The sequence below is a fragment of the Ammospiza nelsoni genome, chromosome 3 (genome assembly GCF_027579445.1).
Source record: "Ammospiza nelsoni isolate bAmmNel1 chromosome 3, bAmmNel1.pri, whole genome shotgun sequence".
Classification (NCBI taxonomy): Eukaryota; Metazoa; Chordata; class Aves; order Passeriformes; family Passerellidae; genus Ammospiza; species Ammospiza nelsoni.
This window is the reverse complement of record NC_080635.1, coordinates 84,403,448-84,475,536: the sequence shown is the minus strand read 5'-3', so window position 1 is coordinate 84,475,536 and position 72,089 is coordinate 84,403,448. Positions and strand designations below refer to the sequence as shown.

Sequence of the window (72,089 nt, the reverse complement as noted above, 5' to 3'; positions counted from 1 at the left end):
GATGCACTTCAGAAACATTTTAATGATTTCTCAGTGAGGTTACATTATGTTTTCTTCTTTTTTTTTTTTCCCTTTGGAGTACTTTTAGTATAGTATGGTCCTCTAACAAAACCTTACAATTATATCACAAATTCAATCGATGGACTTGAAGAGTAAGCAATGAGAAATGTGCATGATGCCAGAATCTGTGGCTACGGTGACTCATGCCCCAACAAAGAAGATGAATGGTTTCAGTGATAATATCCAAGTGGAGTATTCCACTAAACTCATGGCACTGACTCACTGCTTGATTAGATATGGCCCACAACAGCTCCAGTGAGCAGAGGGGGAGCCTTCAAGGGTAGGTTATAATGCTTTTCTTATCACAGACCTTCAGAAAACTCTAGAAGGTAGCCGATCCATTCAGCTGTTCCCACTGTCATCTGCATCTCATTTTTCACTGCATTGATATCTCACAGATCTTCCAAAATACATTTAGAGTAGGTAGATGTGTCAATACACTCTTAGGCACACGTTTAAGGTATTTTTTAGCTAGTGGTGGTCATCATTAGAAAGAATTATGGGTATCAGAAGTTACTTGTGGATTACACGATTCTCTGAAACTGAAATCCACACATATGCATGCATGTAATCATATACAAACATATGATACATAATATGTATTATACTATGTATTTCTGATTTAAAAAAAAATGGAAGTATGACAATTTGAGTATTGAAGCTGAAAATATTAATAAATTTTTTTAACTGGGAACTTTAAAGGGATATTTTCATCCTTCTTTATCCTGAAGTTTAATACTGCCTTGAGAAGAGTAGATGGTACATTCAAACTTACATAGTCTCACATAGCATATTGCTAATGAAAATAGAAAAATCAAAGTACTCACAGCCGCTTAGAAGTGAAATGGCATCTCAACCTAAATTAGCAGAAAACAGCTAGAAAGATTTTATTTGAGAAATTAAAGTACTGAAATGTCTTTTATAGTGATGAAAAGGTATTACAGGGCCTAATAAATCATCTGGTTAAAATGCCATAACAACATCACTTTCTAAGAAGGCAAGACTTTAGGCAATTTTTTTTTTTTGCTAAGCCCAACTGAAAATTTATTGTAATTGAAGCCTTTTCTAACTCCAAGAGGGAAAACAGCTCACTCACTTCCTCTCTTCAGCAGTCTTTCATAGATCTGAAGAGCTCCATGTCATGGCCCAGATTTCTCTTTCTTCCACTCAGCAAATCCTCCATATTCTCCATGTAGAGCAGAGCTTCAATCTTGCCCAGCACTTCAAGTGAATTTTGAAGAGGAGGGAAGGTTATATGTGATGTAGGCTGTGACTCCTCATGTGCTGTCCACCTTTAGCTCTGGAGCCTGTGCTAATACCACTGTGTTAGCATCCATTGTACTGCTCACTATAATCACAAAATATTTCATTTCCAAAAGTGACAACTTTTCTGTTCTCTATTTTGTCCTACTGAGAGGTTGATTGTCTGAGTTAATCTTTCATTTACTTTGTTATATATCATAGTGTTTTAAAACTATTTTTTTTAAATTTTGTCAAGATAATTTTGAACTCTATTAGTCTTTCAATACATATGTAGTCCTTACCTTATTGAACATTACTGTCTGCAATTTTCTAGTTTCTTATTTGCAATTTTTCCAATTCTTTGATTTTTTAATAGTGTTTCTTAAAACTGTAAAATGAATATGACAAAATGATCCTGCTTCTGCTGAGCCCTAAGCAGCTCATTATGTTTGAATTACAAAGTTGTAATATTTACAAAAAAAATCACTCTCAAAATATTTACTTATTATTTATCTACCCAAAATAAACTCCTGGACACAGAAGGCAACATAATTTTCCTTTGAGTAGTACATAAGTAGCACAAAAATAGTCTAAATGATTGCATGAATAACTGATTTTTAATATTGGCTAAATGTTTTTTTAATAGTAAAAAAATAAAGAAACTTTTTTTCCCAGTCAAATATAATGCTTGCTAGACTGATCCAGAACATTAATTTGGGAATATGACTTGTTTATTATTCTTGGTTTTTCCTATTATTCAAAAGTAAACAGTGAGAAAATGCATAATTGAAATACTTGTTTTAATTAATAATTTTTTCCTATTTTGTTTTCATTTTCATTAATTTCTGAAACCAGTGACAGTTACTAAATTACTTTTAAAAGAAACCCTACAATGAGAGGGTTAAACACTTAAATAAGATCACTAAGAAGTTTGTGAAATCTTCAACCTTAGAGACTTTCAAAAATCAGCTAGACAAAGTCCAGCACAGATGAATCTAATTTTCAACTAACCCTGCTTTGAGTAGCAGGTTGAACTATACCACACAGAGGTCCCTTCCAGCCTATATTTTCCTGTAATTCTATGTAAATTAGGATGGTAAAAAGCAATAATTTGCCTGCTTGACAAATGTCAGTATCCGTTGTTCCAAAATTCATAAGCTAGTATTTTTGTGCTTAGTGTGCTTTTAAGCACACAAATAGACATGTTTACTAGCTGAGGGCAGGATGGGCACGGTTCTTGGACATCTCATGTAATTGCAGGGACAGCGGCTGCTGTCCCATGGGCTGGACATGGAGGGACTGTGGGCAGGGAAGGGGAAGCCATAGGGGTGGCAGCAGGGAGTGTCAGGGCTGGCTGTGCCCTTCCCCTGGACCCAGCACACCTGGGTCCCATGTAGCATGACAGTGACACCCATCAGATCAGATCATAAATGGTACCCGTCAGATCAGATCACAAAATGATACCCTTTAGATCAGATCACAAAGATTCAGCAGCACCATGCGAAGGCAGCACACAGCTGTGGGGGCGGCGAGCGCCCTGCCATGGTTCATCCATGGCCAATGAAACCCATCCCAAGGAGAGCACACCAGTGAAACCCACCCCAGGGAGAGCACACCAGTGAAACCCACCCCAGTGAAACCCACCCCAGGGAGTGTACACCAGTGAAACCCACACCAGGGAGTGCACAGCCAGTGAAACCCACCCCAGTGAAACCCACCCCAGGGAATGCACACCAGTTAAACCCACCCAGTGAGCACATGGCTAGTGAAACCCACCCCAGGGAGCACACAGCCAGTGAAACTCATCCCACTGAGCACACACCCAGTGCAACCCACCCCAGGGACTGCACACCCAGTGCAACCCACCCCAGGGAGCACACAGCCAGTGAAACTCATCCCACTGAGCACACACCCAGTGCAACCCACCCCAGGGAGCACACAGCCAGTGAATCCCACCCCAGGGAGCACACACCAGCCGATGGAGGGCATGGAAACCACGGGGAGGGAGCCAGAGCTGCCTCTGCAGCAGCCAGCACTGCCTGCTCTGAGCCATGTGCACCTGCCTCAGCCTCTGCTGCTGGGTCTGGCACCCAGGCTCTCCTGCTGGCTCTGTTTGTGCACACAGCAAGGAAGAACTCTGTGTTACACCTTGCACAGGAGACAGCGCATGAGAACAACCTGTACACACAGTTTGGTTCCTGGAAGGGAAGGGACAGTGACATGCAGCTGACATGTATGACCCGAGGTCAGGGTACAGGTGCCACTTGGTGGGCTGTCAGAGGTGTTCTGGTTGTGACCATGCTCTCATGCTATCAATGAAATTTCATGGTCTTGTCAGAGCATTGTGTCCTGTCATGCTGTTATTTTTTATTGGCTTCAGGAACAGCCATTCTCATCTCACACGCTTTGAGAGATGTAGCCACTAAGGCTTTATTCTTCAACTGCTCATGATGCCTCAGGTTTTAGCTTTTATATTTTTCAGATTCTGTACTACTTTAGAATGTAGTTCTGAGATTTGTATTAGGGGATAGTAAGCTCTCTTCACAGAATAGGGAGATTGAACAATTCCTTCTTCTGCTGGGAACCAAGAACAAATGATCCAAATCTCAGGCCCAAGAGCATAAACAATGGCAGAATGAAGAGAGAAAAACAAGAAGGATGGGACTGCATAATCTAAAGCTACAACTGGACAATTAACTCCAATATGCAAATGGACCAGAACTTATAAAAATGAAAGACCTCGTGACTAGTTGTGCATTTTGTGACTATTTTGGGTTCATCTTGGTTGTAGCCCTGGCTGGGCTCTTGTACTGCCCAAGGTGTATCCATTGAGGCCTTTTAATAAATATCCACTTTTTTCTTTAACTCCATCTAGCTCTGTTCTAGGACAGCCTTCACAAGGTATCACTCATCCTACAAAGTCTCTATGTAGCAGGGTGTGAAAATCTACACCAATGAAGGGAAAAATTCTGTTGAACTTGCCTTTTTTTTATTATTATCCAAGGCTCTTTGCTTTTTTTTAATAACTTCACTTTTCACTCACCTGGCTGTGTCCAGCAGGAGATTGACACCATGTTCTTGGAAATACATACTGAATTGCACGTGGATTATCTCACCCAAATCAGTGTCCCTGGAGTTTGCTAGAAGCAGTTGAAAATTTTCTAATACATCTTTCCTAATAGAAAATAATTTAAAATTTTTATCTTCCACATTCTTTCTGCAACCAATCATCCTGAGAGATGAGCAACAACCTATGGGAAAACCTTAGAAAGTTCACTTTTAACAATTACTTTGTGAAAAAGTATGTGTGGAACAACCCGCTTCTAACCTCCAAAATCTCTTTGAAATGTATTTCACAGTGTATGTGAGCTTGAGTTCACTGAGTTGAGCAGTGAACTTTTTCTCATGGACAGTGCCATGGTTAAATAATGATCAACCAGATCTTCTGAAGCAAAAAAAATGCTACAGCTAAAATTTGTGAGGAAAAAATGAGATCAACACATAAATTATAAGCTGTAGTTTACAGCTATGCAGGCACTCAGGAATTCCAATCCACCAGCTTTTCACATTCACATTTTTTTGGAAAGGAAGTGTGTCAGTGTCTCCTGATAGGGGCTGTCTCTCAGCATGCTCTGTGGCCTGTCTTCTTTTCCAGACTTGCTAACCAGAAGTGACTGAGGTGTGTTATCCCCTGCACCTCAGCTGAGGTGACACTTCCCCAGATTTAGCACCTGCAAGAATGATTTGATTACCCTCTGGTGACTCCAGTTTCTAGAGGAAATGTTTTTTAAGGCACAGATTGCAAGAGAATTAATGGTTCACTCACTTACTGCACTGTTCATGTCTGAAAGCACTTTTTAAAAATGCTCCTTCCTCCAAAACACCACCTCTCTCTTGGACTATTGTCTAAGGTGCAAGCAGAATGTGTTTGTAATTTGCTTGTATTCTTACATGCTCCAATTCTCCACATGAAGAGAGAGATCACCTGTATGAGGTCCTGTTTGCCCTGTGGCATTGCTGATAATGCTGGGAATTAAATCAGCTCAAATTAGCCTAGTTTGCCTGTACCATTCACATTCTTCCCACTCGGCATGTTTTACTTCCACTTAGACAATCTGTGTAATTCATAAACCTTCAGCTGATTCCTAATATATTGTGAGAACTGTTGAAATCTCATTGCACATTTTGGAGCTCTCGTAAATGCAGTAAGCAGAAGTCCGGATGTTCAAATCAGCAAGATATGAAATGGCAATTCATCCTCAAAAAATAAATTAGAACTGATCAAGAAGAGACATGGATGAATTAAGTAAAAAGCAGAACCAACAGAGGCAGAATAACAAGATTCCCTTCCTCCACTCTCTTCAGTGAGGTTAGCAGTGAATTTTTTCTTCCTTACAGGATCATTATGAATTTCAGATTCTAGCATCTTTGTATTCCTCCCAGTAAGACTGCTGTGAACAAGAAATAATAGTGTGCTCAGTGCAATAATAGTACAGCATAAGACATCAGGAGTATAAGATTTCTAAAAGAGCAGAAAGAGTTTGACCATGAATTAGTGAGAAAATTAGAACATTTTATTCCATATTATCAGGAGCTAACAGGTGAGATTACACAAATAAGAAACATTGCAAAAGAAGTTAGCCTCTGTAAATGAAAACAAGGACATGCTATAATTAGAAAGAAGCATTACCAATAAATTGCAAAAATAGAGGCTTCATTAGAAGAAAATAGAAGTGAGGGAAATGCTTACTTTTGTTTTCCAAAATTCATATTTTAAATGTTTACCTAATTTTTCACCTCTGCAGGTAATAAAATAGAAGATTTACTTCAGAGTCCCAGAGGAATCTTGCGGATTTTTTATTAAAAAAAAAACCCAACAACACAACAACAAAAGGAGAGAGTAGAAATACTAAAATTGTGGTTGTTTTTTCCTGCATCAAAGTAGTTCCCAGACAGTTGCACTGGCTGAAGTGTGTTTTTAGTTGTTATGTGATTAATTTTAAAATATCCTAGAAAATTTTGAGACCTTACAGCCAAAAGGTTGCCTGACAAGGAAACAATATTTTGTAAAGGCTTTCATGGTATTAGATGGAAAACAGTGTTTAGACTGTCTAACAGTGGTAACCTTGTAATAAGTGACTTGTACAAAGAGCCTTATTTTATTTTACAGTTAAAGTTGATTTTGGCAGGAAGGCAAAACTGTAAATGCTAAATATGAATGAGGTATTTATGACATTATTGTAATGAAGATTTCCCTATGAAATGAAATTTAGTACGGCAAAGTGGTTCTCCAATCAGTGTGTAAACAGAATTAAATTCAATGAAATACTATCAAACATTTTTAACACTTTCAATTTTTAAAGAATAAACAGTTAGAAGTCAAGATCTAAACTGCATATTTTAATTGCTTATTAAACTTTAACATTTACATACTAAATATAAAAATTTCAAATGCAAGAGATATACCTTTATTTAAACATGGATTTTCAAATTCACAGTTGTAAATAAACTACCACCAATGACTAACCAGAAAAATAATTCAGATGAAGCTAGTTTGCAGCCACGTCTAACATCTTTGTAATGTATTATTTCAGTAACTTAGAATTCATTTAACTACATAGTGGTTAAATGGTTTAAATGTAGTTTTTTTAACTACATAGTGGAGTGTGCTTTCTTGCTCCAAGATAGATTTAATGTTAATTCATACTTTCAGGAAAAGAGTAAGTGACCCTTTGCTTCCCATGCTAATGGTCACCTGCAGGTAGTGAACAACAGCTGTCTGCTGACTGAGAAAAGCATCTTCTCACCTCTCTCCCCCCTCAGGCACATCCCTAAACTCTGTATGTGTATAAAGTGTTGCAACCTTTACTAATCTGTCTCTAATATTTTAAGGTCAGCAAAAGCAGAGTCATGCTCAAAAGCAAAGCTTTAGGATGTAATAAAATTTGTGGCAAATAAAGCACAAGGAATTGTACAGAAATATTATTCAGGCAGCCCACCAGTCATTTTCACATCTCCCTTAAGCAAGGTTGAACATCATATTGGCTGTAGTGAGACACAGCACCCCTCTTCTACTTGTGGCACTCGCTGCCCACCAGGAATTCTTACACTGTGGGTGTGCAACTTCTCTTCCCAGCTAGCAGGAAGAGCAAGAGCAGTGTCTGATAGGACCTGAAGACAACTCCTTCTCTGCTGCACCCACTTAGAGGACTGAGAAAGTGTCTTTCTCACCCTGCCTTCAATGGTGCTGTGTTTAATCGTGTGGCTGTGACCTTCTCTGTCATCACATTTCAAACATTTGTGCTTCTAACATGATAATGTGAAACTTTAGTTAACTACTTGTCTATAATTTTGTTATCTGATTCCTTTCAATTTTCAAGATAAGGCTACCTGAATTTCACAGTCAGAATTCTGGGGATGGAATGAGACTGGGATACACACACACACAAACACAGAACACAGACACACACACACACACAAAATGCATATACAATCAGAGAACAAATGGGGGAAATCTTATGCTTTACTGAGGTTGGTGCTTCCTTCAGTGCTTAAGAAATGCCCCTCCTGAGGAATACAGCTAAAGTCTCTCTCAGGTTTTGCCCTCAGACTGTAAAACAATTTTAGGCATAAGTTTGATCTTAAAGCTGTTAACTGAACTGCTCCACTTTTTAAAGGAAATGAGAACTTTTAAGGTAATGTTAGTAGAAGACCTCACATTGAAAAAAAAATTCTTGTCTTAATTTTGCAGTTTTTGATGTATACTATACAGTTTTGCTTTCAGGTTTTTGGAAAAAAACATCAAAGTTTGTGCAATTCTAAGAGTCAAAATACTGCAAAAATCCCAATTCAACTTTCTTTTTTTTTTTTTTTTCCCAGAAAAATGATCTGGGTAATTTCAGACATAATCTTGTTTGGGAAAAGCAGCTCAGAGACCAAAATTATGAACCTTAAAAATTCATCCATTTTTCATAATAACTTTACTGCCAATGTGCTTGCCAGAGCTTCAGGAAAAATTTCACAGTGGGACTGACACAAGTTGAAACAATAACACAGCAGTACATACAGCATTGATGGACATTCGGAAACACCTGTGCATTGAGACTTTATATATAAAGTTTTTGCTATCCTCATAGCAAAAAATGAAGCATTAAAAATATTGAAACTGACCAACAGTGGAGCAATTAATAGCACAGAATAAATAATGTGTAGGAAAATGATGATATTCTGTATATTTTAAGGCTCCAGCTTTCTCATGTGTTAAAGTAATCAATCCCACATGCACTATAATGTCAATTACTATATATGAAGTTTAATGTAAATTTTCCCTCTTGCAACAAGAAAACAATATTATGTAGACCTGGAGAAAAACCACCATACACTACTAAAATGTTTTCAACAGTTAAACAGGAAAAACCTATCAACAAATGCAAGAATAATGATCACTTAAGCTGTTACAAAAAGATTAGCAATAGTCCTTCCTTACCATATGCATATAGTTATTTTTACTGTACATATTAACATTCATTATCTTGTAATTTCCCATGTACATGAATAATTATAATCAGGAAAGAAGATTATTTTAAAAAATTATGCAAATACCCAAGCATTTTGCAGCACAGTATATTTTCCTTAAAATTGTACAGCAATCTTTTGAAAAAATAACAAAGCTTTAATTGAGTTGTTGCTACTGTAGCTTTTGGCTCCTTATTTCAAAGATTTCTTGGTATTAGCTCAAATATTATGTACATACAAACTAATGTTACTAATTTTTAAGCACATTTCTCAGTGATTTCTCCTTCTGTTTCTTTAGTAATCCAAATAAAAAACTGTCCATCTACTTCTAGTATGACAAATAATGAGTACAGATTTAGTCAAGTGTTCCTTTGAGCATTTCCAAAATATATCTCCTTTATTAACATTTGCAGGCAAGCCAAAATAGCATAGAGAGCCTCATTCCAGAGTATTTTGATGTCTAGACTGTTCAGCAAGGTTGCAGAGGTCCAAGAGGTGTGACTGCAGGTGCGCCTGGTCCCAGCAGGCTGGGCTTTGAACCAGGCTGTGCCCTGTCTCACACCTGAGCTCTCTCTTGGGCCTGTGACAGGAGACAGAAGGAACAGGCTGCCCAAGAAGACCCAAGAGGCTGCTGGTAAGAACATTCCACTGTGGTGAGCCTCGAGCTCATGTCTTATCCATGCCATAACTGAGACTGAGTCCAGCTAAATCACTTTCTAAATGAGGGTCCCATTCCTAAAGCTGTGATTTACCAGGGGGTTCTCTCCACCTCTTTCTGTCTGATCATCATGGTCAGCAGTTTCAGCTTAGACTTGTGAAACCTTTACCAACAAAAATGTTACTCAAAAGAGCTTATTCAAAAAAAAACCAATCCAACTCAACTAACCAAAAACATCCCCAAAATATCAGTTCCAAAATTATCAATATATAATTCCTCAAAAAACAAAAAAAAATCCCATTTGCCCCCACTTAGGAGGACAAAAAGTAGACACATTATTCATTCCCATTGAATTTTGTCAAGCTTGAAGGTAGCAAATCAGATTAGCATCCACCTATCATTTTAAACAGGGACAAAATAGTCCAGTTATTTGGAACATGCTATCAAAATCACATTATTTATGCACTTTGCTTTCAAAGTTGACCTGGAATAATTAAAAGCTTGGAAAATGCTGAAGAATTTCAACCAAATTAGCACTATTGCTACTAAAATTTTTATTGAGTTAAAAAACCCAACTCATTAAGTTTGGACTTGATCCCATGCTTTCCAGCAGGTTGTAAATGGATATATAAATACCCATTGGGTTCTGTCCATCTTCCAAAGAAAATGTGGACTATGGCTTTTCTGCCTCTCACAGAAGTGAGTGAATATCCTGGTAGCCCCAAGAAGAGCACATTATTGAATTTACCCTGAAGCATTCATTGAAATTATGGCATTTGTATGAGGAAAGAAAGTGCATCAGAGGATATTTAACACCTGTGTTCTTATCAGGATGTCCCGTAGCAAAACCCACCAGGTGATCTGTGGTGGGATGCCAGGACAGATGATTTTTTTGCTCTTATAAGCTTTAGAAAGTAACTGCTATTTGCCATAGAGACACAACACTGGAATGGATTTGGTCTGGACCAAAAGAACCTTTATTTTATTAATTATTCCTTCATTAGGCCTGAGTACAAGAATATCACAATCTATCTTTATAAATCAATTGTTTTTATCTTTCTGAAAAATAAAGAAGCATAACCTACACAGTGAAAAGTTCACAAGAAGAGTTCTAATATTGAATAATGATAGTATTGTATAGACAAGGTGTATAACAGTGTATAAGAGGTTTCTAATTTATTTATGAATTAAGTAAATAACCCTGGACTATAATAAGGATAAGAGATAATATTTTCTGCCTGAAAAGTAGGATGTCAGGGCGTAAAATCCTGAGATGAACTGAAAATCAAGAGGGAGAGCAGCATGTGAGCTTTCTTGATTTCTTTCTTTGCTTCAATGAGAATGCTCTCTCACCTCAAGGTGGAGCTCCCTGCTCTGGGAATATCTACAGAAAGCCCAAGTCACAACCACTGTCCTAAAGTACAAACAAGGACAAACAGAGGGCGAGGTCTTGGCTCTGGTCCCAAAAAGGGAGCCACACACACCCCTAAAGAACTGCATAGGAATCTGTATGAACAAAGACAAGTTCTTTATCATCCAAATTCCTCACAATCATACTCCCCACTGCTATTGAACCTCCTGAGAATTTTTGTTTCTCCTGTGTGCTGCACAGAGTAAATTCTAATGATAAATTTGGTTTCTTCCACAGAATTACTCTGTGAGAAGTGGTGAGGAGGTTTTCCCATGGGGATAACAGCCAGAGTGTCAGAAGAAGAATAAGTGATTTTTGGTTGAATCCAAAACCTCTGGAAGAAGAGCGTGGCAACCTGAGATACACCTGATCTCTACTGTTCCCAACTGCTAAAATCTTCCTCCTCTCAGATGGCCTGAGCCCATCAGACCTGCTGAAAGGTTTTCTGGTGTAATCCAGACCTGTTGAAAGGTTTCCTCTGTAAGAAAGTCAAGGCAGCTCTCAGAAATGGTTAATGGGGAAAAAGATAATAACCCTCTGTGGGTTAAGGACTGATTTGTTATTGGAGCTCCTGAGAATTTTTGGTGTTACTACTGTGCACTGCCCAGAGTGTATCAAATGATCTTCCCTAAAACCACGATGTGGGGAGGGGCATTACAGAGATGCTCCAACCCTCTAAACATTTTTGTGGTCCTTCTTTGTAGACAAGAGGTCTAATTTTGTTACCAATTATCATTTTGACTTTCTTTTTTTTTTTTTTTTTTTTTTTTAATTTGGAATATTAGCTACATAGATTACATTTGTTTTTTGTCTTCCTCCTTCCTTACTATTTGTATTTCCATCCCAACCACTAAGATCATGCTATCACATTGCAGAGAGGCTACAACTGCTCTCACACACTTTTTGGGAACCTTTTATCTTTGGTTCCTAAACTGCAGTTCGGGAAATCATAACTGACGTTCACACACTGCATAATGTGTAGTGTTTAGGAGATATAAGATGTAGTGAAACCTTGCTGTGGTGCAGTGCTTATCAGTATTTTCAAGGTGTAAATCTCATTTGAGAGGAAAATACTAAGTTTTCGGAAAAATAAGAGTCAAAAAGGGAGTATTTCCTCTGGTATCTACTGTCTTCTGTTTCTCCTCAGTGTACATCCTGTTCCTTGTAGGAATTTCTCTCCTAATAATTTGGCAAATTATTTCTTTATATGTTTTTTTTTTCATATTATAATTTTGTTCTAATAACTTACTGCTAGTTCTGTGCAGAGACTTTCCAGGGTTAACTGAAGTGCTGCTTGAGGAAGGGAATTGTTGGCATCATTTTAATGTAGGGGCAATCAATACAGACATGCAGAGTGAAATACATCGGATCCATTACCTCTCTGCCTAACCAAGAAAGAACTAAAAAACTAAACTTGAGAGATCACACTGAGGCAGATACTAAAAAAAGGAAGTTTAAGAGTGTTTTAAAAAATACTGGTCTATGCTGTCAGCCTACAGCCTGTCTATACTCCTTGATTATCCAAAGTGCTTATGTCGGTTTCTCGGCTGTTTAGGTGGCCTGGAAAGGCCCAGGGATGGCCTTGAAGAGCCGATGCTTCAAAGGACGAGAAGAGACTTCTGATCTTTTCTCAGTCTCGGTGTTTATTAATTGTTTATCTAAAAGATTTTCTTTCAGCCCAACAGAGGTCTGCACAGCAAGCCAGCCATGAGCACACTGTGAGCCCCCGGGGCGGTCACTTATCTTTATACTCGAAGTTACGTGTACAATATTTATCATTTTTCCCCAATACCTTCTACCCTTATTAACCGGTGCACTTTTAGTAATAACCAATCCCAAAGTGCCACCATCACCACAGAAGATGGAGGCCAAGAAGAAGAAGAAGAAGAACAGGACACGCCCCAATTCCTCCATCTTACTTCTTTAGACCCCCCTGTACAGAAATCCTAAACCCTGTGTCTTACACTCTAATTAACTTATCCCTTCACCATTCACCCAGTGAAATCCTCCTATCCTCATACAGGTGTCGTCTCCTGTGTAGGATCAAAGTCCAGCCACCAGACACTTCTGGCAATATTCCAGGACTCCCGAGCCCCCCAAGGGTGGTCTCGGCCTCTCTGCACCTCCGTCCTGAGGTGCTGAGATCCCACATGCTTATGTGCTGGCTCTCAAAGAGGAACAAGCCTGGGCACGCCAAGAGGTCAGCTTAAATTCAAGAAATGTGAGCCACAAGGTGTATAGAACTGAAACAAGCCTGATGGGCTAAACCATGCCATAAATACATGCTTTAAAGTAGTAAGAGCAAAGCCTATCCCCTCTGAATAAATAGGTCTCTGAGAAAGCATTTTTCAGTAGCATGGCTGCTACTGCAGCCATTTGTTCGGGCATTATCATAACACAGCATCTGCTCCTTTATATCCTTCTTTATAGCTCTGAATTTCAGAGAGATGGTAGTGATTGCCTCACATCTTTATTATATAAAAAGAGCTGTTTGCCAGTTCAGTCTTCAGGAAAAAAAGTTTTTGTCAGTTACTCATCAATTTGCTCATCTGTTTGTCCTATGCAACATGATGATTTCAAGTCTGCTGACACTGTTACCCAAGGGAGTATGATTCATGCAATAATTTTCCTTCCTTCCTGCCTATTTCTTTTAAATTTGCTGGAACTTTAATACATCCCATACATATTTTTACCTTAAACTATTCTATCCCTACTTCCACAAAAGTAATTTATTCATTTAACTTTTAAAACCAATTTTTTTTGGCATTTTAGATAGGAGTTTTATAAGTATTAGACAAATGCTTTCAATTAAGATGGCATACAATTTTGGTTTTGTACCCTTAACATCCATTCTTGCCAAGATAGATATTTATTTTTCTCTGCTCTTGGAACATGAATACCTTCAAGAATAAAAATTAGCATTCATAAAGATACTTTTTTTTTATAGAATCCATTATCACCAAGACTATGAGAGAACATTAGTAAGGTGGGCAATTTTTCCTTTTTCTATTGGGAGATCATTTAGATTCTCCAGGATACAGGGTCAACCAGAGGCCTTCTGAAATAGTCTCCTGATACTGAATCCTGTAGATTAGAGCATGGCTTGTTGAAAGAAACCCATTAGGGCCTTCTGGATGGGATAAGACAGGACTTCCCATTCCTATGGTAAGGGAAAGACAGTTGAGGAAGGGACTGTGTTGGCAGACATTTTGCTTTGGTGGGCTCAGTTCAGGTGAATATGAAAATGCACAGCACCATATTGACCCTGGCTAGGACAGGATGCCAGATTTGAGTGTTGAAATGGTCATGGCCACTGTCTTCATGCTCTCGATGAACTGAGATGGGAGAAGCCTTTTGACTTGTAAAGCACACCCCAATCCAAAGAATAAAGGAACAAGGAGTATTGTCTTATGGTCAGTCTCCCTCTTCAGCCGGGTGCTAAAGGCAGTGCATGAGGTTTAGTGACTTTTAACTCTAAGCACTGACCTGTTTATTAAGTTTTTGCTTGCTATTTCTGAAAAAGAGTTTTTATAGCCATGATTTGATGGGTTTAGAAGAGCTTCCAGGTTACATGCACAACATAATTTGGGCTCCTCTCACAGGAGCTCATGTTGAGGATTTTTAAGCAAGGAATATGCTATTTTTTCCCTGAGAAAGCTCACAGGCTGTAAGAAACACTTCTTTTTACTTCACGGTCCATTCCTATTTTCCTTCACATAGATGTTTTCTCCTTTCCTTGTCCCAGATGGCTGCTCTCCTATATCCACCACTACCACAAAAACTTTCACCTTATCATGTGTTTTTTTCTTCCACGTAATTTTTCCTCTGCTCATTGGTTTGTTTTTTCCTTAACAATTCCTTCCAAACATTAGATTAAAAAAAAAAAAAAATTACTTTAAACAAAAAAAGCATATCATATTGACTTCAATGCCTCATATTCCCACGATCTGTTTCTATACCTGCCAGGTTTGTTTCTCTACAGGAGTTCCATTTCAAACCTCTTCTCTTTTGCTGAGCACATCATCCTACAGGAGCAGTCTGTGAAGCTGCAATTGTCCTTCAAGGTGTCTTATGTCTCAGTTACTGTGGAAGCCTCCACTCTGGCCTTTAAAAGAGCATCTTCCAAACAGCTGAAATATGGATGAAAGCTCACTGTTACCACATCCATGCTCTTTCTTCTCTTTCCCATCAAACACCTCTTATTTGTGGTGATAGCCCTTTGCTAGAGCTGTCGTTAGTTTTAGCCAATTTTGTGCCTCTAGAAAGGAGCTGATTCACACCTGAATCCCCTGGAAGGAAAAAAGGGAAGTACTCTTATGCTTCTTTGCCCCTAAGAGGGCAAAGATGCTGTTTGGAGGCAACACCCTGCTTCAACCTGTTAAAGAGAAAATTACTGCAATAACTATAATTTACACACAGACATTCTGAATGGACAGTGAAGCATGCAGAAAATCATGAGAAATTATAAAGTCATGCTTTAGTTGTTTGCCTTTAGAGGAGTCCTCATGTTTTTGAAATTTTAGAACTGAGAATCTTCTCACACTTTTGATACTAATTCCAGTAAAACTACACATAACAGCATTGTAGGCGTTCTCCTTCATCTCACAATCCTAAATCTACGTCATCAGACCTTTTAACCAGATTGGAAGATCCTGTACACAGCCAAACCCATGTAAACAGAGTAATATAAGGCCTAAATTAAATTACAGTAGATGTCAGAATATGTTAAGATGACAAAATTGGTCTCTTTTCCAGTCCTACATAGCAATGGAGCCCTCTAAGGGTTACAAAGCAAAATGATCACTTTCTAGCCAAGACAGAGTACAGCCAGATATGTAGTTAATTGAAAAACTCTGCCACTTGATCTTTTCTTTTTGATTATTTAATACAGCTATAGTACCTCACATTACTGGGTTAAATTTAAATAAGATGACTCTAAAAGGATATATTCTACAGAAACGATCAAAGCTAATGGTATTGAATGACAATGATTGTTGCAAATAGAAATTGAATTAATATGTCTCTACCTAATGAGCATACATACAAGGAAGTCAGAAGGCTTTGGTGTTGTTTAATCGAGTATGACATTTTAACCTATCATTTGCTAGGCAAAATAAATATTATTAACAACAATAATAATAGAATAATAAATCTAATGCAATTAGCATACTTTCAGCTTTTTCATTCAACATTTTGTGTGAAGATTCCACTTTTAAAAGGTTGTTTTTATTAGAGCAGACAAGGTCTCAATTTTGCAATTGAAAGGATTTTTGGTAACATTTCTGAACTATAGCAGGCTAGAATTTGTCAAGATTGATATCTATTAACATACATGAGAATTAAAGAAGCAGTCAGTCAAAAAACATGATGATAATAATATTCTTTTTTTCCCCCGTATTTTTATCTTACTTGGCATTTATATTTCCTGATCATGATAGAAGCATGCCAAGTTGTCTTTAGGTGCATTAATTTTACTTAATTTCATGTTATAAATACATTGATATGATTTGAAATTCATACCACAAAAAACAATCTGAAGACTCCAATGTATTTCACTCCACTTAAGACTGTGTGTCTTTTTGGATGATTTCTATTAACACTGAAGTCTTGAAGTCATAAATTGAAAAAGGCTGAGAGAGTTGTGGTTGCTCAGCCTGGAGAAGAGAAGATTCTGGTGAGACCTTGGAACACCTCCCAGTAATTAGAGGGGACCTTCAAGAGACCTGGAGAGAGACTTTTGGCAAGGGCGTGTAGTAACAGGACAAGGCAGAATGACTTCAGACTGAAAGAGAGTAGGTTTACATTAGACATTAGGAAGAAATTCTCCACTCTGAGGGTGGTAAGACACTGGAACAGGCTTTCCAGAGAAGCTGTGGATGTCCCACCCCTGGAACTTTGCAAGGCCAGGTTGGATGGTGCTCTGAGTAACCCAGTCTAGTGAGTAGCATCCCTGCCCATGGCAGTGGGGTTGGAATTAGGTTCAAAGACTCTTCCAATCCAAGCATTCTATAATTCTACAAAATTCCAATGGACTTGATGATGCTTGAGAATCTCTTCCAACTCAGAATAAGCTGGCATTCTGAGAGTTTCTTCAGAGCTTGGAGAAGAACCTAACTTTTCTTTTGACATAAATGTATAAATTACTATCTTCAGTATATTTCATTCAAGTTAAAACTTGCCAGACTTTTTATAAACTTCATGCAAGTTAATGGTTTAGGGAACCACAGCTCATGTATAAACTGTTTTCTGTACATTTTCAATTTATTTTTTGTAAGTATCAAAGTTACTGACAATCAGCTTCTGAAGGACCACTATTTAATAATATTTTGGAAAATTTTTACTTCTACTTCAAAGAGAATTACATGCCACCACATACCATTATAATTGTCATTGTCTGCTCACATCCAGTCAGCTAATTTTGCACTTTACATTTGTTCTTCCTACAACATGGTGGGAGCATAAAATTTGTATAACATACACTATTTACCAATCTATTTGAATTTTTGATGGCAAAAATCAATAAAGCAATTTGCTAGAAAGAAAAGAGTCGCATAAGCCTTTTTTATAAGTAAACTCTTTTTAATCAGATGGATGCTGTGTCTCACTTTTTGGTAATTACTGTAGAAATAATTGTTGAATGTAGGACTTAGGGACATTGAAAAAACAAAAAAGATAAAACTGAACTGTTTTGTTTGTGTTGATTATGGGATTTAAAAAACCAGCCTGTGATTACTTACAAAAGCTCTCACTATCAATTAACATACAAATCCAACACCCTTAAGTAAAACCATTAAATCTGTCTCTAAGCCCATTTTTCAACACTGCTGTGGATTGAATGTATTTAAACAACTAAAATCTCACAGTTCCCTGTATCCTGCTAGAAAATACTTTACAATAAAGAGCCAAAAGTTTCCATGTTATTTGTTTAGTAAATCAGCTTCCTGATTTTTGTGCTGCTTTTGCTTGAGGACAGACATTACAAATCACATTCTCTCCAGGACAGCTATAGGAAGCTGATTACTCTCACTAATCCCTAAATCAAGGTGATGAGTATTTTATCAAAGATATTACTCTTACAGTTATGGACCTAAATGATTCATGTCTTGTTCATGTCATATTAAAACCCTCCCAAGCTTAGTGTTCTTTAAGATCAAGGTGTATTGGTTCTGATTATATGAAACACCTCACATCCTCCTCCGCTGATTGAAACTACTCAGGTGTGTTTATTACACAGTTCTAATACTGACAGATGAGTGTGATTTCAGCAACAGATCCTACCCTAGACACCTCTTTGTCCAGCTGAATGTCATTCTGCCTCCCCCTGGGTCACTATGCAAACTCTTCTTGATGGAACAGAAGGGGAGAAAGGTACACAAGATTGTATTTCTTTGATTCAGGGCTGGATTAACAAGTCTATTGCAAATGACACTTGGAGCTGGTCCATTTTAAGGCATGTGCCTTGTTTCAATCAGTTCTGCTGAATGCCTTCTTAATTATGACAATGTTTTGAGATGAAAGAGGCTATACATTTGATCCTGTCCTGTTAGTTTCAATCGGTTCTAACTTTAGACAGTGCCAAAGAAAACAGGACCATGATTTCAGTGGGACCACTTAAAATCAGTGCTTGTAGCAGTGTAGCATATTACCAGTTACAGCTCCTTTCCTGGCTTCATTACACCTCTGAAACTATGAAAAAGGTTCCTGCAGTTCATATTTATATGAAAAATAAACACAAATATAGGAAATATAGAGGCCTTCCTTTGGAGTCCCCTGAGATATTTCCCATTCAGTACAACACTGTTCTGGTATTACAGCAAAACAGTGGTGTAAGTATGACCACAATTCAGAGAAACTAGTTAGAAGAAGATAGATTATGAAACAGGGGTCCAAAATACACATCAGGTTTGACTTATGAGGCTATTATTTCTCAAGCATGTTGCATTGTAATTGCCTAATTGTTGTTATGTGAATGTGAATGCTGTGAGGAAGTGGGATAAAGTCCAGTCAAACTGTAAGTCTATATTCTTCAACAGGTGGTGTGTGGAAAATAGAACTCGGAAGAATAGCAAAGATAAAAAACACCAGGCTCAAAACCCGATACACAAAGAACATTGAGTGGAGAACAATACACACAGACCTTCTCAAATGAAGCCACAAAGCCTCTGAACACTCCAAAGCACTCTTTGCCAGGTGGTGGAGAAAGTCTGAAGTGACTTCTGAGAACCTCAGTCATGACTGTGACTGCCAGCTGTCACATAACAAGGACAGACATGTTAATACTGCATTATGCAATGGTAAATCACAAAGAAATAGAGGACATGCAGCAGCTCCATCCATTTGTGAACTACACTGCTTCAGGAAACTTTCCTGGTCACACAATAATGTAATTATTTTTCATTGTTATTACTTTTTAATTCGTTGAAGACACAATCCTCCTCATGAAATTTTGGTGTGAACGAATAGGGTATTTATTCCCCTGATGCACTAAAAAATTTTAAAACACATAAATACTTTCTGCCTCTGGAAATGTATATGTACCTCATCATTGCTCCTTTTAAATGTAAAAAGCAAGAGTTTCAAGAAACACCTGAAAGTGGCTCAAGATGTATCTTAGGGTTCAGATAACAGTTTATGTGTTCAGAGGCTACACTCCAAGGCTTCCTGGTCATTCCAAAATGCTGCAGTATTTATGAAGGTATGGTGGAAAGTGCTACAGAGCCCTCTGAAAATGAAAGCTTTGAGTCTGCTTTTGCATGAGACAGTGACATCCAGCGGTGAGTTTGGTTGCCTGCACTGATCTCCTCCCCGATGGACAGCAAAAATCAATACTTTTATTTAGTTGAAACACATTAAAATATTTCAAACCTATTTTAAAATATATAAAAATATTTCAGTAGAGAAATATACACAGTTTTTTCCCCTAAACAAAAACAAAAAAACAAAAAAAAACAAAAGCAAAAAACACTTAGATATAATATATATAAAAATACTGTGTTCACATGAAGTGAAAAATTACAGAATCACAGAATGGGTCACATTGGAATGGACACAGAGAGTCACCTTGGCCAACCTCCTTGCTCAAGCAGGGTTACCCTAGAGCACATTCTACAGGACTGCATCCAGAATGTTTAATCAAGCTTACAATAAAGGTATGCAAAAATATTTAGCTGTATTTGAAGAAATAGAACATCTCCTACACTACAGCTGTATTCTATCTTGTTCAGACAAAGAATTCCTACTCCTCTTTTTCCCGAAAATCTCAGTTCCTATAAAAATGGAGCTTATGAGTCTCAACACCCACAAAACCATTCTTTGTAAACTCTTGCTCCATTTGGGATTCACAGCCCCAGCAGATCACCATCTCATTCAAACACAGCTTTTCTAGAGCAGATCCCTTCTTTCAAGACCCTGCTGTTGAAAATCACTAAGACTGTACTTTAAAGTTCTCTGTTTATACAATCAAGGATGTAGAAGACCTCAGTTGAGTGTCCTTCTGTGCCTTTTGGAGACAGGTGAGGTTTTTATTGGAGATAGAGATCAAAGCTAGGAAATACTGCTGAGGAAGAGACATTTAAAATCCCTTATTGAATCTGCTCCATTTTATCTGCTATCATGAGATTTGATGGACCAAAACGAGGATAAACTATATTCTACATTAAGAATATGATATTTCAGTGGATATGGAAAAAAAGAGCATTCTAGGTTTCCATTTTTGGAAACTCATCCCAAAAAAAAGTTATTACTTTTTTATGGGAAACAAGGCGAACCTCAAACTCCAGCAAATTTGCCAATTAATTTCTGATAATCTGTCTTTTCACTTTTCACAGATTATCCTTATTTCACAGTGCAGCAAAATTACCCTCTACTATGACAAAGTCGCCAGGTTAATATTACTTTCTCCCTTGTAATGTTTTTCCACGAAGCTGACACCATGTGCTGTCATGGAAAGACACATTATGGTGGGCTGAATATCTGAGTCACTGCCTTTGAAATACACAAACCAGTAACAAATCACCTCTGTCTTGTCTCACTCTCCAAAGGATCCAGTTGAGCAGCTACCAGTTTTCTGCATGTATGTTTGGAAAGGAAATTACTGGCTCTTTCACAAGCAACCTAAATTCAGGTTTCCCAATTAAAAGCAGAAGTATTCCACCAGTCTTAAACAATTGGCTCTCCTTCACTTACACATACAAATTCTAAGCACGCCAAACAGCCTCTAAATTCATGATGTAATTATTTAGGTTTGTCAGCAAGTAGGCCCATACTTAATGTTATTGTACTATCACATCATAAATCCAGACTCATGACGAAAAGAAGTCATGCTTCACTCACTGATGGTTTCTCTTATGGTTTATGATACCTACTTAGAAAAAAAAACAAAAACAAAAAAAAAAGCAAACCAACAAAAAACTTCGCTCTTAAACTCAGTGTTTTTTAGGTAAGTTTAGGTAGAGGAGATGACAGATAAATTTAAGTCTTTCTGAAATGTAGAAAATGGGAATCTTTTTCTGACAAACACACATGCCCATGCAAGAGAAGAAAGTCATCCAAGACAGCCAAAGAGACTTCACTAAGGGCAAATCATGGCAGATCCGGTGGCCTTTTATGATGGAGTGACTGCAACAGTCAACAGAGGAACAGACAGATGTCATCTGCATAGACTTGTGCAAGGCCTGTGACCAGTCCCACACATCATCATCACTGAACTGGAGAGACATGAAGTGTGGACTGTTGTGTGGGTAAGAAACTGGCTGGATGGACACAAGCAGAGGATTGTAGTCAATTGCTTCATCCAGGTGGAAGCCAGTGACAAGTGGTGTCCCTCAGAGCCCCAGTCTTGACACTGGTGCCCTTTAGTGCTTTAACAATATCACTGCGAGATCCAGTGCAACCTCAGCAAGTTTGCAGATGACACAAAACTGAGTGCTGCAGGTGACACAAAGAAGGAAGGAGTGTCATCTAGAGATGTTTGCCTGGAGAAGAGAAAACTCCAAGGGAATATGCTTGCAGCTTTTCAGTATTTAAAGGGTACTTACAAAAAAGAGGGGGAGCGGCTTTCTACGAGGACATATAGTGATAGAACAGAGGAGATCACTAAAAGAGGGCAGGTTTAGATTAGCTGTTAGGAGGAAAGTCCACCTCACAAAATGGCGAGGGCCTGGTTGTCCAAAGAAGCTGTGGATGCTGCAATCTGGCAGTGCTCAAGGCCAGGCAGGACTGGATCTTTGGCCACCCAGTCTAGTGGGTGGAATCCTGACCATGGCCAGTGGGCCAGAACTAGATGATCTTCAAGGTCTCCTTCAACCCATGTGTTTTTGTGAAATATGGAAACCACGTTTTTGTGTTTGTGAAAATTTATCTCACCTGTTTCTTATTGTAGTTGCAGGAGTCAGGGAAGGTTTTAAATTCACAATTTTGAGATACTCATTTTTCAAAAAAATACTGATACAATTTTTGAATTTGGAGCTGTTTATGCTTTCATAAAGCAATACTTCTAGAACACCAAAAAAAATGCCATCATGCTTTTGAAACCAAGTATTATCCATCTTTTTACCAACATTACACACAAGATAAGCAAAATAGCAAACTATTTAGAGAAAATTTGCCTTGGATGTACTAAATAAGGCACACTGTTTTCCACTGCAAGACTTGTTGCTCAGCTGCTCTGAACCTCCTCACTTACTGTGAATCAAATTCATACACTTCACACTGTGAAATGAAGGTTACTTGATAACAGGTGTTATCTCCATATGAAGTAAAACAGCTTCAAGTGTGGGATACTAAAACAATTGGGCACTGATTTGTTGCAGAACAATTATCACCGGGAAAGTCAGGAGCACATCATTTGAGTGGTCATCATTAAGGCCATGTGTGAAAATTGCAAGTCTCCCCATCAAATTGTAGGAGCAAGGCTGAACTTTTATAAACCAGCCTGGGAGGACAACATCCTGTGTATATGAAATCAAAAAGGTCCTGGTTCCTTGGTCCTGGTGACAGCTGCCACAGCCCACCTGGCAGGCATTTGGACAGACTCCCTTCACTCCTTCCCAAAAAGCACACAATCTCTACCAGACCACTCGAGATTTCTCCATACAGTTGACACCACCCAAAACTGCACCAAGAGTCGCAGGAGGACGGTCAGAATTCATGACCACAAACCTGCATCTATTAAGTTTGCTATTATAAAACAGCCTAGCTGCCAGTAGCTGTGGATGGAGCAGAGTGGGTAAAGGAATGCCAAAGAGGTATGGGAAATGTAAAGAAATGGATCCAACACTAACACTTCACTGCCCTTTCAGCAGAGGTTCACTTTGTCCCTGTTTAGACTTGCTAACTGTGTATGACATGCATCTGCTCTCTTCCTCAAGTCCCTATCTCCACACTTGTGAATTACTTTAATTCAAGTAATTAAAATCAGTTTTACAAATACTTCCTTAGCTTATGAACTTACTAGTGTTCTGCAATTCTGTACCCAAATGTTTTTCACATTAGTGTAAGATCAGTTTTGTAGATCACCTTTCCTGTCTTAAATGACACTTATTTTAGACAGAACAGTACATCTCCACACAAAGATACAACTTTTACTAAATATGGACAGTCTCCACTGTGTCCACACCCCTTCTCCAATTAAACTCAATTCAATAAAAACAGGCTACTTGAAGCAAAACTAAAGCCTTCTTCATTTTTAACTATTTGTAATTTTCAGTTATTTATTTTAAAAAAGCATTAAAAAGGGAACAAATTGTGCATAACATTACTACGTTTCTTCCCTTTTTTCCTGTTCTATAAGAAGCATAAAACAATCAAATTTTCATTCAGTTTTGAAAAATGTATTTATCTAGAAGCCTTAAAAACATGAAGTATAAATAGAAAGAAATGCAGAGATAATTTTTAATTATTTACACAAATTAAACTTGGAAAATTTGCCAAACTGGGAATTTTAACAAGACAAAAAGGAAAAAGTCTGATTAAAAATGAATACAAATCAACTCAATTTAAGATACAGTAAGTGGATAGTTTTATTTATAAAATGCTACTGGCACACAGTACACACAGGAAGTATGAAACTTGATTTATAAAGAAGTGAAGTGCTTCACAGAAGCATGGATTCCTGAGTTATTCTGAATAAAATCTCTCATTTACTGTAATTCACAACACAGCTCCAATTGGCTTAAGCAGCAGAATAACTGATACTTGATAAGCACAGAATAAAGACATAGTAAAAAAATACACAGGCAAATGGAAACTGGAAGATTGTGTCTCATCAATACTAACAGCCTTGGTCATGGAGGAAAACAATCGTACACTGAAGGGCACAAGGACTTGTTAAGACTGGTTTCATAACTTCAGAGCCAATTCAAATGTACTGTAGATACCTGCTTTCACCTCAATGCCCACAGCCACAATCACAAAGTCCTCTTGACACCAGACACAAAAATATTTCTGTTCCTGCATACCCCTACAGAAGGACTGATTATCCAGACAGGCATTATTACAACTGAAGAAAGAAAAAGTTTGGCACTTTCACTTCTTTTTCTCTTTTTCTACTTTCCTTCTCTGCTGTAGCATCTTTAGTTCAGTCATTACATTCAAAGTTCTGTAAACCCAGGAGACCTGAAAAGCAAGTAAACTATTAAATTCAACTAATTCATATACTTTACTTACTCATTTACTGAAAGCATCTACATCAATGAACACATACATACCACAATTATAATAGTATTCACCAGCAGTGGCGCTGAAAATACAAGTGAAATGAACATTCCTCTTGAATCAAAGTATTGGTATTTAGAAAAGAGCCTGAAAGAAATAAAAAGAAAATGAAAGACAAAGTTTTATTTAATATAGTTCACACATTCAACTTTCCCAGCAACTATTCTACAGGGATACATCATCCCACATCTTGGGATCACCAAGCATTGGCCAGCAATCTACTGGATTAAGTTAGAAGAAAAGAGGCAGTTGATACTTCTTCAGTTATAAATATTAATATCAGTCTTTCTCTTCTTTACAGTTTTACTGTGTAAAAGCTAACTAACATGACTGACTACAAGAGTGCATCACAAATCATGCTTATTCTGAAGCACCTGAAATGACTTTAGGTATTTTGCTTACTTGTATCAGAAAATATGACAAAAATAATAAATGTAGCAAAGCTGTAATTAGGTCATGTATGCCTGAAGCATGACTACAACTAGATGCCAGCATAAAGTGGTGTTAAACATGCAACTTTCAGTGACATCAGGGAAAGATTAAGTCAATGCTCAAAATATCAAAAAAATCATCAGTTTAATTCTGGAATACACATTTAGTAAAACAGGCAAATAGAAGTAAGTATACATAGAAGTAAGTATAAAACGCAGCAGTGGTATTTTTGGGAAGTGGTTCTTCAACTATTAAACATGAATGCCAAATCCCCTCCAAACAAACAAAGAAACAAAACCCACCGAAAAAAACCCCAAAAATCCACCATAGTTCACATTCTTCCCCCTTAACCACAGCACTCTGCTTTTCTCTCAGTTCTTTGATGAATTAGTTTACAAGCATCCATATAAACAGATTTTAAGCAGTACAATAAATGCATGCTATCATTATTATTTCTAGAAAGTATGTGATAACTATGTTGTATTGTATAGTTTCATTCAAAACATGAAAGTGAAAACATTTACCTCCAATTCATGGCTGCTAATTCATTGATATATTCAGCACAGTACACTAAGCCGACTAGAAATAAAAGAAACAAATTAGACTTGGTATTATCTTTAAAAATAAATTGCTCATAATACATGATCTAATCTAAATCCATGTGGTCTTAAACCAAAGCTAGGATGTGTTCTCTGCCAGTCAGCCATGACTGCTTTGGCTAGGCAAGGTCCCCGTGGACTCTCAGGCTGATAAACCCTGGGATAACACAACTTGTTACTGCAATGTGCAAGCCAGTCTTGGTTTTCCTCATGCCATTAGCACGGCTGGCAGCAGGGCACATGGTGAACTTGCTCCAGAAACTAAAGCTGACCGTATTCACCGAACTGCACCACTAGAACAAGGCAGAGAACAAAGCAACTGCTGGCTCTCAGTCGATTTCTTTTGTGCTTTTCCAGCACAGAACACTTCATCGGGAAGCTGCGATACACACGGCAGCGACCACGCAGTAACCTTACTCATCCCACTTCCTCACCAAGGCCAGAGCTTTAAGTCACTACTTCATACATTCTCTTGGAAATAAATGAAATACATATTTTTAGGTCATAGCAGATTGTCATCGACAGACACACGCACAGCTGGCGGGGACATACGAGCTTGCAGGCACTGCTGTGGCAGCGCACGGGCACTCACCCATGCAGAGGAAGTGGCCGACCTGCACCCGGCGGTGCTGCAGGGACGCGCAGGTGAGCAGGAAGCAGAGCAGGTGGAAGGCGGCCAGCCCCAGCAGCCAGGGCTCGGACCAGTCCGTGCTCTGCGGGCACAGGGAAAGCGGGTCAGGCAGCGGCGGGACAACGGGCGGCCACGGCGACCGAGCACGGCCGACGTCGCTCACGGACCGCGCCCCGCAGCCTTCCGTATCAGGCTCGGCAAGGAGCGCGCCCCCAGCAAAGGCCTCCCCCCTCCCCGCCGGACAGCCCCGCTCCCCCGGGCAGCCCAGCCCCGCTCCCCTCACCGCCAGCACGGCCGACAGCCCCGGCGGGCCGCGCACTGGCGGCTCCATGGCGGCGGTGGCAGCGCCGGTTCTCGCGAGACTCGGGCGGCCGCCGCTTGCCCTGCCGGGCGATGGGGCCAGGAGCGGCTCCGCCTTCCCCGAGGCGAGGGGCCCGCCGATGGTCCCGCGGTTCGGAACCCGGGCTAAGGTGGCTCCGCAAACCCCGGTGGCTCCTTCTCCTGAGGGTGCTCTGGTCGCGTGTTGAGCGGTTGGCGTCGGGCGGCCGCCACTGTCCCCGTCCGCTCTGTGGGTCCCGCTGGGCTCGGCGCTGTGGGTCCGTGGCCCAGCTCTGGTGTTAGCTTTGGTCTCCTGTCAGCAACACCCAGGGTTGGCTTTCGCGATGGAAGTGCAAGGAAGAAAGAGGTTTAAGCCGAGCTGGGAGTTCTTTAAACACAAACACAGCTGAGCTCTCCAGGCAGGAACTTGAGTGAAATGAAAACCACTTTTTCTCTCCAAGTAAAACCCACCGTGACCCCCGCCCACCTCGAGTGGCAGCGGGGCCCCCTCCTGTTACCGCCACTACAGCAGAGCTCAAGGACACATTTTTTAACTTTGGAAGTTGAAAAAAAATTAAAATATTACAATGGAAAGGGAACAAGAGACAGGTTAAGCCTCTAGTTTATAATTCCATTTGCTAAACGCTCCTAGTTTGTGTGAAAAACGCCAATCACTTGTTTTTAAAATTTTTAAAAGTTTAATAGTAATAAAATAGTTAAACACAATTAGAGTAATAACAATTTGGACAAATTGAATTAGGGCAATATGAGACAATAAAAACAAAGAGTTACGGACGTCCGGGTACCTTTTTCTGGGCATCACGAGCCCGAAAAGGGACACCCGTTAACAGAGGATTAACCCTTAACAACAATAGCCCGTTGCATATTCATACACTTCATACATGATGCATAAATTCCATTCAAACACAGGATTCTGTCTGGTCAGTGTCAACTTCTTCCTTCTAATCCTAACAGCGCCTTCTAATCCTAACAGCGCCTAACAGCGCCTCCAAGCCGGGAAGAAGTTCGTTTCTTCCGATAAGAAGGCAATAAATTCCCTTTCTCTGAAAGATCTAGGTGTCCTGTGGCTGCTATCTCGCTGCAAGCCCTTTCTGTTAAACAAAGCATCCTACATAGCATCATTTCTATTTTAACAATTATTATGACCTAAAACTATATTTAACACAGTACTTAAGAGAATTAATACAGCATTACTTTTTAACACAACACATATAATATTCATTTTAATATTTGCGAAAAGCCAGTCATAAAATACATGCATTTTTCACAGTTTGGAAGAACCACCTAAAGAGCATTTCAAACTCAGATTCCTAACAAAGCCAAATCTAATTTAAAGAATTACATCTGTTGAACGAACATTATTTTAGTATATATCTCCACATTCTGCTTTCATTGATTTTTTTTTCTGACATTTTAGTTTATCAAGCTTTGGCTTTTTTTTTTTTTCCCAAATGTTTTGAAGTGCATGTATAAGTAAAATATTTCAGATACTCTCTTAATTTAGTTTACCATAGAGCCAGATACGAGTCATCAGTGTGACCTGGTCTCTCTTCACTGTCACACATCTGCAATTTAATATGTGAGACCTGAAACGGAGGATTTTTTAAAATTTATTTTTATTTTTTTCACTTTAAGTTTTTGTTAGTCTTTTTCTCAACAAAAATAGTATCTGGAGGCTAATCAAGGCTTTCACTTTTTGAAGTGTTGTAAAATTAAGTAAGGTGATTGAAAGGTGGTAGTTACCATTATTGTCTTAAAATTAAGACTAGGGGAAAAAAAAAGATATTTTTATCCCACATTGTATATTGGAAAACAAGACTGCAATAACATGGACTTGTATGGGCTGGGGTCTGATCTGCTGGGAAGCAGCTCCGTGGAAAGGACCTGGGGGTCCTGGTGGCCAACAAGCTGCTCAGAACCAGCAGTGTGTCCTTGTGGCCAAAGAGGCCAAAGGTATCCTGGGGTGCACTGGGAAGAGCATTGCCAGCAGGTCACAGGAGGTGATCCTGTCCTTCTGCTCAGCCCTGGTGAGGCACATCTGGAGTGCTGTGCCCAGTTCTGGGCTCCTCAGGACAAGAGAGATGTGGAGCACCTGGAGTGGGTCCCACGGAGGGCTACAAAGATGATTAAGGGACTGGAACATCTCTTTTATGAGGAAAGGCTGAGGGAGCTGGGCCTGTTCAGCCTCCAGAAGAGGTGACTGAGATGGGACCTCATCAATGTCTGTCGGTATCTGAAGGGAGGGTGTCAGAAGGATGGACCAGGCTCTTCCTGGTGGTGCCCAGCAATAGGACAAGAGGCAATGGGCAGAAGCTGATGCACAGGAAGTCCCACCTGAAGATGAGGAAGAACTTCTTTACTGTGTGGGTAACCAGGCACTGGAACAGATTGCCCGGAGAGGCTCTGGAGTCTCTATTCCTGGGGCTATTAGAACCATCTGGACACAATCCTGTGCTGTGTGCTGTAGGATTACCCTGCTTGAGTGGGGGGTTGGACCAGATTGTGGTCCATTGTGGTCCCTTCCAGCCTGACCCATTCCGTGACTTGTTTGGACAGTCTTATGGCTAATAATAAATTTTTGTGTTTTGTAAATGAGGAATGAGTTTTGTGTAATTGCTCAGTAGTTGACTTCAGAAACTGTCTGCAATAGCTGAAGGGCTTCAGTGAATGCAGGATGCAGTCATTAACTATATGAGTGGAATATGATGGTCAGGGGTGAATCTGTCATGCAGACAAAGTGGGTGGATAAGAAATTATTGCCTTACTATGGCTACAACATGCTGAATTAAAAATTACATTAATTGTAATGTAGCTGTTACTGTCAGCCACTGTAGCATCAGCAGAAACTTTCCTATAGGGAAATAGGAGTTGTTTCTTTAAGAATTTATCTTTAAGATAAAGTCAATAATGCTGTTTGTCAGCAGATGGTAGCAGATACATAAGTATTGCCAGATCTTTTGTGTAGTACATGTTCTCTTTCATTTATTTTTAGTGGAAAATGAAATGTGAACAGAAGATACTTAGAAGGCAGTGAACAGATACATTACTCTTTTATAGGGAAAAACTTGTGTATTTGTCCTTTTATATCTCCTTTGCAGAACCAGTATGTGACAATTAGAGCCTAATTTTTAGAATACTAAACATATAATAATAATAATAATAATAATAATAATAATAATAATAATAATAATAATAATAATATAAATGCTTCTGTTCTCATTATTATAAGTAACTGAAGTAGTTTGTAAAACTCCCTCTCAGTTTTCTGTTGCAAGATTCAGATTCCTATGTAATTTTCTTCTGCACTACAGTATTATCCAAGCAGTTTGGATAAAAGATAAAAAAAAAACTTGGTTGATAAAAGAAATTTTTTCTGTTTTAACAACAGAAAAATTTCATTTACTTTACATAGGAAAGGATCTAAAATCAGACATTTATCTTAAGTTTATGTTGCTGAAAAAACTAGCTAGCTGGTAAAAGTTTATGTACAATAGGATATCCCAAATTTAACTGCTAAATTATGTTCCTAGTCATAGCCCTTACACACGTTTGCTGGCAGATCATATTTTGCAGTAGTAGAAACCACACAGAAGTGCCTGTTATACTTCCTGCTGAGGGAAATTGATTCTGCAGGAGAAGATGTGAGAAGGTGTGTGAGTGAGTGAATGAGGCAGCCCCTCACCTCATCAGTCAAGGCAAAGGTACAAGGTGACCACGTGTGGGGGTTGGTGACAGGTGCTGACAGCCCAGTTTGTGTGCTTTGTAACATCCCACTGCAGAGTTCTGCTCCTGGGGACAGGGACTGCTCACCTCTGCATCTCCTGCCTGCCTCACAGCCTGCTCTCATGGAGTCCTGTGTTGTACTGGCTGTCTTCAGTAGTCTTTCCAGAGCTTTGGGAGGCATGAGCAGCTTCACTGTGAAAACACGCTGAGCCTGGGAAATGAATCTGGATAATCATTATTGCTGTGGTCACTTTCAGGGCATCATTTTTATCTGCTCTGAAGATTTTCTTTATATTCATGGTTGTGCTCAAAAGGTGCCTTAAATTTGCATTTGCTTCCAAGTACAACAGAAGTGAGCCTGAGTCTGGTTACTCACTCTAATACATGTTTCACTAAAATCCTTCACTTTCCCTGTCCTTGCCATTATAAAATAATTATTTTTGAGTGGTTCCATTATATTTTGCAGCTGCTGTCTCTTTATCTTTTTATAGTACCAGCTTTTATTGGTCATTATGTGCTTGGAAAATAAGAATAATAATCGTAGTGTGGGAAAGACTTCTTTAGAAATAGATTTTAGAACTGACTGGATTGCTTTATGTATGTAATTTGTGAGATTCAGGTTTAGATGATGGATGCCACTTCACCCAAGCTTGAGGTTACTCCTGCTTTTGAGAATGAGTTTGACTGGATGACCTCCAGTGGTCTGACCTATATTGCTGTACACTTTGGATTTCCCAAGGATATGGACTGGGACCAGCTGGCTGGGAAGCAGCACTGCTGAGCACAGCCTGGGAAACCTGGGGGTGCAAAAAGCTGAACATAAACCAGCAGTGTGACCTGGCAGCAAATACTGTCAGCAGTTTCTTGTATTAACAGCACACCCAGGAGATTAAGGGATTCAGTATTCATCAGGACACATCTGTATCTACCTTTGGATACTTCACATATAAGGAGAGTAGAGCTAAACGGTGAAAATTCAGCAGAGGCTGTCAAAATACTCGGGGAGTTGAAGAACTTGTGCTGGGGCAGGGGCTGAGGGAGCTGGGCTTGTTTGGCCTGGCAAGAGGTGTCTCCAGGGGAAACCCAGTAGCAACCTGACAGTGCTTATGAGGAGCTTGTAAAAAAGATGGAGCCGGGCTCTCCTGGTGTGAGAATGAGGGGCAATGCACCTAAAGTGAAGCTAGAAGTTTGGACTGGATAAAAAGAAAATAATTCTCCTCATGAGGACAGTCAAACAGTGGAAAAGGTGTCTGGAGAGGTGGGATGCCTCTTTTTTGGGGATTTTTTGACTCAGTTTGATAAAATCCTGAGCAACATGGTCTCTCCTCATAATGAATCTAGCTTTGAGCAGAAGGTTGAAATGACTTCTTAAGGTCCCTTCCAAGCTGAATTATTCTGATTAAGTGATTGCACAACTTAAAATGAGAAAAACCAACTTTTTAGTAGTGTTGACTAAACAATATTGCTTTTGCCTGGAAGTGAAATAAATACTTTTGTGTGTTTTTTTCAGAATCTTATTCCCATATTCCCTCTCTTTCATCCACTTTCTGTCAGGGCTTTTTTTCCTCATTGCAAAGTAGCTTCAGGCATCTTCATGTTTATTTTTCTTCCTCCTTTATTCTCAGACAGTACATGCAGTCTGAAATACAAATGTCTTTTTTTTTTCTCTACCTAATAACATGACCTCCTGTTAAATTATTCCACTAATCCCAACAAAGGTCTCAGAATCCTTTCAAAGCTTTACTCTATTCTGGCAAAGAAACTAGATTATTTACTTCTGTTGTGGTCTTTGTCCATTCAGGGTGGAAGAGGCCAAGTGTAGTTGCAAGAAAAAATCAGTCCTGACAGTCTCAAGTCCTGTTCTTAATTATATACTTGACTGTCTCTTTGACTCATTCTGAAGTGTTCTTCTCACAGAATTGCTGCATTGATTGTTTTTCATTTCAGAAATACCATCTCATGTCATTCCACGGGATGGTATGGAAATAAAGCACCTCTGCATTTCTTTGATGTGTGATTGCATTGCACCTGAGACAATGCAGTGCATTTAACTTGCAACACAGCTATTGTAATAAAAGGGCAAGAAGGAATAGAAGTATCTGGGTTGTGCAGGGCAACTTTCAGGATTGTATCTGATCTGATTGCAGAACTTCATGTCAGCATTGTATTTTCTCCCTCAGGCCATGCTGTTAAGGCACATCCCAGCCACTCCTACCTGTCATTCTTAACATGTAGGGGAAGTACAAGCTGCAGGGAGCAGCAGGAACAGGATCAGCAGGAGACATTTTTGTGAACACATCATTGTTCAGCCTTTTCATCTCTGAGATTAAACATTTGATCCAAATCTTGTACTTTGAGGCTCCTGCTGCTTCTTGCTTATCATCATTCTCTAATGAAAGAAGAATGAAGTGTGGAAAAATGGTGGTAATTTGGCAAGAGACAGCCAAGAGCTAGAAAGCCAGCACATCCATCTATTACTCCTGGAGCTGTCCATGGTTGTGCTTTGTGGTGTTTTGTCTATTTCATGTCCTCAGTAGTTCGTAGTTTTGTTGGTATAATGAGTCCAAATGGCTCAGCCCATCTGAGCACTTTAGTTAAGATTTGATTTTTTGGATATAGAAACTGACACACACAAATTATGTACTTTCTAATACAACAATAATTGCAAAGGTGTGAACATTTGTCCATTTAATATGTTGCAATATTGTCACAGCTCCTATCAGCTCCGTAATATCTGTGAGCTCAAAGCATATGACCAGAGAATATTCCCATTTTGAAATTTTGGGCACAGGTGGGAGCTCCACTGAAACATCTTGATTAGAAGAGTTGAGAAGCAGGCAGTTAATCCTCCTCCAGCTTTTTTGTAGTTTGAAGTTTTACAGATTCATAGGTTATTCCACAATGCTGTTTCCTCATAACTGGTGGGAAATGTCTCTAGCTGTATTCCTGACTGAATGGGGGTGTTGCTGTCTTGATGATGTTTTGAATTGTTCACACACTGCTGTTCAATATGTGATATATGTATTTTAATTCAAGGTTATCTCCCATAATAGCACACCAGTGCTGACAAGTCCACTGTTGGGAAGATTATGACAGAGGTTTTAGGCACTATTCTGTACATGGATTTTATATGACCCTTCTGTATCAGAGATTCAAAATATCTATATCATCAGAGATTTTGATTTATGAGTATTTCCCAGTTTTGTAGGTGTCTGTGGTAGGGACAGAGATTTGCAACTTCCCTATGAGCTGAGATGTCATCTTTGTACAAGGATGTAGGTGGACGTTTTGAGGCACTGAAAAAGAAAATATATGAGAGATAAATCAGCAAAAACATTTAAGAAGCTAACACACAGCATATCTGGAAAGTCTGAGAGAAAAGTCAAGTTGCACAAATTCCAGGACAATGTGAATGCAAGAAGGAGACCACACAGAATATTTTGGGCAAAGACTAATTTTTAGACATACAGACTGAAGAATTGCAGACCTAACTCTTGAATTCTCAGTTGCATGCCTGTTGTTTGCAATCTGTTCTGTTCTGATAAAATAAAGGAATTCAGCAAGAAATATGTATCTGTCCAGTAACCATATCCTGTACTTCCTTCCTGGAAAAGTATTCTACAACTGGAGATCCTCTCCTCCAGCTCCGTCCTCCCATTTTTATGTTCTGTGTCCAGTCTTTCCATGCCCTGCTTGTACAATAATCAGTACTGCCAGAAAGTAAGATAATAGTCATTTGTTTAAAAAAGAAAAATATTTGAAAAAAGAAAAAATTATCCCCTGCAGTGCCTTTTGGTGGCATACTGGAAAATACAAAATGAGAAAGAAAAAGTACAGCAGAGGAAAGACAATGACAAAATATGGTCACAGCTGGGGCACCACTAAGAATCCATTTTAGAGCCTACATTATCAATTAAAGGACAATGCCTCTCTGTGTGCTTGACCTCACACATAGCAGTATGAGGAATGGCAGCATTCACCCTTTTGCAGTGTACATTGCAACACCCTTTCCTTGTTACTGCTGTTTTCTCTGATTTCCAATTAAATTTACCTTGCTTAAAAACATACTCTCCTAATATGTTGCCAGATCCTGCATTTACATGAGTATGTGTAACACGCATTCACAGAGGGACAGGGAGAGAAACTGTTTCACTGTTGTCCTAATGAAAACAAATAAATGTGTGATCACATGGAAGTAGCTGCTCTGCCTTCCTTGCCCCTTGTCCCTTATCCCTGACAGAGTCAAGCTGCATGGCTTCACGGTGTCATTAGCTGTTGCTAGGAGAAAGATGCAGGCAGAGATCTTTTTCTTAAAGATTAAGTCTCATCTGTCACCACTAGCAGTAGATAGTAAATCTTCCAGATGTCCTGAACCACTGGAATTAACTGTCTCTCACCAGTACAGTATTGAGTCAAAGTCAGGGCTCTAGCATTATCAAATCCCTTCAAAAATGCTCATATGGAGACTCCAGGGTATTGGGATGTTTTCACTGGGGAGAGTGGTTTATCTCTCTCTTTTCCAACACCTTTGAATATCTCTCAAGAGGGTCCTCTGATCTCTTCCAAGCTTCAGAAACTTTTTTTCTTCTCACAGACAAAATTCTTCAGTTCACTGTAATAGAGATGGATTTTCCTGGGTTAAGCAGGCTTAGCTTTTATCCCTTTTTTTCAAATACTGCCTTTATTTTAATTTTAACTTCATGCAATGTTGATTTGGTAGGGTGGGACTCTGCAGGGATGCCTTGTGGCCTTTACAGACTGCTATCAGATCATTCAACCTTACAATGAAATTTTGGTCCTTTCAGTGATTGAACTCACCAGAATTGGGGTGGTGACCCTCCAATAGCTCCCCTTGTTTTTGTTCGCCTGAACTGAAGATATAATGGTGGTATAAGAGCATTTACATTGATGTGTTAAATACTGTCTTAGAGTTGTCCTCTTTGGAAGTAGAAAGGCCATTTTTTGTTGGTTTTTTTTTTTTTTTTTTGGGGGGGGGGTTTGTTTTTTTTTTTTTTTTTGGAAGGTCTGTAAGCTTGTGACTGGTCTCCTATTACTTTCTTGCTCATTTTGGATTTCCTTCAACTACAGAGGAAGGACAAGGCACATAAATATTTCCAGATCTGTTGCTTGCAAATAGCAGGATGTCACAGTTGCTGAATTCTTGCTTTAAAGGCTGTACTTTGTGTCCCCAGTAACCCTACTCTGGATTGCATCTCAGTGTGAAACTTTCTGCTTAGTTTGGGAGAGAAACAGCAGTGTGTGCACAGGCTGAGTGCCCAAAGTGTGCTCCTTGTAACTCCAGGCACGACACTCAGCATATTCGTACCTAGGAGAAGCGATGCTTCTCAGTAAACTGTTAATGTAGATTCACCTTAACTGTTCAAGTTAAGTATGTTATCCTTAGCTAATTAACTCAGAAGTTCATCCTCACTGGAGAAAAAAAAGACTTCTAGGTGGTCTAAGGAAGAAGGCCTAAGGCAGAAGCTGGAAATATCTGTGAGACTTTCTTTCTATGGAATCATTCAGGGAGCTATTTTATTTAGCTTGTTCCTGTTTAAATTGAGGGAATTAAATACTTTTCTATGCGATAATTTGTTTTATTTGATCTGTTTAACATATAAAGGAAAAATCCAAATAGTAGTTTTATTAGCTGTTAACTACTAATCTGCTGGTGGGTTTTTTTTTTCAGATATTTTTAAAGGCTCCCCTGTAGTTCTGGTGGGTTTTATTTAGTGCTGTTAAAAGGCTCCTTTTATGGACAGTGGACTTTATGCACTAACTGGTACAACAATTTTGTTTGTCAGTGTCCAGTAGCAGATTCCTAGGGAAGAATATAAGAACAGGACAATCAGATAGTGATACTTGCCCAATAAATTCTCTCTGTATCTTCCGACTGTTTGCTTTGGAATATTGAGAGCTGGAAGAAATTCTCTGTGATTGAGATTTGAACTGAAGGTGTTAAAGGTTCAGTGCAAAACCTTAATAAATTCCTGGTGATCACCGGAAACAGATGTAAAGAGTGCTGGTGTCCAAATACACGGGCAGTAAAGCTGATCTCGCCCTGCTGGCTGTGAGTCCCGGGGTACCGGGGTGCGCAGTGGAGGATGAGGAGGAGAAGCTGGCGTCCAGCGCCGTTTTCCTGTTGGGAAGCAGCGGCAGGTGGCGCTCGGGCTTTGCTTTTCCGCAGGACGCCGTCGCTGTTCAGGAGCGCGGAGCAGTATTCACCAAACATTCAGATGAACCAAGTTTTGTTCTACAGATCCTCATCATAATAAAAAGCCCAGCGCACCTCTTAATTGCATGGAACAACGCCTGTGCTTCCCACAGGCAATATTAATTGCTTTTTTAGCCCCTCCTGCTAAATATTTTTTGTGCACGCTGCAGACTTCTGTAGAAACCTCACTTGTTAGGGAAAAACGCAGGCAGGGTTTTTCACCTTAAAGGTTAGGAAAGCAAAAAAATGTCATCACTAAGACTTAAAAACTGTGTTAGGCATCTCTGTGGTGTCTGCTGTGAGTCAACACCCACTGCAAGTGTGTCTGTCCCATGCACAGTCTGCTGTGCTGTGCAGAGAAACAGCATCTGCTTCGGTTCATTTGTGCTGTGTCCTACAGCTGTTCCAGCACGAGAAGGAAGGCTGTGTTTGGAACATGGGAGGGCTGGTGAATAGGGGGGCAGCAGCCAAAGGTGGGGGCAAAGCCACTCTGAGCTTTCTAGCCATGCCAGGCATACAAAGCTAATCACTCACTGTGCTTATCTGTTAGTGCCCTATCACATACTTTTACTAAGCAGAATTTCTTTGTAGTGTACTTGTTCACTGCTGTCTTCTAAGCACATTTATTTACTTAAGAATAATTTGAGATTGATGGCGACAAAGAAGTTCTGATCAGAGTTCTAAATGCTTGTGGATTCTGCCATGCTCCCTGGTGCAACTTAAAATGTAGACCCCAGTGGCTCTTGGTTTCTTTGTTGAGGCTGGCTCTGGAACCTCAACTTGCTGCACAGAACTGGAGAATCTCCATGTGATGATGTGATGGAGAGTAGAATCCTGGCATAAAATTTAATTTCAAAAAGGAGGAAAGACCTGACTTTCTTTCCAAGAAGAATGGTTGCAATTTTAGATAAGCAGTTTGGTTTCCTGATTTTGAATATATAATGTTCAATATACAATGTTCAATTGCGCTAAACCAGGTTTTGGCCATTGCCATGTGTTAGATGAAAGCAAATTACTACAGAGAGGTGCTGTTGGGCTGCATCCACAAGAATTCAAGTTCCTTGTGTTCTCTAATACAAGTTATGATGATGGTGTAGGGAGAAACTGCCCTAATATGAATGGAGTAATTCACATCTTTTGTAGAAGGAAAGTTTTGGTAGAGAATCAGTTAGCATGCTGTGCACAGTGGAATAAGAATTCGGATTTACTTTAGGGGTGGACATGTGCCTCTCTGGCTTATTGAGATGCATTTGAAGATTATGGAAAATCCTGTATGAAATCAGTCTTGTTGAATTCTTGTATATATTGTCAGTGGGATTAGTGCTGAAGTGCAGCCTGAACTTCCTGGATGCCCATTTCCCTGTTTGAGGAATGTTCTGGTAGGAAGAAAAGTTTAGTCTAAATATGTGGTCAAATGTAGGCAATATACAGTCATGGAAAAATAAAAATCCTAGAACTTAAGTGCACCTGAAAAATGGGACCTGAAACTTGTATTACATGAAGTTCTGTTTGTTTTTTTTTTTTGTTTGTTTGTTTATTTTCTTTTTTGTTTTTGGTTTTTGTTTTATTTTTGTGGTTTTATTTGTTTGTTTGTTGTTATTTTTGGTTGTTTTTTTTTCTGTGATAGCCAAATGTTTCTTTTGTAAATTGAAGAAATATTTTTGATTTCCCATTATTGGTCTCCTAGAAAAGAGACTGCTGTTAACTCCTGGTTTTAAGAGTCTTCTACTATGAACATTTAAAATCTGTATTAGTTACGAGCACCAAAGGCATGAAAAAAGTGCCTGGTTAAAGTCATTAAAAAATGGACTTCTTTGGACTTCTAATTAATGCTTCTGTGGAAAAAATAGATGAACAAAAAACATTTCATGGAACATACCTGAATGTTACTGGCTAAATAAGCAGGCAATGAAAAAACAATGTAGTTTTCATGTCTTCATATTTTCTTTGGAAACTATGAATAGTTTTGCAGTGGTGTACAAAGAAAATCCATAGTAAATTAAAAAAAAATTACTAAGATAGAATGCAGCTCCATTGTATTGACATGAACTGTAAGCAATCTTAGTGATAGCTTATATGTTGTAATTAGTGGATTCACAGTGTAACAATTAACGGGAGGTGCAAGACTGAAACAATTTTAGTAATTAAAATGTTTAAAACCAGATAGAGTTAAGATATCTGCCACATGTATGTCAGTGAAAATGAAATAATGTCTGATAGAGAAAACTTAATATCAAAGGAAAGTTTTAGGCATGGGAACTTGAATTGCAATGTCAGAAAATAAGAACTGTTGACTTACTATATTGATCCTTTTAAAAATATGTGTGTGCATGAAAGTTCATGCACTTGGGGTTCTCTGCTAACAAGAAAGTTTGAGAGAAAAATGTTAATTACAGAAAACACTTTTTTCTTACAAATGTTTGCTGGAAATAAAAATTGTTAATTTAGGCTGTTGTAATAAGAGGTTTGACTATAGTAGCTGAAGGGGACAGGACTACCAAGAGCTATGCAGGCAATTCACTTTTATGGGAACTGTGTGCAAGACTACTCAGCTCTCTGATTTTACTTTTTCTCTCCAACTGCTCTCTTTAAGAAGATTTGTTTGCGGATAAACCTAAGGAGGAAGATTCCAGTGTAGGGCATTTGCTATGTAAACACTTAATGCAGCTTTTCCAGACAGATGAATAAGCAGCATGTCCAGCTGAGGTTCCTACTCAGTCAGGGTGTTGGGGATTTTCAGTTTTACAGAGCTTTCTATGTATTTGAAAGCAAAAAATCTCATTGTACTTTGTTTAGTCACCCATCTTCAACACGTATTTCTAAATACTGGAAAATCACTGAGACATTTCACTAGAGAAATGATGAGTGTAATTAAGGATTTTGAAAACTGCACTGTTCTCTCACACAATTTTTTTAAAATTTCAGTTGAATGCTATCAATGTGACATCTCCATTTCTGGATATTTTCAAAACTTGAGTGGGCAAGGCTCTGAGCAACATGACCTAACCCTGAAGTTGGCCCTGCTGAGAGTAGGAGGTTTGATTGGATGGCCTCTATGGTCCCTTCTTTGGTAAATTTTTCTATCATTGTGAAGATTCAGTTTCAGCTAATAAAATGCCTCTTTTATAAAGGAAAAGATAACTCAGTTGCATTCTGACATAAACTCTTGGCCTAAGACGTAGATAACATTTTTTCCATAAACAAATACTTTAAGAATTTTTCTCCTTGATTTTCTAAATGAGTCCTTTCTGCAAAGTTATATATTTTCCTTCACCTTGATGATGATTAGTGTTTCTTGAATAAGATTTTTTTAAAGAAAAGACTTTCACAGTCAAGTCAATACCCATGAATCTGCCTTTGTTAGTCATGAAATATTCCATTTGCTTTTCATGCATATCCTAATTTCTTTCCACTTTTATATATATATATATATTAGAGGACACTTTTCTTATGCAGGGAGAGAGATAATTTTTTTAAATTTTTTTTTTTTGTGATACATTTGGAAATACCACAAATTTCATACCAAGGGACTGTTCCCAAAGAAGCCATTTAGGAGTCAATGTCTGAGAAGGGGTGGGAGAAAAGACTATGGTGAGGACACCATGCAGCTTCCAGGATCAGATACCAGAGGAGGAGGAGCTGGCATGGTGACAGCTGTGAGAGCTTCTTCAGCCTCACCCAAGAGCCTTTAAACAGGTTGTGATCAGCTTTGAGAAAATGCAGTTCCTGGTAATCCTGTTGAAATGTGTTGTGATAGTTTTATCCCCTGGCTCCCCTCAGCAACTGATCCGACACAGGAGTGACAGTCCAGTGTGTATCAGTTCCTCATAATACTGGTAGATTCAGAGTTTGAATAGAGCCTAGACCCAGGTCAAGACATTCCCAGTCCTTCAGATCCTAGGCTGAGTATTCTTAGCATCATTTTAGAAACTGGCAGGCTTTTATAATAGATAACACATTAACTAGAAAATTACTCTGGCAGTTCTTAAGCACCACTTTTACTGAAGTCAAGTGTTGCCACTCATAAAAATAATAGCAAAGGATGTTTAGGATTACACTTAAGAATTACATTTTAAAGGCTGTTATGGGAACTGAAAATAATTTATATTAAAAATTACAATTTAAAGCAGAAGAATCAATTCAAAAGCTAAGTCTATAAAAGCTGTTCTGGCAATTTTTTGTCATCAAGATGAAGTCAGTATCATCATCAGTTCAGAAAAAGTGAAAAATTACTGTTAATTTATAGTGTTATCCAGTGCCATCCAAAAGCTAACAGTACAACCCAAACATACACTGAGACAATGACAGATTGTAATTACTAATGCTTCATCCTGAATAAACCCATGCATTCTCTTCTTTCCTTGTAATGAGAGAGCAGTTCTAAATTTTCTCGGTGGGGAGAAGGCATGCACCAAACTTATTTATTTCTGCTAGTTTGCCTAAAGCAAGCTCAATGCTGTAAAATTTAAACCAGAAAGCTACGAAGAACACTGGAGAGATTAGCAGAATGTGAAGAGCTGGCAGCTTGCCAGTTGTCTGCTGTGTTTAGTATTCATAGCACCCCAGTTTCAGTGGTTTCATCATTGTGAGTGAGATGAAGTTGTAAAGTATTAAAAAGTGATTTAATTTTTTTCTATGATAATTTTAATAGAGTACTGAGAATGGGGTGCTGTTGTGATTTAAAGTAACAGCTTATCAAATGCAATGTAGTGTAGTGTTGCCAGCTCTTCGTTCTTGCAGAGGGGACATGGATTAATGTTATCTGTTGAAGTTTTTACACACTCTGGTGCTAGACAGGAATGTGCCATTGCTAAAGGAGCTCAGAAACATAAGAGGCTCTAACAAATTTGGGGCAAGATGGAGAGGAGGTGGCAAAAGCCACAATGTGGCACACAGGAGGTGAAGAGGAGGAAGCAAAAAGAAAGCATTATTTAAGGACTAGGACAAAGGGCTTAGAAACAAAACCAAAATGAAAAAAAGACCTAAGCATCAATAGATTAAAACTAGGTATCCCATGGATGATTTTCAAATTTATGCAGCCCTCCAGAGCTGCCAAAGAGTAGAAATTATTTAAACAGAAAGAAGCTGGGTAGAGAGGACTATGGCCTCAACCAGAATCACCCATGTACCTGCCATGCTGCAAGATTTTTCCTTTTTTAATGAAACCGATGCTTTTGAAAACCTTCATTTTGCATCATCATTCACTTTTCCATGGTCAAGCACTGTGGTGGGCTGACTATGGCCGGCTGCCAGGCACCCACCCAGCCACTGCCATTCCCAGTCCTCAACAGGACAGGGGGAGAAAATAAGATAGAAAACCTCAAGAGTCAAGATACAGACAAGGAGATGGATTACTTAGCAATTATTATCAAGGGAAAAACAGACTCATCTTCAGGAAAATTAATTGTCCAACTCTATTGTCCATTAGAGTTGGATGGAGAGAAATAAAGACAAAAATAAAACAATTCCCTTCTATCCCCTTCTTCCCATGTTCAATTTCACTCCTTCTTTCCTGGCTCCTCTATGTCCTTCTTTCCACACACTGAACAGTACAGGAGGATGGGGAATAAGGACTGTAGTCAGTTCATAACACTTCATTTCTGTGCCTCCTTCCTCCACGTCTCCCTTGTTCCAGCATGGATTCTGTCATGGGCTGCAGTCCTTTGGGATAAACCCACTCCTGCATGGCCTCTCCAGTCTGCAGTTCATTCAGAGCACATCCCTGGGCTCTGGCCCAGTGTCTGCCATGGCTGCAGGGTGGTTAATCTGCTCTGACATGATCATCTGGATGCTGCAGGGTGCCAGCCTGCTTCCCCATGGTCTTCTGCATGGGCTGCAGGGGAATCTCTGCTCCATTCCTGCCTGCTTCTCTCACCTTGCTGTCTGCAGGGCTGTTTCTCACACATCTTCCCTACCATTCTACTGCACAGTGGTTTTTGCCCTTCCTTAAATGTATTCTGCTAGGGATGCTGCCATTGTGGCTCTGGGGCTCAGCTGTGCCCTATGGTGAATTGTTTGGAGCCATCTGAACTTGATGTGTCCCACACAGGACAGCCCTGTCCTCTGCTCACAGTGATTCTTCTACATCCCCCACTGTCCAGCACCTTGCCACATTAACCCAGTACAAGCATCAACACCTCTAGCCACTTTCTTCAAAAAATGCAGGAGACAGAGAAAGAAACAATGTATGTTGTCATAACACGCTGAGCCATGCCTGCTAGAAAAATATCAGTGTCTATGGTCTTCCCTATGGCCTAGATCTGAAAAATACAGCAGTATTGTTATTTTTTTCCAAATGGGGACAAACGCAATTGATGGAGTCATAGTACTTGTCTGCATGTGGTTGATAGGGCAAATCCCCTCTCTCACTGGGTAATACAACCTTACCCAGACAGTGAAAGATCACATTGCCCGTTCAGGCATGCACTTTTCATCATGCCACAGCATGATGGAGCATTCCTTTGGTAGTCTTTCTGCAGGCAGAGATGGCTGTGAAATTTGTAAGTGCCAATGTTGTGAACACTTTATGAATAACTGGAGCCTGATTTGCTCTTCATTACGATGTTAAGATGCAGGAGAAAGATGTTACTGTGTCTACAACAGTTTCTGCAACAATTGTCCTCCCAGCCTACAGGAACTACTTGTTGCACATGTAATGCACAGGAGGAGCTCAGAATCTGAAATGCTTTTTTCAGCCTTTTTAGTAACAGTGGTGATAACTCTCACCATGATTAAAAAAAAAAAAATCTATTAAATTACTGTTAGTGAAAATTTTAGGAAAAAAAAAATTACTTGTCTCATAAATCCATGATGGTCTTCACAGGCATTATTGTGATGCTTGCTTTCTAATTCAGCTGCTTTCTGTCTTCTCTTCTGGCCTTTGATGAGTCAGAACCCATGCAAGGACTGGCATTGTTGTATGTATAAATTAAGAATTTCCTTATTTTAGGAAGATATAGATGCCTTTTTCATTATTGCTGTAATCTTTGCTGAAGGATAATTTATGGATGAAATCTCATAACAAAACTACACATATGACAGCTGAAACTGCATGACCTTTGCTGGGAATAATATATACCTCTGTGGGACAGTGAGAGGAATGATTTCTCATGCTAACAGTGTGTATGGAAATCTGCATGACATCTTCTGGATAGAATGGCCTGAGTAACAACAGCTGATACAACAGCAATATGAGTGAGTGAATGGAATACCCCAGACAAACTATTCTAAGGGATGTTTGCCCAAAAATCTGATACTTCTAGGAAGAAAGTAACAATGATTGAGTTTGCTTTGGATGACCTTCATAATGATTAAATTACAACAAACAAATTATCAAGATACTTTAGATAAAATAAATCAATTTGAAAACTGGAAAAAGCTTAAAAAATAAAAAAAAAAGCTTGAAAATTTGTAAACGTGGAGAAAGTTCTTGGAGTTAGTGGAAAAGAACAGCAACTTAGTAAGATGCCACGAGCATCCAGGTACTGGAGCAACAGTCTGACACAGAGACCCACACCTTAGTGTGTATGTGAACTTGTGACATCCTTTTTCATCAGTGTGTCTTGGCAGATCGTAAGGATATACACATAAAACTAGAGAACCCATATCTCCATCAGCAGCTGTGGGTAAGTATTGAGAACTTGTCCAAAAGTGAGGTTACATGGTGTGGATGCAGGAAGAAATACATGAGTAATTTAAACAGGAGCTTCAGAGGAGTGGTGAGGGTGGCAGGGAGGATAACATACCCACAGTGGTTATTAGGGGAAGACAGATCACCTTTTAAAAGCAGAAGTGACATTGGTACACAAAAAATTTGCATTTCAAGGCTAAAAAGAGGAGCAGAAACTAGAGCAGAAAGAGGAGTGTGGGACATCAGCAGAGAGAACGTTCTGGTACACAGCGGAAAACATGTAAAGGGTGAAAAAACTGGGCAAATATAACACAGCAGTTGACAACTACTACAATGCTGGAACACATCGTTCCAGAGGAGGAGGAAGAGCCATGCTGCACTTTACATGATTGCCAGCCAAAAAAGAACTGCATAATTAGAAAATTACACTTAAGGGGAGCTTTCATGAAAACAAATATTGTTGAAACCTCAATGCCCCCCCCCTAAAAAAAAAAACCCACGCCAAATCATCACTGTAAGCACAAGAAATCTTAATGAAGAAGAGTAGGTGCTGCTTCCAGTTCAGAGGAGCAGAATTGTAAAGTGTGTGAGGGAAGGGAGCAGGGGAGATGAGGGGATTTCTTTGAGTGGTGACTGTTTTCAGAAACCTTGGACAGTGAGTGATGAGGTGAAGGCAAACCACTGCTCTGCTTTTAGAAAGCTGGAAGCTGTTTGCAGGAGGAGATCTTACATGTAGGTGCTGGCTGAGATAAAGTGTTTATATCTGCCTCTTCCTTTTTAGTTTTTTTCTTTCAGCAGTCTGAATTTTAGCAGCAGGGAAAAAGGGAAATAATTTTAATGAAACAGGAGCAGAACATAATTCTTACTGAAACTAATCCCAGCTCCCAGATGCTTGAATAACCAAACGTCTGACAAAGGTGATTTTCTCAAACCCTTAATTTCAGGAAAAATATGTGTGACAGCATTCTGAGTATTCTCACCTGTACGTGGCTTTTCATATCAATGATGTATGCATTTATGTCTTCTTAGAGGAGAAAGCAACCCTGACCAGAATATTCTCCTTTCTTTGTTGGCCAAAGATAAAGTATAAATATAGGAAATGTCTCCCTGAAACAGCAATTCACTATGTAAATAACTCTCCTGTCTTAGCAGTGAGGGTGATGGAGGGCAATTCCCTTCTCTAGAACAGGAACATTCTAGTAAAGTGCTCATGTTCTAAAAAAGATAAACCCTTAGCATTAGCACATGAATGACTGTGGTAAACTGGAGTCTACTGCTAAAGAATAAATATGAGAATGCTTTTCAGTTCAGAGGCTCTAAATACCTTTATAATTTCATTTGGATATACAGGGTTGTGTGGCTGCTAGAAGAGAGCTATATAGTTTAGTGATGTATAAATTGTCCTGCTTGGTAGGACAGGTGTAGCAGGTGAGCAGCAATAGCTGCTCTATGACTGACCCCCCTCCCTCCCCCCAATGTACGTGGATGCGTATGTGGGAACCAGAGCTTCAGCCCCACCAGCCTGGTGTAGACCAGCTAAGAACCACTGAGGGAGAAAGGTGCTTGCTCTGACTGGTTCTGTGCTGCAGCCACAGTGGACAGCTCAGCTCCTGCACATGGTGGTTCCCACCCTTGAACTTTTGCTTTTGTAGATGTTAGACATCTGTGTGTTATGACTTCCTTTGCAGCAGACAGTGCCATAATTATTTATTGCTTTCTAATGGCTTTGCTAATCTTGTAGCCTCAGACCAGCTCTTGAACTTCCTCCATCACTGAGGCCAACCAGATGGAGGTTGCTACCAATTGTGGTTTGTCTAACTTGTCAGGTTCTGCCCTGGTGTGTTTCAGAAAAATGGATATATTTGTTATCCAGGTCAAACCAGGTGAATCCCATCACTTTATGCTGCAAGCAACCAACAGTAGTCCATTAATCTGTGTTTCTGCTGGGTAGTATGACACCTGGAAAAGGTTTAAACCAACTGTCTGCAAAGTTTCTGGGTTGTTGCTCTGGAACCTTTTGCCTGCCTGCCTGTGGGTTATTTAAAATTGCTGATGGTCAGATAAGAAAATCAATTTAGAATTGAGCCATGGGATTGATGGAAAAGCCTACAAATCAGTATCTTGGATGTTTGGTTATGTAAGCCCAAGTCTTCTAAGATGTCTCCATGGAAAGCTTAGGAAACAGAGGCTGCCTTTCAATGATCTTCATCACCTTTTTAAGCTTTCTTGACATGAGAGGGAGGTTTATGATTTGCAGCTATTCCCAATGTTGTATTTCTATGAGTCTTTGCTAGGAGAAGGTAAGCCAGTTCCCTATACCCTGAAGTGCAGTGTCCTCATTACAAAAGGGGCACCGCATGGGCTCCAGCGTGCAGCTTCCTTCCAACAGGAAGAATAACTTTTCTTATGCAAGCCAATTGTCAGAGATTGGATTAGATAAATGTCTTGAGACATCTTGGAGTGCCAGTGCTGGTGCCGGTGTCTGTGTCCATGTGTGTCCGTGTCCATGTTGGTGTCGGTGTCCATGTTGGTGTCCGTGTCCATGTCGGTGTTGGTGTCGGTGTTGGTGTCTGTGTCCATGTCCCTGTCTGTGTCTGTCCATGTCTGTGTCTCTGTCCATATCCATGTCCGTGTCCGTGTCCGTGTCCGTGTCTGGCTGCAGGGGCGGGCCAGGTTTGCATGGGTGAGGCAATGCCCTGTCCCACCCCCAGACCCCAGCCGGTCAGAGCTATCCCCCAGTCACATGCTGGGATGGTGCCAACCCAGCTTCTAATTGGCAGAGCTTTCCATCACTCACACATGTCAGTGCCAGTCCAGCCCTGATTGGCTGAGCCACAGCAGTCCCGCCTGAGGGGCAGGCCCATGGAGGTTTAAAAGGGGCGGACCATGAAGTGGCCATTTGTCTGGACCTTGACTTCGCTGGGGTTCCACATGGGAGTTCAGGAGTTGGTGGCTATTGTAGGTGTGGTTGTCTGTATCTTTTCCATCTTTCTGCCTCTTCTCCTCATTCTCTTTACATGGAACATTTTTGGGTAATAGACTTCTCATAGGTTTAAAAGTTTCTAGGTTGAATAGACTGAGTTTATACTAACCTAATATTAAATTAATACTAACTACTGCTATAATAAGTGTTTTATATTTATTTTGGTGTTGTATTTACTCCTCTGCCAAAGTTCCTTTATTTTCTATATTTTTACCAGTAAACTTTTGTGTACTTTTGACCTTTTGAGAATATCTAGTGGGATTTCTCCTTGCACCAAATGAGAGTAAAGGAACCTTTGCTTTAACTTCTGGGTTTATGTTCTGGAGTGTAACACCAGTACTGCCTGCTATTGCAATGCCTATAACTCCAGCTGTGGTCATGTATGGAAGTCGCACCTAAAAAGAGTCTATGTTGATCACTAAGCTGCTGACTTAGACACCATTGGAGTGCTTTGGATGGCACTTAACTCCTTTTTTCAACTGCAGAGTTGTGCCCCATGCAATTTCTTCTGGTTGCCGAGAGACTTTCCACTGTTACTGTGTCCTTGGATGTTATCCTGGCATGCGGAACAGATGTCTTGGGCTTGTTAGCATTTTTGTCAGCCACAGGAACTCTTTCTTGTCTCTCGGAAGGGTGCAGGAAGGAGGTGAGGTGAAGAATTGTCTGGCATTTCCAAACATGCAGGGCATGGCTATAAAGAGAGCTCATAGAACACTGTGCTTGACTACTTAGGCAGACAAAAGTCTTTGAAATCTAGGCTTGAGGTTTATTATCTTCAGTTGCAGCTTGAAAAAGGTGGCTGACTTTTTGTGCTTCCTGCTTCAACTGACCAGAAGATAAAAGAAGCTGAGCATACTATTGCAAGAGTGAGAACGAGCTGTCTGAAGCACATGTATAATTCTGAAGGATGTTGAAGAGCACTTTGGCCACATGATCTGTCCATGACGGCACTACTGTGTAATGACATCAGGTGCAACAGCACTGTATGGATGGATAAGTGGTGATATGACAAGTTGTTTCTGAAGTGCTACAAACTGTTCTTTGTTGCTTGAGTTGTTTTCAATCCCTGCAGGAAGAAAGCCTTGCTTTTCCCTGTTGCTGCAATTTTATAAAACCGTACATAAATGTTTTCCTGTTTCTTTCATGGCCGTTTTGTGCGTAATCTGCCCCAGCAGAAAAAGCTAGATGTGCACAAGTTCTGTGCTGCTCTGTTAATGTGACTCATGTGGTATTTCAAACTAAAAATGTGATACTATTTCCATCTTTCACCGGAGTAAGAACCTGCAACTAAGCAATATATATAGCACAGCTGCTGAACTGCAGAGTTATTGGTTATAACTTGAAAGTACACAATCTCTGGGTATTTTGTTTTACAAAGTCCCTTTTACAGTGCATCAGCTCCTGTGCACCATTCAAAAACTGAATAGGATGCAACCATTGCTTCTGGTGAGAGGGACAGCTCTCATGGGCTGTCCTCAGTGGTCCACAAGTTTTCAAAGACACACTCTTCAAGAACTGAAGCATATATGTGTTAAATAAAAAAATGTAAAATTTTGAAACCTTCTGCTTTCAGTGATCCAAGATGATGTTAGCATTGAGATGTCAGTGGTATAATATCAATATGGCTTATGAATTCAAATGTTTTATAAACATGGCGTTTTGTTTTTCATTTTTTTTTCTGGAAGATGTACTTATGATAATCTCTTTTACATATACAATGATTTGTGTGAGTTTTTATACACCTTGTCAGGAAGTAGGCTTTCTATACATTTTTGAATTGAACAATAATGGAGCTTGACAACATGTTATAAACCAAAGTTTTATTGAGGCGGTGGGAAAGATGAGCAGTGGCATAGCTACATGCAAACTCACCCAATCCCCAACAGCAGACACAACATCCGTAGTGATGCCATGGCTTTGGACTTCTAGGACACTTGGTGTTGGAGTCATCTGGCCACAGCTGCCAGTTGTGCAAGTGACTTTTGCAGGTGAGTAGGAATCCTGCTGCCCCCTGTCTCCACTGGTGGCCCTGTGGTGTGAGAGAATCCTGCCTTAGATGAATAACGTGTGAGGTATCCTGCCTGTGCTGCCTAGGGCAGGGTGTTGGCAATGTGTCAGTGTGCCTGATACTGGTGGGGCCAGGGTGTCACCAGTCTGGCTGGGCTGGCCATACTGGGCAGAGGCTCTGTGTCAGGAGCAAGCCTTTCTGTGTATTAAAAGAGTGTCAGTATAAGCTCTCAATTCCTTGTCAATGCTTAAGCCAGCAATTCATGAGAAACAGTGTATAACAGAGTTGGAATAGGGATACAACCAGGTAAATTGTTAGTTTGTAATGGGAGAGTATTTTGGGTTGATTTTCTGTACTTGTAAATGTTTTTCTTATTTTCTCTCTACCCTTCAAGTACTGCACTTCTTTCATTCTACTGCTACCCAGGATGTGCAGCTGACTTCTAGGGACTGAAACTGGAGTTTAGACAATTCTTGTCAATATTCCATGTGGAAGAATGTATTGATGTGTTTTTTCAAACCAGCTAAAGGCAAGAGGTTTTATAAGCACTGCTGGAATGGTGGGCTAAGTGAAGGATTCCCACCATAGAAAAGAACAAGCAAGTGTACCATAAAGGACTGTTAAAGAACCAGGTTGTTTAAAAAACTGCTTCAACCAACTTGCTTTTGATTGCAATCCTGATTGGTTTTGAGATGTGATCTGATACTAAATTAATAACTTTTCAAAGAAGCAGTAGGACAGCATGCAATATTTTGGTTTTTTTTTATCAATAAATAATTTCAGAGAATCTAATACAGCCCATGCAACTGCAATGACTAATCCTATTTCTTGTGTTCCTAATGGGAGCAAAACAACTGTTTTATTTGCCCTCTGGGATTTTATCTTCACATGTACAATTCAGGTTGATGAGCTAGACAACAAATACATTGTATAGCAGCTATGCTCTTCTGGACTGCCTTCATTTATTTGAACACCAGAAGTCTAAAAGTCTGTAGTCTGAGCTTAGTGAGTACCCTTCATCTTTTCATGTACTGTTCATGTAAATGGAACTCTTCCTCTCCAAAAGATACTTCATCTCACTTGCTTTTATAAATCTACCTTGGGATGAAATTGAGATTTTATAAAAGAAGTTTGAATCACCAGAAAAAAAATTACTACTGATGATCTACAGCAGGTGTTTGGCACAAAAGCACTTTTAATGTTCTATGTGGGAGGCCTATGGTTAGTTTGAAGCAGCTGTGTACTGTCACTGAATCCACTGCATAATACCTTCCCTAACTCCAAGTTAAGTTAATTCACTGATAAACTCTGGTTAAACTGACATTTAGGATTAAGTTGAAGGGAATTTAAGATAAGCAACTTGCCATTACCCTTGTAAAACACTTGTAAAATAAAGATGTGCATGTTTTTAGGAAATATCAAAAACTTTAAAAAAACCAGACTCAGTAATGATTTATAAAACCATATTTATTTGTTCTAAAATTGAAAGTGAAAAAAAAGAGCTTTATATATTCATTCCACCCTCACCACAATGAAAATAATCAGGTGTTAATTTGGATGTGAGAAATGTTTTCAGTTCTGCTTCAGAAAGTATTATTAAAACTTGATGTGAGCTAATGGCAAGCACAGGCAGCAAGTATTAATAATGCTGCAGACCTAGCATAATCAAGTTGTAATAACTCCTTCCAAAGGGATGTTTTTGTCTTCTCTGCAGGGTTCAATTTTCTATCACAGACAGGAGGAGAGCATCTGAGCAATAGGAAAGATCAGCCTCCCAGGCATGACAGCTGTGTCTGCTCCTACTTTCAAGTTATGCTCCTTCCTCTTTTTCTGGTGACACATGTCAGATGCATTAATGACAAGTACTAGGCCTCCAGCAATAAGGAAACACTTTTGGTTTTTTAAGATCTCCATTTGCTTTAGTGCATATATATGTGCTTAGTGTGACCCTGGCATGGAGTTGAGTGTACATAATCATGCCAGGGATGAATTCACATTGCAGATAACATTTTTAGATAGATTCAGTAATCTGGGCCAGTAGCCTGAAAACCCTAATTGGTAAAAAAATACCCCAACTTTTCAAGGGCAAGATCTCTTTTTGTATGTAAGTACAAAAGCAATCAGACATTTGTGACTTTCTATTACCCTGAGGGTTTGGAACACCTATAGAAAATTCTGTCACTTTGCAAGCCTATAAGAGCAGGAACAAGAAATTGCTCTTGTCGGGCTGGATCAGGAAGACTTATCACTTCAAAGGATGAATATTCTTTATGCTTCCTGAGGTTTATGTTCATATTTACATGAGCACTTGCTGCCTCCTGCCCAGGAGAGAGCTACCAGTTCTGCAGTCTGGATCAGATGTGAATTATAGGGTACTCCCTGAGACCTCATATGAGAAAGCTATGAAAGCACACAGATAAAGGAACATCCTGGATTTTACTTAGATGAAAGATGCTTGCATCCTACGTAACTCAGAGTACTGGAGAAGACTCAGTCATAGTGATACCTAGAAGAATATGCACCATCCCTCATCTTCTGTGTGGATTACCTGTATTGCTGGTTTTTCCAGTTTCAGAGCCTTTAGGAATTGCTTTAATTCTCAGGAAAAAGAGTAAGGAAGTGGAGAATGATGTGACAAGATACAAGAAATTCCAATTAGTGGCACAAACTGCTTAGTGATTTGGTCACTGAACTATGTGGCTTATTCGAGAGGTAATTGGATTTGTGTAGTGCTTTAAGGGTTCTCCCCCATACTCTTTTTAAATTTTTTTTCCACAGGAAATTGCTCTTTCAGAAAGTCCATTTCCAGAGGCAAGAGTGGTATGTTAGTCTATTTCTAAGAATAATTTTTATAGAGGGGAAGTCCCTTAAAAGGACAGGAAGAATACTGATGTGGCAGGATAGTATCTTACATTAATTCTCAATTAATGGTGTTCAGGACTCGCCTGTTGGCTATTTCAATTTGCTACAACACCTGACAGGTTGGGAGTTGGACTCAGACTTCCTAAACCCTTTCTTAACTCAAAGAAGCAGACAATCTCTGCTAAAGTCAGTCTGGTAACAGTACTGTCAGTTTCTCTCAGGTGTGAGGCCCCTTCAGGTGTACCAAAGTAGTTTGGGTAAACTGAGGGTACAAAGAAAAGCTGTAAGCTGGTCTGACATTCTCCTTTCCACAGCAGACTGAAAAACTGCTCGGAATGGAAGCTCCTTGGTGGTGGCAAGGAGGTTTTACACAAGGGGAGTTAATGTGAATGTAGGGCACAGGCACTTGTTGGTTAGACAAATCTTCATCAATGAAGGAGATACAAAGGCAAAAACAAAGGTTTCAATCTTTGGCCAAGTTTCTTTATTGTCCTTTACTTGTGCATTTGAGCCAGTACCTGGGTGTGTCACTGAAAAACAGGAAATCACCTCTTAAAGCGTTTTACTGCGTTAGAAAGTCGCCATTACTTTATTACCAGTGCTGGATGTGTAGGGAATTCTCCCCAAAGCATGCATGCCCACTAACCTAACAGACCAGGTTATACTCCTCAAAGCAATACATATTAATCACATTTCCTTAACATATGCATATATGCTAATTATTTTGGTGGACTTATTGGATATGGTTCTGGATCTTTTGATGAATGCTACCTCCTTGAGAGGTTGTCAATTATGTGATTAGGGCATAATGTACTTCTCTTACTATTCTTTGCTCTGACATACAATCCTTTTTGCCAAAACGAAGATATCTGCTGATACATATAAATCACTAATATAAATAGATAAGGAAGCATCAGCTGGCACAAGACTTATTAGTCTTATTAGTCAGAGATGCAGGGAGTTAACACAAGGCCACATTAATCTCTGGTATTTGTACTAATCACTGTATGGTACAAAAGTGAGCATTAACCGTGAATACAGGGATCACACACTATTATTGTGCTAAAGTAGAAAAAATTTTCCAGCATCTTCACCCACTGCTGTGTAGACTTCTTAAAGAACTATAACTTGTTTGTTGACAGGTGTAGATCTGCCAAGTGGAATTTCTTCATTCCCAGTGTCTATTTTTCACTTTGTGTCTTGAAACACACCTGAGGCTATTGCCTTACTCATCAGATCTAACTGAAACTTTAGAAGCTTTATTTCCAACAGATTTGGTTGTTCAGTGCTGCATGCTGGAAGTGTTTTTTTTTTCTTAAGTAATAAAAAGGGGATTTTAAACTTCAATCAAGATGCAAATCACTGAAAAGAAATCACAGATTTCAACTTATTAGGGAGTTCTGTGCGATCTGATACCTGAACCATAATTGTTTGGTCTAGAAAAGATAAAATCTATCAGTATCAATGATCAAATTTGAAGAAAGAGGGAGGAGTCAAATTCTGTAGTAATATGGTTTTATTAAGCTGTCATACTTAAAAGCAGATGCTGACAAGCAGGATGGTGTGGTGGGAAAGCAATGTGGCTTGGAATAAATTTCCCTCATTCCAGAAGTTACACCACTTTGCCCAGCAGTCTCCCAGAATTTTATTCTTTCTTTCTTTTTTCTGCCCACTAACATACCATGTATATGTAATAACTCTCATTGCTATTAATTGTTCATGCTTTTGTAACTTTCCGGCTGGCAAATGCTTCATTATCATCTCAGCAGCATTGTGAATCAGCAGGATACCAGCCATTAGTGCATAGTGTAAATGAGTAGCTGTTGTTATAGCAAATCTCACAGAAACCTAATCACAAGGTGGCTGCTCTGCTGTAAGTCAAAGTCTCTGATCAGTGATATCCAGTGCTTTTATTAGATATTTATGTTTTCATTTCAGTTCCACTGAGACATTTAGAAACATACTAGATTGTACCAGTGACAGAAGGATTTGAGTTCTGTATCTTTTCAGGGATTGCAATGAATATGTTTTTACAAGTCCTGATTTCTCTATGCTTTTTCCTTCCTACATAGTGCTCCCCTTTGTTATTGCTTTTATTAATAATATTTTACTTTGAATTTAGAATTAATATTTTAATTTGCTATTTATATCAACTAGTCTTGTACAGTCTCAGACAGTTTATACCTACATAACTTGGTTGTGGACATGTGTGCTGCTGCTTCAGTAGGCATCATTGTTATGCTTTGTATTTAGCATATGCCTTGTGTAGTACATGATGTGGCCATAGAAGGGTCCTACCAGGCTCTTGAGAGGTCATAGAATCAAAGAATATGCTGCACTGGAAGGGACCCATAAGGATCATCGAGCCCAACTCTTGGCTCTGTGCAGGATACCTCAAGGACACACCATGTGCCCAAGAGCACTGTCCAAATGCTTCCTGAGCTCTGTCAGGCTTGGTGCTGTGACAAATCCCCTGAGGAGCCTGTTCCAGTGTCCAAACACGCTCTGGGTGAAGAGAGTTTTTTCTAATATCCAACCTAAATTTCCCCTGACACAACTGAGGCCATTCCCTTGGGTCCTGTCAGTAGTGATGAGAGTGAAGAGATTTGTGTCCGCCCTTCTGCTTGCACTTGTGAGGAAATTGCAACTGCAGTGAGGAAATTGTAACCTCAGTCTCCTCCAGGCTGAACAGACCAAGTGACCTCAGCTGCTCCTCCTACGGCTTCCCCTCAAGGCCTTCCCCACCCTCATGGCCTCCTGTTGACTTTCTAATAACTTAGGGTCTTCTTACATTGTGGTGCCCAAACCTGTGCACCATACTCAAGGGGAGGCCCCCCCAGTGCGGAGCAGAACAATCCCCTCCCTTGCCTGGCTGGTGATGCTGGGCCTGATGTGCTTTAGGATTTGATTGGTCCTTCTGGCTGCCAGGGCACACTGTCATTTTCCCATCAGACACAGAATTCTGTTCTGGTATTTGGCAAGGAGGGAATATATCAAGCTCTCCTTTGCACTGGGACACTTGTAACTGGTTCTGTTCATGCCCCATGGTGGAATATCTGAAAAGAAATCCTTAAGACAAGACAACCAAGAATCTTGTGTGATCTGAGCCTGCCTACTCACACCAACATCTGCAGTTTTCCATGAATAATCTTTTTTTACAGTTTTTATCACAGTGGCCTAAGCCTACTATTTACCCAAACATCCTTCTCTTTTTGTAATTTCTGCTGCAATGTGCACAAAGTAAATAATATTGCTGGGATACTGAAAATAATGCCTAGTCACCTTATAGGTTATCAATCTAGGTGATTGTCTCTCTGAACTTAATACAGAGAATGAAAAAAATCACTTTGAAGCACCTGTTTCCTTCTTCCATTTACAATGCCTCTAGAAATAGTGTTAGCTCATCTTTATAAGGCTGCTAGGCCAATGTATCCCTCTCTAATATCTGTGACTCTTGATAATGAGACTTGAACAGAGAGTGGCTAAATGGTGCCATGCTTGTACAGGCTCTAAAAGCAGGTGTTAAAAGTGCAGCCTGTCCAACAGTCTCCTTTAGTTCCCTTCTGTGTTTCCCCTTTGGGAAGGCTGGCTAGCAGAGAGAGTACAGGAGTTGGCTATGATTCCTTTGCTCCCAGTTTTGGATTGCTAGTGAAAGTCTCTTGCTTATGGAGTGACCCTCTGTGACTCTTTGGAGTGGTGGGATGTTGGCAGAGGTTTATCTCCCTATCTTGTCTGTGAAGGTGAGTTGGTCCAGAATAGGCTTTCTGTGCATTTGTAGCAGGGTGGGCTGTGTTGCTCCATGGCCAAGTGCAGAGTCCTTGGTGGGTGTGCAGTTGTGTGTTTGTGGGAGTTTGAGGTGAGCAAGGAAGGTGATGCTTGTGCTGGGCATTGTGTGCTGTGTAAACGCAGGTATCAGTATAGAAATCTCTCCCCAATGTTCCTGCAATCTGGGAAGCAAGTAAACTTCTCCAATACAGTAATAAAGGCAGTAGGTATCACTGCCAGGCATCTTCCCCTGAGGTAGCCAGACATCTCTGGCTGTGATTAAAATTCTGGGTTTTCAGAATTGGCTTGCAGATAAATGAGTCAATAAACCTCAAGCTGACTCGTAGTTGGGCAGGTTTCAAAGGCTTTCTTGGAGGCAGATAGAGTCTTCTGAGAGTGTATTTTCTCTGTATGCCCTGCTACTGTCCTGTGCCTGTGCAGTGCAGAGATAGGGGATGCTGGATGGGTGTTGTGAAGGCTCTTTCTAAGTGCTTACTGCCTGGGCTGCTCACTGATTGCTATCAATAACCTTCCCTGCCACTCCTCTTTGTGGTGTGTGTTCCATGTGCAGTTCTGTACAGTGGAGAGCTGTTTCCTCTGCACTCAAATGTAGTTTGACCTTTGTGGCAGAGGGCTGGAGCAATCAACTTACAATATAGGATATAATTGTATACTCTGAATTGGCCAGATACACAACAGGCTCAGCCTTACTGAACTACCTTTTATATCTTTTTTTCCTTACCACCTACAGCAACCACTGGTATTTCATCACTGATTGTGCATTCTGATGGTGTGCTCTCTCACCAGAACTGAGGAGCAGTACATTTTCCACTGTGTGGGTGACAGAGGTCACTTGGCATCTTGATAACAGAGTTGAGATGTCTCTACTTGCCTGGCAGCAAGTAGGTACTCGAGTATGACCTTTAAAAGACAAATGGGATGTTTTTTCCTAGGCTTTGTTTTGTAAAAATTACCTATAACTGGTCTGTGGAATATTTCTAATTAGGTGTTCGAGGATGCTAAAAATTAAGATAGCATTGAGAAGATGCAAAAGAAACAGAGACTGCAGGGTAATGTAGGAGGGGAGACTGCAGCAGAGGGTGAGGAAGATGATGAGGGGACTAGAGCATCCCTTTTACGAGGAAAGGCTGAGATGGGCCTGTTCAGCCTTGAGAAGAGACAGCAGAGAGGGGACCTCATCAATGTCTACAAGTATCTGAAGGGAGGGTGCCAAGAGGATGGAGCCTGGCTCTTCTTGGTGGTGCCAAGTAATGGGACAAGAGGCAATGGGCAAAAGGTGGCTCTACTTGAAGGAAGAACTTTACTGTGTGGGTGACTGAGCACTGGAACAGATTGCCCAGAGAGGTTGTGGAGTCTTCCTCACTGGAGATATTCCAGAACCATCTGGACACAATCCTGTGCTGTGTTCTCTGAGTGTAATAGGTTGGACCAGATGACACAATGTGGTCCCTTCCAACCTGACCCATTTCTGTGATTCTGTGATGTGGGGGTGCATCCCTTTCCCCCCCTGTGGGATCTCAGCACCTCAGGACTGATGTGCAGAGTGGCCGAGACCACCCCTGGGGGGCTCGGAGGTCCTGGAATGTTGCCAGAAGTGTCTGGTGGCTGGACTTTGATCCTGCACGGGAGACGACACCTGTATGAGGATAGGAGGATTTCACTGGGGTAAATGGTGAAGGGATAAGTTAATTAGTGTGAAACACAGGGTTTAGAATTTCTGTACAGGGGGGTCTAAAGAAGTAAGACGGAGGAATTGGGGCGTGTCCTGTTCTTCTTCTTCTTCTTCTTGGCCTCCATCTTCTGTGGTGATGTTGGCACTTTGGGATTGGTTATTACTAAAGGTGTACTGGTCAATAAGGGTAAAAGGTATTGGGGGAAATAGATAAATATTGTATACGTAGTTTTGAGTATAAAGATAAGTGACCGCCCCGGGGGCTCTCAGTGTGCTCATGGCTGGCTGCTGTGCAGACCTCTGTCGGGCTGAGAGAAAATCTTTTAGATAAACAACTAATAAACACTGAAGACCGAGAAAAAACCTGAAGCCTCTTTTCGTCCTTTGAAGCGCGGGCTGCCCAAGGCCACCCCGAGCCTTTCCAGGTCATTAAAACAGCCAAGAAACCAGCACCCCCCACCTCTTCAGGCTGCTCAGAAATGCTTGTTAGGTCTCAGTGTTGATGAGCAGGACCTGGGCTTGGCTGATCATTTCTGATCAGAAATGCTGTATGCTTCCCCAAATCTGTGCTATCTAGCGAGCTCCTGGTTTTTTAACAAACAGCTTTGGAAACTAATTTTTTGCCAGGATAGCAACCCAAGTGGAACAATAGTTTTGTTATTGAACTTTCTTTGTGATAGTTAACAACCTGAATTGCAGCCAGGATGGAAAATGACTGTGACCAAAGTCATCTCTCTTGTCACCCCATAAACAGCAATCCTGAGACCCTTTGATCTCTCCTAGTCTACAATGGGCTGTGACCAGAAAATTCCTTCTGAGTGGGGCTTCTCAGAGCCAGTGAAATGTCAAGTTTGCTATACTTGGAGGGCTGCCACCAAAGACTGCTAGCAGAGCCTGGGCTGATAGCCCTATTCCTCGATGGAGAGGATGAAAAGGCATCTGGTGTGAGTATTTCATTGACTGAAAGGGGAATTTTTCATAATTTTACCTTCTACACCCTCATTTAGGTCTGTGTGCATGCAAGTGTGAATATCCTATAGCAAATGTCCTATGAATGTTTCTCTTCTAGATTCTGAAGTACTTTAGATTCATAGGTGGATTTTGCCTATAGGTGAGTTACTGTTGTGCCTATAGTAAATTCTATTGAATCTTTTGTTAAGCTGCCTAAAATAGGCTATTGATTAAGTGCTGTTAAGTTGAAGTATTAAAACCTTTAGGCCTAAACTGGGAAATCTAGGGCTCGGTTTGGCAAGGGGCTCCATTCTGAACCTTGCGACATGGTGAGAGGGTCTCCCTTATCCTTTCTATCCTTACCTTCTCCTGTCCTTACCCTTTTCCATACCCAGATGCATAAACTTCTTAAAGAACTATAACTTTGGTGTCAGGCGTAGATCTGTCAAGTGGAATTTTTTCATTCCCAGCATCTATTTTTCACTTTCTGTCTTGAAACACACCTGAGGCTGTATTGATATTTTTTGGATGATTTTAGGTTTAGATTGATTGATTTTAGTGGAATTTTTCTGTGTGCTTTAACCATCCTGTGAGTGGTAGAGCAAACCTTGCCAAGGAACCTTTTCATGCTTTCACTTAAATAACAAACCTGCTTTTGCCAATACATTTGCTGGTGAGTGAGCCATCTAAAGCACTCATTCACAACATGTGATTCAGTAAATGGAGATGGGGTGTGGTTGAATAGTCCATTAAATACAATGCTGCCATTGCTAGTAACAAACAGACTGCAGGCTTTTTATTTACTTTGCAAAGCTTCTGGACTATGGCTTGCCAAGTTTAATTTGTCCAGGCTCTTCTGCTATATATTGAGTTTTATTTTAGCTTGTTTAACAATACCAATAAACCAGCAATAGTTTAACAAGCAGGTAACTATTATGTAATTTGTTTAGCATTAGCTGGTGTTATACACTTGTGTAGTAATTTTGATGTTCTTCTGTAAATTACAGAAAGCAATACCAAGCAGTTCTTCTGTGTACAGTGAACTGTCTATGACCCTAGAATAATAATGTAGTGAATTGGAATACAAGCAAAGGATGGTAGCAGAGGCCTTGATGGTACAAGAAAAGGAGAGTACCAGAGGCTATAAACAAATCACCAAGTCAGTTGTACCTCATTAAAATAATGCAATCTTGAGAGCTCAGTAAAACCATTAAGGATAACAGAATAAAACCCAAGTACTCAATAAGTATAAAACACTGTATATGTAGTATCTTTAGGAAAGATTTTGAATTATGGGCCACGAAAAAATAGCAAAGTGTAGCACAAATTAATATAAAAAAATAACAGTCAAATACTCGCCACACACTGAAGTGAGGAGAAAAGAAACTCCACCATCAGTATCAGTATTCTCCTCAGCTGGTTCCCCTCCTCTTCTGCAGGAGGAGGATTGGAGCAGAAATTGGTTAGTGTAACAGCAGAAATAGATGTGTGTATGCATGTGTGTGTCTAGCAATTTTTACTGTAGAATTTTGAGAATTTACCAATTGAATTTTGTTTTGTGTTCTTCCTTGCTTTTCCTGTAATGGTTATATCTGAATATTAGTAACTATTTGGTTAGAATGTTAATATTATACTTATAAACCAATAAATTACTGGTTTCACCTGAAAAAAGGTGTTTCTGTGGTGTAAATAAACTGCACATGGTGTAGTGTAACATGACACAGCTTAAAATACCTTCAAACTATATCCAGAGAAGTGCTTCATATTATTTCTTCTGAGTATTACTGAGGTTAGAGATGAGGAGACAGAAGGATTTGGGCAGATGAGTGGCAAGGGCAGACTGGGTAGGGGTGTCAGGAAGATGTCACATAACTGGAGTTATGGGTGAAAATAGTGTTTAAAAATAAGCAGTCAAGCAAGATAAACATTACTGCTTAGTTTAAAAGAGAGATAAACATTAAAGCAGGGAATCAATCTAGTGACATATATTCTGTTATTTATGATCTATTTTAATAGTATTGATATCTATTGTCTAACTCAAATTAGTGTTAACTGTTACTAGATGGAGGTGGACAGTTTTATGGATGAGAAAGTGCAAATGCTCAATGATATATCTAGTTCATAGTTGAAAAAAGACTAGCCTTATTAAAAAAGACTGTATTGTTATAATGATAACACATCTTACTCCAATAATACCTCAGAAATTTGTGAAACAACCTATGCTAAAATTAAATATTTTACAATCATCTGGTCAAGGTATTTTACTTACAGGAGTTTTAAAACAGGAGATTGAATGGTTCTTCCAATAAATCTGGAAGCTGCTGGCAAATCCAAGAGATTTAAAAAGCATAGTGGAAAGCCAATATTTTTTAGAAGGTTGAACAAGAGTTCCCAAGATTCTGGCCCCTTGTATTGATCAGGGGAAAATGACGTCCCAGGTGATATACAATGTTAAAAGTACTTAATGAAAGTAATGCTAAGCACTGTGTGAAGTTGAGAATTTGTCAGCTTGAAACTAAGAAGCTTAGATATGAAAGAAATCAGACTCTTAATATATTTTTGTAAAATATTTAATTTCACACCATATTAATTAATGGACTGGTAGAAACCTGATCCCAGTAGGCTGATTTAGCACTCCTGAAGTAAATGTGTGCAATCTCAGTACATTAGGAACAATTCAAGCAACTTGGGTTGCACCTGTAGCTCCAGAGATCTTCTGACAGAAAAGTAGGTCAGGCAGGAGGTAAGGAAATGATATGATAAACATCAATAACCTTAAATGAATGAATTCTGTCTCTATTATTAAACAGCAGTGTAAGCCATGGGCACTGGGTTGTAATTGTACAGACTACGGTGCTGATATTAGGGAGTTCTTAGAGACTGCAGTATAGATGCACACAGTCCCCGGGAATGGAAGTGCATCATATTGATGGCAATTTCAAAAAGAAATCACAATGAATATACTTTTTTGTGCGTGTAACATACAAAGATGAATTTTGTATTGCCGAATTTTGTATGACCTCAAAAGAGGCTTCATTTTTCAATAGCTGCTTAGATTCCTGTTGCAGATTTGTTGCAGGACTGGAGGTTTTTGTCTAGATCTGCTGTTCCTACCTCTTTCCCAGCCACTGCTACCATTACACAGAAAGGGCAGCACACCAGCAGAAGGCTGTTAAACATATTACATGTATACAGTATGTTACAGTAGCAAAACAACTGGGGAGTTGCCACTTAGATAATTTTCTGAAAATTGATATTGTGCTAGCAGTTGCCTTTTACTATGATACAGACATTATTTTAAAAATTTTTTTCTGAACGACTTGCTGCTCCTCATTAAGTTCATTAATTGTGGTCAGTCAGCATGGCATGATGGATGCAGTGGTATGAGCCCTTGTGTTGAAATCATGCTCCTTGTTACACTTATGGATTCAGAAATGGTTCTCTAATGCTTCTCCGGCCAAGTTGTGTTTCATGATGACCTTTTTTTTCATATGGGTTGCTATTTTTGCTTTAATGAGATTATAGGATGCTGTGTGCCCACCCACATGCTTATCATGCACAGCTGAGAAGAGACAGTAAGACAAAGACTCATCTGGTAAAGACAAGTCATTTCAATAAGGAGTTCTCAGCCACCACTGACTCCCAGAGCAATGTGTTACATTTGGGTCTTCTTTTTTCTCTGACTTAGCATCCATTAGAAATTTTGATGAGTGAATGTAAGGGGTGCACCTTTGAATGTAAGGGGTGCACCTTTGCCAAGAATCAACCTTACATTACTTTGGTAAGGTATTCATGATCTTAATCTGAAGCAAGACCTGCATGTCTTAACACATGTAGGAAGTTATAATGGTCCAAGCCTGCATAATTGGCTGATGGCTACAAAAAGGTATGTTTAAGGCATTTCCCTCTTTTGCAGCTGCACTGACTATCAAGGATAAAGTTTGCTCTTGTGTAGGTGAAGAAATCAGAATAAATATTTACTGTGTCTTCTGGTAAATTGTGCACTGGAATCAGCTCTATTCGTCAGGCTGAACAATGAAGAAGCAATGTCCTCTAATACAGTGCTGCAAACATGTTCCTCAGCATCCCTCAAAGTACAATCTGAGGTACAGCTGACAAGGAGTCAAAGAGTGCCTTTCTGTACATCTGCAGCCTCCTTTACTTGGCACAGCTTCCTGGAAATCACAGTCTGATATCCAAACTGATGTCTGATACAGATGGGAAGACGCTTTGTATTTGTTACTCCAGCAAAGAAGGTTAACGTCTGCCATGAATAAATCCAGAGCATTTGTTGTTTTGTTGGTGCTGCTGTTTTTGCCTCCTGTTGGCATTATCTGAGATAGTAAATCATATCATGTCAGCTGTTTCAGTATTACATCTATCACCTACTGACTGCTGAATGGCAGCAGCTTGTTGCTGAAAAGAAAGTTGCAGCTCTTTCATGATCATAGTGACAGTGGGAAGGGTGTCACCTTTCATAATCTTCCAGTGCTCTTCATTTTTCATGCCAAGAGATGAGTGTGACAGTGCAATGATATGAGCTACCTCTTGAAGAGGAAGATGCCATGTGGTGCACTAATTTGCTCCCAGGGAATACTGTTCAAGGCACATATTCCCTGTGGCATTTCATGTCACTGTATTCCAGTGCATGGTCACCAATTAAAATGTCTTAGTTCTTTCAAGGACTGCAATTGCATTGAGCTGCATAACAAGCACTCTTGATTCTACTGTATTGCAGGGTGTTAGGACTAGCTAATACCTGTATCCTTTGAGGCTATAAAAAATCAGAAACTTGCCTTGTTTAAGGAAGCATGTTTAAGTTTTTACTTGGTGAGGAACATTATTGTACATGACGATATTTTAATACAAAAAATATTACCACAGCTAAAATATAAAAACTAAATGCCTTGTACCTATCAAGTTAGTCAGGTTTGATGCTAGGCTGGGGTTATATTACTGTTAATGGAAGAAAAATCAGCTAAATTCAATAAAGTTATCAAAAGGTAAGAAATATAGGCTTGTCTTGGAATAAGTCAGCCAACCTTAGTTTGGGAAATTTCTGATTACATTATTAGTGAAGGACAAAACCTCCACAAGCCAGAAACATTTTCTACATCTCCAACCCTACTAAAATTCTAAAAAGAATTGACATCAAGTATGTGTGATAACTTATTCAAAACCTGCTATGCTTTTGAGAAGGCAAATATATTATAGTCTGTAACAAGATCTAGTGTAAAAAATGACAACTAGAGAAGCAAAAGAAGAATTCATTATTCAGCAAAACCCAAATTAAATTCAAGGTTGTAACCAGTTTCATCAAGTTTCTTCTAATCTAAACATAGGAAGACGCTTGTTAATGTGGGTTTTTTTGTTTTTGTTTGTTTGTGGTTTTTGGGGTTTGTTGTTGCTGTTTGTTTTTTGGGTTTTGTTTTGGTTTTTTGATTGTCTTTTTTTTTCCGGATTGCATTTCTCCTATTTTGAAGCTGGTATATAGAGCAAATAGCCAAACTAGAGGAACATCTTTTGGTACAGAAAAAATTAATTTAAGACTGTCTCTACATTAAATTATTCAATGTTTTTAAGTTGTACATCTCAAAAGTATATGGATCATTTGCACAGTGTTTTCCTAATATGGCTTAGCTCTTTATATAAATCAAACTTATAGACATGTAAAAAACATATTTGAAAAGTCACCTTTTCTATGATAATGTAGAAGTGTTTTGATTTATATTTTCTATCAAAGTTCATCTTTGTGCTGTGGGTATTTTTTTCCTGTAGGTTGGAGTCTGTTCACAAATGCAACAGCTTTCTTTTTTTCTTCTTTTTTTTTGTCTAATCTTTCCAGAACGAATTTTAGGAAGATCTGGCACAAATATAGCAACAAATAAATATTTCTGGTTTTACATTTTATGTGTATGGGAGATGTATGTTAATTTTTCTTTAGGCATCAGCTTACCATCCAGTTTTCAGTATGTCTGTACATAGTAATGAGGGAAACAACAGAAAATGAAATCACTACATGGAATGCATGTAAGGTACTAGATTCCTTTGTATTTTCCCAGTCTGATGATTATTTTACCATAGAAGCAATTTTACTTTGCTCTCTAACAGCACATTGCAGATACCTTCTGTACTTCCTTGAACAAATTTTATTTTGTGTATGTTTTACAGTTATAGTAAAAAATATGTTGCAATACAAAGTATTCTACATTGAGCTAAACTGTTTAGAAAATAGACACCATCACTTTATTGACCCTCACATTCAGGGTGAATTTCTATGAATGGCACATATGAAAAGACTTTTTAGGTTTTTTCTATCATCCTGGATGACAAACGCTGCACTTACATCTGGAGAAATAACAAATCCTCCCTCTCCTGTGTTCTGCAATTATTTAGCTTACTTGTTGGTCCTTCTACCATGCTGGCTTGTTTAGTTGAGTGCATAAAATGGTGTTATAACATGGAAAGTCTCTTCACAGGATTCTATCAGAAGCAGAGTTAAGTGTCAAAACATACAACAGTTTGAAAAATGTAAGGTATTAGGGCAAAACTACTATGAAAATGAAAAAAAAGGCTTTTTACCCTGTTTTTATTTTTTTCAAATAAAGCCGCCTCATCTAAAATCTGGATAAGTGGACAGCCTATTCTACCCATATTATTCCCTATTGATCACTTGTTCTCAGAACAATGCTGCTACATACTTGCATTTTTTTTCTATATACTAGATTAAAGATAGCCTTTCCTGTCTGAAAGCTATATTGGATACATACATTTTATGGGAAACTAAAATGAATGTTTATGAAATAATGGTCACTTAAGTATCTGGTTTTGTGTAATTGGTTTCATTAAGCATTCTGAATTAGTTTACTACTCCAGTGAAATGACTAAAAATATGTGTTATGAGTAATCTCCTCACTTAAGTTTTCAATATGAAAAATCCCCAAAATTATAAAAGAGAGGGGAGACTTTATTAGGGGAAGAAAGGAGTCTGATATTTTTTTTGAGATTTATTTTATAGCTTTTTAGTTAATTGTATTACATTATCAAGTTTTTTTAGCTTTGAGTCTGTTTTAGAAGAACAAGGAGAAATAAAGAAGGCAAGAGGACAGTTAAAGATTTAGCAGCCAACTGTTGTACAAAACTGTCTACTCATGTTGAAAATAACTACTTTGTTTTGAAGTTTGTGATCAATACTATCCTATATATCTTGTAGTTGGTCCCACAACAAGTCTCCTCCACTGACATTATCTCTTAATTATAACAGAAAAAAAGAAAGTGGACTAACTAACAGGCACGTTTTAAGTGATGGAGTTCTTTTTGTTTAAAGTTTTATTCTAGATAAATGAAAGCTATTCATTTTTTTCAGGAATAATTGCATGTCAGGGACAGAAGAATTTGTAGCAGTCTGTCACTAATCCTTTGTCTCTGAATCAACAGAAATGTCCCTAGAATCTGGGTAATGAACTTTCATAGGAAGGGACACAGTCACAGGAAGAGAGAATTGAATAGAGATTTCTGGCACTACATGTTGAGCTAACTGTATTTGTGTGGGCATATGATTAAACTTGTGATTTCCATGGTTCACCACGGCATGACAGAAAATACTCCAGATCTGTTTCTGTGGCCATGGTAGTAATTTCAGTAGTGCTTAGATCCCAGTTTTAATGTCTTGACATATGCCAATTGCTGTTGCCATCCCAGCAAAGCCTAGGCAATGCTTCTGTGGTGTTCCCTAACTTGGATACATTTTTCAGTTTGAAGATCACTTTGCTTTACATGCAGGCTTTTGATATCAATGCTTAATCATCAGATTTATATATATTTTTCCCCTTGAATACATCTAGAAGAATCTCAGAATCTTAGGAGTTCTTACAAGGCTGCTATTTTGCTATCCATGTGGCAATTTTCAGAGGATTCCTGTGCATATAGGCTAGCACCTGGAATTTAGCTGAATGGTAATTTAGATTCTGTTAGCCATTTGCCACCTTCTCTTGAAGGCCTTTAGGGAAAGATTCTGAGATGAAGAAGAAGCCTAGACTGATGAACTAATAGTGCCATTTTTACACTGGTGTGTGCTTTAGCAATGGAATTGTGGCAAATGGACAGTGGCAAAATGAACTGACAATTAACAACCAACTCTTATATGTTTACTGCAGGAGTTTCCAAAACTGTGACTGATTTAGTGCATCTTGTCTGGGTAAAGAATAATCTTAATATAATACCTGGATTTCAGGTACTGCTTTATCCAGCTGAGCAAGGGCAGCTGATGGCTCCATATACCACATGATTGTCTGCTGAGGAGTTTTCCAGAATATGCCAACAGAAGATTACATTTTCCCTGAGCTCCACCTGGCTGTTTTCCCTGCCTGCAAGCTGAATCTCTGCCATTCTCTTCTTTGCTTTCCTTTGCATGAACATTCTCACAGGATGTGTTGGTAACCAGTGGTCTTAGGACAGGGTGAATAAGAAGCATCTACAGAGAACATTTCACCACTGGGTTGCAGCAAGACACCTTGCACACACAGTACAGCTGGTCTTCTCAATTGCTGTGCCAGGGACACTGCAAACCATTGATCCAAATTCTCCCCTGATATAATAGGTAATATTAACAATTTACAGTCCTTGGGTAGGCAGATCAAGGAAAAAAACCCTAGAAAACCAAACAAACCAAACTGTCCCATGATAAGGAAAGATGTCTGTTCCTCTTTGCTAGTAGCAGTTTCTCCCAGAACACTCAAGTATTCAAACAAGTACAAAAGTAAGTCTTGTTTGGTGGCTTTTGAGCTTTATTGGAGTGGTACTAAATTAAAAGAAAGGTGAATTTTTTGAAAGAGGAGATGCTAATATGAGTAATGTCCTTCAGATAATCCAGTAGACAAAGACTGAACCAAAGGGAATTATTTCATCAGTTAGTCTACAGTAGGTGAAACTGCTGAAAGTAAAATGTACAGTGTTGTATATCAAACCCCCACAATTCTCACTGTTGAAAATACTGAGCTGGATTTAAATTCATTCTTGAGAACTTAATGTGTCTCTGTGAGGAAACTTGAATGACTCTGGAAGGAATGTTACTAAAAATCAATGCAAATCATTGCTGATTGCAGGGTATTTCACATATGTAGCCATTATGTCTCTCACATTTCCATCTGTTGTTTGTTTAATGTGGCCTGTTGTGTTGGTGCCAAGAGATCAGCAGGTTGACAAAAATGTTAATGTGAGCTCTAACAGAGCCCTGAGAAAAACTGGAAGCAGCATGTCTGGATTTGAGAAGCCTATTATGAAAAATTTACAAATGCTGAAGGAAGCATTGATTGCCTTCAGCTTGCAAAGTCTTTTGATTAGACAAAGACTACACAAGCATCCATCATCCACAAAAAGGGTGCTGGGCAGCTAGACATTTAACCTGCCATTCGCATCTACCTGCCAAACTTCCCTTTCTCACCTATTCAGAGAAAACAGTGCAGAAACATTCTGCTGACATATAACTGTAATAGCCCTTCCCATTCTTCTGTGGTGCAGGCTGGAATGGGGATCTGGGAAACTACAGGCCTGTCAGTCTGACCTCTTCATGGAGAAGATCATCTTGAATGGCATCATGCAGCACATCTGGGACACCCAGGGCACCAGGCCCAGCTAGCAAGGGTTTACAAAACATCCTGCTTGATCAGCCTGAGCTCCTTCTATGACAAGGTGACCCACTTAGTGGATGAGGGAAGGGCTGTGGATGTCTGCCTGAACCTTAGTAAAACCTTTGGAACTGTCTCCCACAGCATTCTCCTGGACAAACTGGCTGCTCATGGCTGGGAGAAGTGAAGTGTCAGTGGGTAAAAGCTGGCTGGATGGTGGGCCCAGAGAGTGCTGGTAAATGGGGTTACATCCAGCTGGCAGCCGGTCACAAGAAGTGTTTTTCTGCACCCAGGATTGGGCCTGGCCTGTTTCACATCCTTATCAATTGTCTGCATGAGAGGACTGGGTGCAGCCTCAGTCAGTTTGCAGATGACACCAAGCTGGGTGGGAGTGTTGATCACCTAGAGGGTAGGAAGACTGCAGAGGGATGTGGACAGGCTGAGTTGCATGAGGCTCAACAATCCCAAGTGCCAGGTCCTGCCCTTGGATCACAGTGAGCCCCTGCAGTGCTGCAGGCTGGGGACAGAGTGGCTGTAGAGCTGCCCTGTGGAAAAGGACCTGAGGGTGCTGGTTGACATCAGCTGAAGCCAATGACACGTGGGTCCAGGTGGCCAAGAAGGCAAATGGCATCCTGGCCTGTATCAGCAATAGTGGGGCCAGCAGGACCACGGCAGGGATTGTCCCCCTGTACTCGGCACTGCTGAGGCTGCATCTCAAGTGCCGTGTTCAGTTCTGGGCTTATCACTAGAAGAAATTGAGGGGCTGCAGAATGTTCAGAGAAGGGCAGTGGAGCTGGTGAAGGGTCTGGAGCACAAGTCCTCTGAGGAGCAGCTGATGGAGCTGGGATTGTTTAGTGTGGAGAAAACAAAAACTTTTTCCCAATAAAGGGAAAACTTTATTGCTCCCTATAACTACCTGAAACAAGTTACAAGCAACAGAATAAGAAGAAACCTTTTGAAGTTGTGCAAGGAGGGGAGTAGATTGGATATTAGGGAAAAGTTCTTCACCTAAATGGTTGTCAAGGCTGCCCTGGGAAGTGGTGCAGTCACCATCTCTGGTAGAATTTAAAAGATGTGTAGATGTGTCATTTAGGAACATGGTTTTACTCAATAAACTTAAAGGTCTTTTCCAACCTAAACAATTCTATGCTACTATGATTCTGTGATTTTGTTTTGTTCTTCTAGAATTGACTTTTTATCTAAGGACAAAGAGAACCCCAAAATATCATTTGTAGTTGGCAACTATAGGGAGCTCTGAGAGAAATGGAGAATGGACCTGGGCTATTGATGGAACCACAGAAAAGAATAATGGGATATACCCTAAGCAAACATGATTGATGTGTATCCTGCCTTCTTTTTCAGTAGCTCTTGTGAGGTAATTTTTTTTCCTGATTTCTAACCCACTGTAAAATTGCCTTTTTTACTTCTATGTGGTTCATTCAAGGAGCAGTGCCCACTGACAGCTGTGATTTATCAAAGCATGAAAGTACTTTGATGCTATAAGCAGAATGTGAGCTAATTGATGTAAATTTTAAGAAGAAAATAGTCACTTAGGGACTGCAGGGAACGCAATTTATGAAAAGGTAGAATCACAGTTCTGCTTTGATTTAGGTCCCTGTCTTCACCAAGATTGCCTTTGATTTTTTGAAGTGAGGTTGTACAAAATTCTAGTTTGCCTTTTCTTAACTGATGATGTGCTTTTCTTGCTGCAAAATTTTAAAGATAATAATGTAATGCCCTCTTTACTTTTAACCAAACCAGCAGCTTGTTCTTTTACCTTGGTTATTTCCATTCCTTCCTTACAAAACATCTTGAAAGAAGTAACAGACATTTTTGACCAATGCCTTAGTTTGAAGATATATTCCAAGGAAATGGATGGAGAATTGGGAACTTTTAGAAGTAAAAGTACATGAAATTTCTATATGCAAATAATGTTTCTTTAGTAACAAAAGGGAGCAACTGGAGATAGTTCCATTTATTTGCTGATTATGAACTCGGCAATTATCCCCCCTATATTTTGCTCTGTTGTGATTAAGCCTTCTGTTGTGTCTCGCATTTTCTACTTCCCTAAACCCTGTTTTCCCTTGCATAGTGATTAATATGATGCCTTGAAAAGGTTGGGGAGGCTGGAAATTATACATCACCTGTCCTATTGACCTTGACTAGGGTTTGCATTTTCCAGACCAGCTGCTATTTGATTATATTCATCATGTCCTACACTTTAATCCGGAAGAGAGACCTCTCTTTTAATTATGTTAATGATGTGAATCATGCAAAATGACCACTTTTATGCTCAGTATATTTGTGATAGACACTCCTTTACATCCCATGTTCTTTTGGGAAAGGGAGGGACTAGCACTCAGGGACTGAAGTTTCTGTATTCCTGGGTGCCCAGAGCAGTTCCTTATTCCCAGAGCTGGATGTGAAAATGCCTTAGCACACTTTCCATTTGCTGCCTGTCGTCTCATAAATACCATTATGCTTCTTCAGTTCCTAGCCAAATACATGCTGTCTGACAAGTCTAAATTTTTACTGAAATATTAAATGAAACCTTTACTTTAGACTTCTATATCTGTGTTGATGGAATTATTTTAATGTAAAGAAAAGGAATGACAAAGGTCAGAAAAACAGTAATGATAGTGGCTAGCAGATAAGGGTGTAAAATGGTCTGTGAAGACTCTCTAAAGTGAGAGATGCAAAGGAAATGAATAGCAAGGTATTGCTGAAATAGTCTAGTTAAAACCTCCTCCTGCCATCACATCCTGCTGTCACTGATGCCCAGTGGTTTAATCAGTTCTGGAATGGTGTTAGAAGTGTGTTTGTTTCTTTGCTGTGCTGAAGCAATGTTCAGCTCTATAATCTTAAAGAAAATATTAAACAACAGAATTCTGTTCTTCTGTAAGCAATCTCTATATCTCTGCTAATGAGTGTAATGTTGGCTAGCAAAGAAAGGAGAGATGAATGCTTAGATTTGCAATGCTACATGGTAGTGATAGGGATAAAATAGAAATGATTTAAAGAAAATATTATGTTCAACTAGAGGGAGCAAGAAGTGACTAAAGCTGAGCAGATGTAGGGATTTTCCTATTTTCTTCCTGCAGACTGTGTGAGAGGAGACCTGGATCCAAAGTAGGGTCCTCACCTGATCTGTGCAATGTGACAGGTTAGGTCCTACAGTCTCATCCATGATCTCTCCATGGGTGCAGTGCCTGTGCTGAATTCAGTCTCAACAACTATTGGTTTTATATATGGATCTAAGACACTTCTGAGCATTTTCATGACTACAAAGGCACACTAAATCATTACATCAAAAATTAAATTCAGGGTAATTTTATTGTTTGTTAGCATGCATTTTATTCTTTATTGATCTGCAGCTCTGCATTACATCCGAACTCACTACGTATGACTATTTTGCATATCAGACACTGTGTTGGTGTTCTCTTTGTTACTACAAAACTATTTTTGTCTGGCTTCAGGCTTGCATTTCTTTAACTGACCATAGCTGAGTTGTTCATGACTGTGGACCCTCCAGTGCCAGGTCTCTTATTGCCCCATGCTCATACTCCCCTGTACCACATCTGGTGCTTCCACTTCTGAAAGCCTGTGCAGTCACCTCAGGCTTGTAGTTCTTGCCTCCAGGCTGCATCAAAAGAAGCATGGGCACCAGGCTGAGCAGGGTGATTCTCTACTCTGTTCTCATGAGACCCCACCTGGACTGCTGTGTCCAGCCCAAGAAAGACTTGGACCCATTAGAGCAGTTCCAGAGGAGGGTACCAAAAATAGTCAGAGGGCTGTGACATCTCTCATGCTGAGACAGCTGGAGAAGAGAAGGCTTTGAGGAGACCTTATTGCGGTCTTTCACTGTATGAAGGATGCTTATTAGAAAGATGAGACAGTTTTTACAGGGATATGTAAACTATTGTAAACATAGAATGGGTACAAATAAAAATTTTTTCATTGAAAGGGTGATGAGACCCTGGAAGAGGGTGAGACACTGCAACAGATTGCCCTGAGGAATTGTGGCTGCCTTGTCT

The 72,089-nt window shown here is 39.5% G+C and overlaps 1 protein-coding gene and 1 long non-coding RNA gene across 2 annotated transcripts; one reads left to right on the top strand and one right to left on the bottom strand.

Annotated features, from left to right (window-relative positions):
• Positions 1 to 23,880: 23,880 nt before the first annotated feature.
• TMEM18 (transmembrane protein 18) lies at positions 23,881 to 36,555 on the bottom strand. The gene is given in 7 exon segments (XM_059467683.1): positions 23,881 to 24,500; positions 24,593 to 24,686; positions 25,556 to 25,610; positions 26,223 to 26,343; positions 26,545 to 26,659; positions 26,661 to 26,851; positions 36,325 to 36,555. Coding segments are annotated over 7 exon segments (897 nt in total). The 3' UTR covers positions 23,881 to 24,410.
• An 11,101-nt stretch (positions 36,556 to 47,656) lies between these two features.
• On the top strand, positions 47,657 to 48,279 carry LOC132071520 (uncharacterized). The gene is made up of 2 exons (XR_009418131.1): positions 47,657 to 47,796; positions 47,936 to 48,279. It is a non-coding gene; the product is annotated as an uncharacterized LOC132071520 (long non-coding RNA).
• Positions 48,280 to 72,089: the final 23,810 nt, after the last annotated feature.